A 72,089-nucleotide genomic window follows, 5' to 3' on the forward strand; every position below is an offset into this window, starting at 1 on the left:
ACCTACTAGTTTTCTCACAACACACAATCTCGCTACCAGCTAACCTCCATGAAATGCGTAACCGTAAGTAACCAGTGGTGAGAGAGCCACCCGAATAGATTATCCTACTCAAGAGCCACAACCAAACAAGGAACATGTAAGAAAGCCTAGATCAAGAGTTCTCATGTTATCCTACATGACTACATACAGCCCCTAGGACACTCCACTATATGATAACCATTGTACCACTACTATAGCATCCTATCATATAAGGATATATACACAGATCTAACAGATAACTATAGCACAACAACATCCTATATACCAGGATACAGATCGAACAGATCAATACAGCATAGCAACATCGTATATAACAGGATACAGATCTAAAGATCACAACAGCACAGTAACATACTAAATACCAACAATCCAAGCAATGCATAACTGTATATACTCAGAGGTGAGATACACACCCGGACAGATGATCCTACTCTAGAGCCATAACCAAACAAGGAACAGACAAGAAAGCCTAGACCAAGAGTCCTCAGTCTATCCTACATGCATATATGTAGTCCTTATGGAATCCCTCCAATAAAACATAACCAAACTAGTGGGTCGGCATTGGTGGCTCCGACCCACGGGTACATTGATGCAAAACTCACCTGAATCGAAGAACCTTGAAACATTGCGAAATGCTCCTTTCTATACTGCTTGCTCCCGTGAATCTGCTAATCATCATAACCAGGTAAAACATTAATCAATAGTCCAAAACCCTCAAGTTTGACCCAAAGTCAAACTTAGTCAAAAAATCAATGACCAATAGAAGTCAACAAAAGTGAAAGTCGAAGGCTTCTGAGTATGCACATCGTACGCGACCTATTCTCACTCCCCCATTAAGCACTTTATCCATTAAGCCCTTTTGTCTAAAGCGTAGATCTAGACTCAGAACATCGAATTAAATCATAAAGTTTCCACCTTTATAACTTTCCATTGCTGGAAAAGGTCCAAAAGTTAAAACCCTAAATTATTAATTCGTTTAGACATCATAACTCTTGCATGGAAGGGATAGAAGGACCAAGATCACATTTTTATGGTTCCTAACAGCTCCATAACTGATAAAGTTTCCAACTTTATCTATTAGGATGATCCAAACAACCAAGATCTAGTATTTAAGTCTCAAAGGGACTAAAAGTGCATCTCTCTCAACTTAATCCATTAAGTCCAACTCTCCAACCTTCAAATCTGAATCAATATGATGTTTAGATGGATAAGGTTTCCAACTTTATCCATAACAAGGTCACAAACTTTCAAGATCTAAATTGTATGCCCTAAAATGACCAAAAGCTCATAACACCCAAAACTAGCTAGATCTAACAAATTCATCATCAAGATTCAAGATTTTTACCTCTAAAATAAATATCAATGTGAACAAGGTCTGGATCTACACGCTCTAATGCAACCAACACTTCACCAATGACCTCCTTCTTCTCCAGGATGCACCAAGAACACTCCAAAGCACTTAAAAACACCTTCTTTTGCTTACAAGGCTCAAACTAGGGTTAGGGTTTCAAGGGAGGACGTTGGGGAGGTGGAGGCTGAGAATGGAAAGGGTTTGGGGAAGTTAAGGAGCTTAAATAGGGCTCAAAACCCCGAAATTTGGGTTTGGGTTCTGATCAGGTATGCCCAGCGTACTCCTGGTACGCCTAGCGTACCAGGTTGAATCTTTGCGATCATCCTTTCCTAGTATGCCCAGTGTACACCCTGAACGCCTAGCGTACTAGGCTAAACCCAAAACCCTCCTAACTTCTAATAGTTATAACTTCTTCGTTCCAAATCCGTTTTCGAAGATCTTTATATCCACAGAAAGGTATTGAAGAGCCCCACAATATTATCTAAATATCTTGGACTAAAAACTTCTCGAACAAAAATCCATATTTCATGCAAGAACCCGGCGTATGACGTTTCCCTTTCTAGCCTTCGGCCCAAAACACGACTCAAGGATTAAATCTCTTAACCATCATTACCCCCTTTCACAATGACTAAAATTTGCCTCTTTAAGACCGAAATCCTTTACATAATCGACTTCCAGCCCACGACCCTGAAAAAAGAAATGACAAGAAACAGGTTGTTACAATTCTCCCCCACTTAAATTAGATTTCATCCTCGAAATCAGCACTCGCTTCCACTTCATGATGAAACCCATCAAATCAACCAAACTGTACGAAAATCCACAAATTTGATTGGCTCAAGACCTTCTCGGCCAAATGTTGTCATGCTAATCTCGTATATAAGAGCACCATCGCAACTAAAACCGAATGGTCACATACTAAATGTAACGCCCGTAGATCCGGGCTAGTCAATTTAGAGACGATAAGCGTCAAAAATGACTTTTTGATAGAAGATTATTTAGAATGAATAATCTTAACGAAGTTATAGTGGTCGTGACAAGGATTCCGGATATATAAAGAATGCCGAAATCCGAGTTATAACGAAGAAGTTATGACATGTCGAAGTTTCGCGACAGAACCGGCACGACACAGCGTGACGTAAATAGTGAATTTACGATAGAGCGATATTTGGATTTAGCGATCTAAACGAAAGTCATAGAATAAGTTAAACCGAGAGCGTGCATAAGAAGAACGTCTAAATCTGTCTTCGTATGAAGAAGTTATAATTTTTCTAAGTTTCGACTTAGCGGTATGCAGCCCAAAGTTCGATTATGAGATCGAGTGATTTCTAAACAAAACAATCTAAACGAGAATTGAAGATCTCGTCGATAGTAGTCCAACGGTATAAAGACAGACGAAAACGGACGACAGATGAAGGAGTTATGGATTTCTAACGGAGTTTTCCTGTCACGGCCTACTAAAAACAATATAATAAAAATAAAGTCAAAATTAGCCGACGGAATCTAAACGAGAGTTCTAGAGCATAATCTCACCTACGCGTGCATATAAAGAATGTCGAAAACAGAGCTCGTATGCGAGAGATATGAATTTTTGAAGTTCAGAACACAAACATCGAGGCTGTGTCAGAGCTCACGACGTGAGCACATTGTTCATGACGTGAGCACAGACTGGACACCCTCCATAGCAAGTGGACGAATGACGAATGCAGTGACCTACTGAGCTCACGACGTGAGCACAGAAATTCAGCCCTATAAATAGAAGTTGAAGGGCAGCCGGCCATAGTTGCTAATTCCTTCACTCTCTCACTCTCGATACCCTATCTAGCCCTTTTGAAGCACCCCCGAAGCCCCGGTATCATCCCGAGATCCGAAGCGAGTCCCAAAGCCCCGAAGATCCCGAGAAGAAAAGAGTTCCCGAGCCGAAACTCTGCCTGCGAGAAGCCCGATCTTTGAAGATATTCCAGTTTCACCGAAGAATACTACTCTTAGAGCCGTAGTACTGTCCGATCATCTTCTGATCAAGTGAGTGCATAGTCCCTTTCATATACACGATTATAATACAAGTATTGATGAACGTATTAGATATATGATATGAGTGAGTGTGTAGTTACTTTCTTCTAACACATAAATACGAAGTATTTGCTATGAAATACGTGCTATGTGTTATATATTGTTTGTTTATATGAGATGGGTGTGGAATGGATGTTTTATATAGTTTTTAAATGAGTTAAACTGTATATGTATTTTGTATCGAAAAATATTTTGGGGTAGAACATGGGTAGATGAACGATGAGAGATGAAAGATGGTATGAGTAAACATCGATAGTTATGGACCTAGCACCTGTTAGAGAAGAACTTTGGTAGCTACGGATTAAGGTATAGTTAATTGTCCCTATTCCGGGAGTATGGGTTGGGCACAGTTATTGATCCGGGAGTATGGATCAGATCAGGAGTTAGGTATAGTTAATTGTCTCTATTCTGGGAGTATGGATTGGGCACAGTTATTGATCCGGGAGTATGGATCAGATCAAGAGGTTAATTTAGATCCGGGAGTATGGATCGGATATACCAAATCCGGGAGTATGGATTTGGTAGAGAGGTTAGTTTTAGATCCGTGAGTATGGATTTGGTAGAGAGGTTAGTTTTAGATTCGTGAGTATGGATTTGGTAGAGAGGTTAGTTTTAGATCCGTGAGTATGGATTTGGTAGAGAGGTTAGTTTTAGATCCGTGAGTATGGATTGGGTAAAGAGGTAAATTGTGATACGAGAGTATGGATCGTTTCGTTGTAAGGATCGACGGGGTGGGATAAGAGTTGCTTGTATATAGTGAAATTGTATATGTTTGTGAGTTCTAATATATATATATATATATATATATATATATATATATATATATATATATATATATATATATATATATATATATATATGATATAACATTGTGGGTTGAAAACCCTATATGCTCACCAGGCTCCCAAGCCTGACCCACTCAGTTTTCTTTGTATTACAGGTAATGGCACAAGAGTATAAGTTGGTGGACTTGACGACAGATTTTGGATAATAGACTAGTAGTTGTAAATAACTGTTATAAGGTCGAATTGTATTGTTTATGCTTTTGGTCTGTATCGGAACATGACATCCCGAGGTTTTATTATTCATTGAAAGTACATTTCTTTAAGAAATGCTTTGATAAATTCTTATCATATTTTGTTTTGGGAACAAATTCCGCAACACTTTTAATCAAAGGATTACTCTGATTTTATAAAACAAAGCATAAACAAATCGGTCTTTTCTGGCCGTAAATTTGGGGATGTCACACTAAACTGGGCCATGCTCCTACTCGGCTCCGACAGCTCTGCTTAGCTATCTACTATAAACAATCGGACACCCTGGTCCACTAACCGACAACAGTACTTGGGCTTACCCCCGGTCTACTAACCAAAAATAGCACTCGGGCTTACCACCGATCCACTAACCATCAACAACACTCGGGCTTACCCCCGATCCACTAACCAACCATAACACTCACATCCTAACAAAACACACATCGATCCCAATAAGACTTAATTGATCCTACCAGGTCTTCGGGCTATGACTCAGACCTCCAAGCCCCAATTAAACAAGAACAGACAAGGAAGCCCTAATCAAATCCCTTAACCTGGGCTCCTAACACCCTAGAGTCTAAATCACAAGCACGCTCTAAAGATGCTATCAAACCTAAAACTAATACGACTCGAAGGGAAATCCAACAGATGACGATGATCTTGATGCGAAATCATAAGATTTAGTAGTTGCGTGGAAGTCTTGGACCTGGAGAAATTCAACTGAGAACCGAACCTTGGCACAAGGTCTTCCTGCTGCGAGGTTCCACTCTCCTCCATTTGAAATATGCTAGAATCTGGAAACTTCACATTCCTTTGATACCAATTTTAACTTCAACTTTACCAATTGATCCCAATCACTGGTATCAAGATACATCGTAAAATCTGAACCTACACAACATTCACAAATTCCAAGACACATACAACCGAGGAGAAAGATATATAATCCATTCATAACAAGAAATCAAATTTAATAGAGATAAATAAGATAATTTCATTCAAATTATCATCCAAGATTACAATTGAACTTCGAACATAAACAATAAATACATATGAATACCAACACTACAACAATCGACCAAATAGAAGAACTGATAACTCAAACCTCGGACTCCGGGACTACGGCCGCCCCACGACGACTATTGGGTAACTACCAAGCTTGGGGTGTATGGTCCAGCACCTCACCAAAAAGAAGAAAGGGACAATGAGCTCTAATGTGGCCCTCCTGGCTGCAATGGAAACAAGCATGTGAACTCTGCCTGCAATCCCTACCAAAATGACCCTCCTCGCCACTCCTGTGAAATATAAATGATTGGCACCTTCCATTATGAAACTTCCCGCACTTGCCACACTCAGAACTCCTCCCCTTAGCTGATCCTGAACCCGGGTCAACAGACTTAACCTGCTTGGCCTCCAGCTGATACTTTCCTGAAGTTGTTCACTCCTCCTGCTGTAGAATCTCCAACTCAATCTCTCTCCTCATGTCGCTTGATTGTATCTCGTTCAAGGTCTGGTATTGTTGAGTAGATACAAACTCTCGAATATCCATCTTGAGCATACTAAAGTCTCACGAAATTTGTGACTGCTCTGAAACGGCATACTCAGGACAGAAAAGAGATTTCTCCATGAACATCTTAGTGATCTCTGTCACCGAATCAGTCGTCTGCTTGAGCGATGGATACTCATGTACCAGTCACTCCCGCTCCATAAGAGGAACAAACTCCACTCATAACATATCTAGAAACTACTCCCAAGTGATTGCAGCTCGCTCCTCCTGTGAAAAGCCATGGGTCACAAACTCCCACCAATCCTTCGCACCCTAGTGAAGAAGATTCAACATAAACTTCACCTTCTGGCCCTCGGGACATGAACATGTGAAGAAACCTCTCTCCATGTCAGAAATCCATCTTGAAGCAATGATCGGATCCCTGTTTCCTCTAAACTCCGGAGAATTCGTATAACTGAACTCTCAGTACGACATCATCCCACCTCCCTGGGATCCTGCATTGGCGATAGTTATTGGGGCTACGATAGCAGCTACCTGCATGACGGCGACATAGTGTCGGTCGAACTCTTCGATCAACACGGTCTTGAGCAACCCAAACAACTCTAGAATTGCCTCCCTGGTCGCCTCAGCCACACCAACATCAACTCTAGAATTGCCTCCCTGTGCTAACACCTACTTCTCCTATGAGATACGACCAACTTCTTAGGCACTCTTCCAAGGATAATCCTCGCTCCCACACCACTGGTTTCTTTTGTGTATGCTTGGTGTACAAAATATAGGGTCAGGTAGACTATCGAAAAATCTATTTGATTAGGTGTCTAAGCATATAACTATAATTGGTATATACTTGAATTGATAGTAGCACAGTCCTTTTAGGTTGCCCTCATACTAGCAACTGGACATGATGACTTTTGGAGAAAGAGGTTGAATTTATTATTTGAATAATAAATTGAGATAATTGATTTATTAATGTATTATGAAAATAATATATTAAGTAGAAATCATATTATTTAATTAATAGTTAATCAAAAATTAATTGGAATTAATTTTGGGATTAATTGTATTAATTAAAAGTGCAGGGGATGTTTGGCAATTTATTAATAGTTGTGGAATTGGGCTATAGAACCCTCCTAGATGGGTTGGACGAAATATTCTACGGAGGCCCTAGAAATTTCGTCCAAGGGCCTCTTGGATGGAGTTCTTGGGTTGCTTAGGCCTTAAGCTAAGGAATTAAGGTTTCCTCCAGCAAACCCTAACTTTGGCTCTAAGCTACCTCAGCTATATAAAGAGCCCTACCCCCTCTCTATTTCAGCCACTCTAAACCCTAGAAGGATAGCCAAAAATCTCACTCCTCTTCCCCTCTCTCCTAACTCATCCTCTTGCTTAGTTTGGGTGTGAACCATCACAGACATGACACTTGTGACGCTTGCTCTCAAGGTTGAAGAAGACTTGGATTTTTATTGTTATTACAACATAACAATCAAAGGTATGTTTACTAACCCTAGTTATGGTTTTCAAAGCTATACTAGTGCAATTAGGTTTTTCCTTTTGATGTTCAATAGTTGCATGTTCAATTAGAGAAAACATAGATCCAAGATAATTAGGGTTGCATGTGGTGGGAAAAATACCAAGAACGATTTGATGATGATAATGCAGAATTTAAGAACAAACACAATCATGAAGATATAATTGATGAACAAAATATTTTATTCAATAAGATGAGGAAATTACACTATAAGAAAAAATTGAAATAAATTTATTCTACCTAAGAAACCTCATTATGTTTGGCGGCTACATCTTGCCTTACTCTTAACCCTAATAATGAATATTACATGACTATTTATAGGAAATAAAACATGTTTGGGACAATTAAACTACACGTCATCAAGGGGGCCCATTGTCATTATCCATGGAATACTTTGAACCCTACATTCTCCCCCTCAAAGTATAGAATGGATGACAAGGCTTCAACTTCCAAAACAAGAATCTAGCAAATAAGAAAGGATCTCGTGAGAGGAATATCAAAAGTGATCCCTGAATCTTGATTCTTCAATAGTCTTCAAACCGGGTTCTAGAATATATAAATACGAAACCAAGCACTGAAGTAATGTTTTGAAACATCATCTTCTAATGTAATCCCAAAGATTGTCAAGAAAGTCAAACCCACCATAAAAACTCATTTCGGAATTAAGAAACAAAATCACTTCTTATCTTTGAAGAACTCCCCCTCAAAGTCACAATTATATTCAAATAAGCTAATGATATAAGCCACCAAAAAATATCATGTAACAAACCAAATTTAAGATTCGTAATGTCACTTGATCGAGAAATCACTAGAAGTCAGATGTATTAAAAAGCTTTAGAAGAGTTCAATGAGAAATTTCTATAAAAGCTACGTCTCTGTAAAAGCATTAGAAGAGTTCAACTAGAACTTCTCTGAAAAGCTACTTTCATATCGCTACCACAAGCTTCATCAAAAATCTTCAAATTTGAAAAGTCACAATCCAATTTCGAATTGCCATATCAAATTCTCCCCTTTTTTATAATCAAAAAAATAATTATAAACATTCAAATGGTCATGAGAATAATCTTGAATTGGATAAACAATTACTATGCTCCCTCGCGACAAAATGGAATAAACATTGAAGTTTAAAATCCGAAATAGCTGAAAAAATTTGACGTTATGGCGAAATACGACCTTCCGAACGACCAAGACTTGTTGGAATCCGTTATTTACTGTTCACGAAAAAGTATGTGCACTAAAATCCCAATTATGTTCATCAGCCCTTAAATTTGTAAACAATTCGGAATATTGGGCTGAAACTATCATTTTGCTAAAAGTCAGGGGACTTAAATGGTAATACTTCATCATCTGCCCCTTAATTTGTAATAAGTTCGGAATTTGGACTAAAACTGTCATTGTGCTGGAAATCTAGGGACCAGAAATGTAACTTGAAGTTGTCTTCCCCAATTGAATAAAATAAGAACTCAACAGTAACGACGACTTGCTAGATGAACTCCAAATCCGAAATCAAGCAAAATTCCAAACACCAAATAATTTCCGATCAGGTTCTATTCCGATTTCGAGTCGCTCGTCATTAAAATTCTGAAATCCAGTTCTAAGACCAAGATTGGTTCAGATCCCGAGACAAAGTTCTGAACGCTTTATCAATTTAAGTTCTGATTGCGAGACCATTTATCATTTCAATTCCGAAATTGATTTTAAGAACAGAAATTGGTTCCGATTCTGAGCAGTCTTCATAGCAATTCCGAAAATGGTTCTAATTCCGAACACTTCCACTCGGATTACATTCATTCCGATTAAGATACCAAGCACATGCGAATTTGAAAACGAAACAGTGTCAACTACAAAAGGTATCAGGATACGTCTTTCTTCCATCATTCAGTTCACATTCGCAGCATCGTTTTAATTTCATCACTAATTTTGATTCATAATATGATGCTAAAGATCCTTCCCATTCAGCCTTTAAACCAATTTTGACTTTATTAGTTTGACCCCAATAAACACCAAATGATTTTCTCAAATCGATTTCAAGATCAAACACCACTTCAATTGAGTTCATCACCATCGTTATCTGTACTCACAAAAACCCTAAATCATCGAATCTCCAAATCATCATTAACTTCTCAGATCAATACAATCAAGAAACAAAATCGATGTTGGAACATGAATGAATAGATTGACTCAATTCGAACATTAAATCAATTAATAAAATCAAAATCGATATTGATAATGGTATTGTTCATAAATATCGACTCGAGAACAGAAGACCAATAGTTTTGAAGGAAAGATAATCACAGATTCAAGATGAGTCGATTGCAGTATGCGATTTCAAAGAAAAGGATATATGGGCCAAACCAATGAACATTAAACGAAAACAATGGGCTCGATGAATGGAACGAATGAACAGTGAGGAAAAAATAGGATTAGCTGAATGCATATGGATCAAAAATATGGCTAGACGATTTGGTTGAGGGCAAAAAACTAGATCGGATCCAAAAAAAACAGATTAAGAGTAAAAAGAGAAGTGGATCGAAATTATACCCATATGAATAGTAGAAAACACAATAAATCTTCATGAACCGTAGCTTGAACAAGAAGCATGATTCCTAAATGCCAAAACACCAAACATCTTCAATAACTGTAACACTCGATTCCTGGTATGTCTTTAATTCAAAAAATTTATGTATTTTTTTCTGGGACTCGACGAGTTAGTGGCCCAACTCGTCGAGTAGGGACGGGATCCGTGTGAAGTTTAAGTGATCTACTCGACGAGTCGGAGACTGACTCGGCGAGTAGGTGCTGTTTGGGTGAAACCCTAAATTTGAGGGTTTGCACCCTATTTAAACGTCTTATTGTAGCCTCTATTGCCCCTTATGCTCCCAGAACACCTCTTATCGAAACCCTAGCCGCTTTGAGTGATGTAAGGCCATTTTTGGTGCTTTTGGGTAGTTTTTGAAGCTTGAAAGGAAGGAAGAAGCTTGGGAATTCGAGTTGGAGCTTGTAGATCCAGAGATCTTATTCCATCTTCAGCTCAATCAAGGTAGATGCCCCCTGTTTTCGTCTTCCATTTGGTTGTTCATCTTTAGGGCTTAGATTTTGGGTGCATTTAGGGCTTTCTAAGCCATTCTCAGATTTGTGAAGTGATTCATGGGGTTTTACTCTCAGATCCGAGTCATTGGAGGGGTCTCATGGCATAAAGGTGCCAACTCTATGGCCATGAGAGCCCCATGCACATTGTAGAGCACCTTTTATGGATTTTTGAGCCAAAAACCCCATGCATGTACACCAAGTTTGGAACTTTACGTATAAAATGGACATTAGGAGGCCAGATCTATGGTTTTGACGTGTTAAGACCCATTTAAATCGACTGTATAGTAAGGGTCAAGAAGGGACTCAACGAGTTGTTCTTGGAACTCGGCGAGTCGGTGTGCAATGACCACTAAATCCCTTCTGTGGTTGGACCAGTGGTTCGGGAAGGAAGTCCCGTAAATGTTTAGGCTCGTAAAGGGACCTGGGAATCATAGGACTCGGCGAGTGTATGAACAGACTCGGCGAGTCCAAGGCAATCTCCCAACTTTTGAAGATGAACTCGACGAGTTGTTCATACAACTCGGCGAGTCGCAGACTGGACTTGTTCATAGGATGAAGGTGAACACGTCGAGGTGAAGGAAGAACTCGGCGAGTCGGATGAAGATGGTCCCGATGGTTTGAATGAAGGAAAAGCTCGACGAGTTCTCGCTAGACTCGACGAGTTTTGTCGGGGTTGGATCGGGTTAGTGGGGCATGGACTCGACGAGTTGGTAGACCCACTCGGCGAGTCAGGTCAACTGGGTGTTGGCGTTGACCAAAGTTGACTTTGACCAGGGGTAAATTAGTCACTTTACCCAAATATTAGTTAGCAGTGTTTGACTAAGTGTCTTTATGGGAATTTCAGCCGGGGAGTTACCGGGGCAGCAGTCAGACATTTCCCGATCAACATTTCAGCAGTCAGCCTTACGAGGTGAGTTACCTTCCAATAGCGATGGGTCTACGGCCACAATGCCGGCCCACCAGTAGGAGTTGTATGTTAGATGATTGTCTTTGTGATATTCATCTAGGTTTGCTACTACCTGATATGTTATATGCTGGCATGATATGTTATATGTGATAGTAATAGAGTTCGGTTGTTAGGACCGAAGAGTAGGTCAGACACCCCAGTTATGTCTGACAGTATGTGATGATATGTTTATATGCTGACATGATATGATATATGTGATAGCGGTAGTAGGAGGGGAATAGTCCCTAAGTTCGGTTGTTAGGACCGAAGGGTAGGTCAGGCACCGCAGATATGTCTGACGGTAGGTTATGTTATGATATATGCGATAGTAGTGGTAGGGGGTGGAATAGTCCCCGAGGTTCGGTTGTTAGGACCGAAGGGTAGGTCAGCACCCTAGAACGGCTTGACACGGGTAGGTCAGCACCCCAGAACGGCTTAACACGGGTAGGTCAGCACCCCATAATTGCTTGACGGGTAGGTCGGCACCCCAGAATGGCCGTACCGGGTAGGTCGGCAGCCCAGAATGGCCGTATCGGGTAGGTCGGGCACCCCAGAACTGCCCGGCAGTATATATGCTATGTGATTGTATGGTATGTGGTACGATGGGGGAACTCACTAAGCTTCGTGCTTACAGTGTTCAGTTTTGTTTCAGGTACCTCTTCAGCGAAGGGGAAGGAGTCGACGCCGTAGCTGCACATCATACACATATTGGATTCCGCATTATGAGATTTCTTGGGATTGTACTCTGACATTGTTACTACTTTTATGATATGATTTTCAGACATGAGATTATGGTTTTACGAAATGATATGACTTCATGATATTTTCTTATGAATGTTTTTCTATGTTGTTATATAAAAATCGAAATTTTTGGACTTGAAAAATGGGATGTTACAATAACTTCTGTAGAAAATCATCAAATCAAGAACCGATACTTCAAAAATCAATCAGATCTTCAAAGACCAGCTCTGATTCCATTTGTCGGGAAAAATACCAAGAACGATTTAATGTTGATAATGCAGAATTTAAGAATGAACACCATGAAGATATAATTGATGAAAAAAATATTTTATTCGATAAGATGAGGAAATTACACTATAAGAAAAGATTGAAATAAATCTATTCTACCTGAGAAACCTCATTATGATTGGAGGCTACATCTTGCCTCACTCTTAACCCTAATAATGAATATTACATGACTATTTATAGGGAATAAAACAAGTCTGGGTCAATTAACCTACACATCATCAAGAGGGCCCATTGACATTATCTATGGAATACTTTTAACCCTACAACATGCACACATAGGGATTGTTTGTTATGCTCGAAACCCATTAGTGGTATCAGAGACTTGGCTTGTTTTCTATTGAATTTGATGCAATTGGTTGAACTTGATCAATAAGGGTTTATGGCAATTAAACCCTTTGGACTTAGGGTTTTCGCAATTTAGGGTTTCCTAACCCTAGATTTCAAAATTTTGGAAGAAGGTTTTAACCCTTTCCTTTGTCCTTCAAATTTCGAAAATTAGGGTTTCCTAACCCTATGGATTTTCTAAAATATGGAAATGATTGAAATCCTTGCATTCCTCCCTAAGAATTGTGATTTTTGAAAATTAGGGTTTTGGTAGGGTTTCTTATTTTTGGTAATTATCTTCTTATTTGATTAACTAAATAATTATAATATTTTGATATATCCCTCCCATATTTTCGAAAATTAGGAGGAGTGTATTAGGTTAAATTATTTGATTAATTTAATTGGCTAAGCCTTATTTGATTTAATAAATTAATTAAAGGTTTAATTAATGGATAATTATTAAATCAATTTCTTTTAAATTTAAACTAAATTGTTTTAATTTCGAAAATTTGAAAGATTATAAAACCCTAGTATTTTGAAATGTTTAAAATACACCTATACTATATGTAAAATTAAAAGTTTAATATTTACTATATGTATAAGATAATTATAATATTTTGATAAATGACATCGAGAGTACCAAGTTAATTTGCATGGTTATTCACATCTTGTTTGTGATCCTCGGTATCCCAGTCACAAATGGAAGAACATAATAGAGATTAAACATGCCATTGAATAGTTCAATGAATCTCAAAAGATCTAGGAATTTCATTTAAAACCTAATTCGTTTAAAATTCCGTTTTGTGGTGAAATTGGTAAATCGCCATTTACCTACCTTTAGTTAAATCACAATTAGATTATGACATCCCTCTTCTAAGTTTTGAATTATCTAGTTGGATCATAGCCTTAATATTTCATTTAGCTGTTATATTAAGGATTACTCCTATCTAACTAAAATTTGTCCTTCTTCTTTTTTAGATGTCAACTTCCAACGATGCTTCTGGTTCATCCAAAAACAACTCCTCCAAATCCATTAATTTTGATAAGGATAACTATACCAATCATAAAAAATCAATTTTAGGCAAGAAAAACGAGTTTTGGTAGTTATCTTCATCAAAATCTGGCCAGAAAATCGAAATTCCCGGCAATAGAACCCTGGACTCGCCGAGTTCATTCAACTCGCCGAGTCCACTGATGGACTCGCAGAGTCGGACCTGTCAGACATCAAATTTCGACTTTTTGATCCTTTGGCAGTTTACTTTTGCATCTATTCAACTAGAAAACCGACCTAGGATCTGATACCACTGTTAGGTTATGAGCATAACATCATTCCTATGGTGTACATGCAACCCTAATTGCTTTGATCTAGGTTTTTCTAATTTGAACATACAACATTGAATACCAAAGCAACAAACCCTAATCTAGCATGCTTATTTTGAAATAGACATAATAAACAAGTTAGAATGATTACCTCAACGTGTTATGTAGTATAACAAGAACTCCTTGACCTTTAAAAGCTTAGTGCCTCAAATGTTGCACCTCTAATGGAGTCACAAACACCACTAGCAACAAGGAAGAAACAAGAGAGAGATGAGAGGCTCAAAATCGGCTATGGAATCCTTCTAGGGTTTCTAGTGGCAGATTTTGGCATGCCCAAGGGTTCCTTATATAGCTGAGCAATTAGGATTTCAGTCAAAACCCTAATCCAGTTGCTTAGTCCTTAAGCAGCCCAAAGGATCCTTCCAGAAGGCCCCTTGGACGATTTCTATATGGACTCCCATATAGAATTCGTCCATTGCTTCGTTATGGATCCTAACCCAACTTTGTAACTATCTTATAATTACAGTATCAGTCTCCTTGATTTAATTAATCTCTTTTGACCACAAAACTAATTCTAAATTAATTCTTGATCAATATTAATTAAACCATATGATTTCTCTTTTAATATATTATTCACATAACATATTAATAAATCGCAATTAATCCTCTTTCTCCATAATTCATCCTATAAGTTGCTAAGGTGAAGGCAACCCAAAAGGACCATGCTTCTAATCGGGTCAAGTACATACCAAAATATTTATGGGCTTAGACACCTAATCCAACAGGTTTGTGGTTGTAGTGCTGAGAGTTCCTGGTTTGTGTGGTTTTCTCTGGAAGTTGGGTCATGCAGGTAGGGAGAAAACGAAATTGTTGTGTTTGAGTATTTCCAAGTTATTTGGTTGCTTGATGGCAGTTGGGGATTTCCGAGTGGTCTCCCGAGTGTTATTTATAAGATGCCTTGATTACAAAATGGTTAGAGGGAGTTTATGGAAAATGTTGGTGTTGTTTTAGAAATCGTAACCGAGACAAATTTCGAGGACAAAATCTAATTTAAGTGGGGGAGAATTGTAACATCTTGTTTCCTGCCATTTCTGATCCATGGACTGGAAGTCTATTGTGTAAGGATTTGGGCCTTAAGGAGGCAAATTTTAGTCCTTGTGAAAGGAGGTAATTATTGTTAATAGATTTTTCCCTTTCTGGGCCGAAGAGTAGAAAGGGAAAAGTTATAGACCGGCTCCTTCCATGAAATATGGATTTTTTATCGAGAATTTTTTAGTCCAAGATACTCGGATAATATTATAGAGCTCTTCAACACCTTTCCGTGGATATAAAGAACATCGAAAACGGAGTTGGAACGAAGAAGTTATGACTGTTTGAAGTTAGGGCGATTTTGGGTTGAGCCACGTACGCTAGGCATATTCAACGTGTAAGTGTTGGATTAGGTGTCTAAGCCCATAACTATAATTGGTATGTAATTGATTTGATAGTATCATGGTCCTGTTGGGTTGCCTTCACTCATGCAACTTGACAGGATGACTAGTGGAGAAAGAGTAGAATTTATTATTTGATGTGTTTAATTGTGGTCTGAGTTAGTCGTCATAAATCGGAATTCGGGAAACAAACTTTGGACAGAGAGAATGATTATAATCCATGTCTCATGTCCATACGATATCTTGTAGAACGGTGGGATATTTGATCACTTATCTAAAGGACACATGATTGCTAAGATCAGAGTTTGACAACGGATTTTGAAAGCTACGATTGCTGGTCAAATTTTGAAGTCATATTTGCAATCATAGTTATTAGAATTATCCAAGTGGGAGACTGTTGTATTAGGTGTCTAAGCCTATAACCACAATTGGTATGTACTTGATTTGATAGTAACATGGTCTTTTTGGGTTGCCTTCACTCATGCAACTTGACAGGATGACTAGTGGAGAGAGAGTAGAATTTATCATTTGAAATAACAAATTGGTACTTGATGATATATGTTCCACTAGCATGGCCTAGACAGCTCCGGCGCGCCAGCCTCACCTGGCGCTCCCTTGCCAGCCTTCCTGGGGACTCTCCCGTCGGCCTGACCTGGCTCTCCCTTGCCAGCCCTGCTGGGGACTCTCCCGCCAGCCTAGCCTGGCGCTCCCTGGCTTGGCGCTCCCTTGCCAGCCTTTCCTGGTGCGCGCCCGCCAGCCTTGCCTGGTGCGCGCCCGCCAGCCTTGCCCGGCGCCTCCGGGCGGCCTCGCCCAGCTCCTTGCTAGCTGGGCCTGAATTGGGCTGCCCAAGGCTTGACCTAATTGCCCCTATATAATGAATAGTATCTCCTCCATGGAGAGGGATCTTCCCTTCGGCTCAGCCGCCGCCCTATACTCCGGCCGGGTGGCTCAGCCGCCACCCTCCGCCGTCAGCCACCATACACCACCACAAGCACCAAGATGGTTCTCTCCAGCTATGGAGGACCATCTCAGATCTTTTAACTGATCTAACTTGACCATCGGATTCCGCTCCCGGGGCGGCTCTAACGACTTTGCACGGTGATATCCAGATCTCCGCCGCAGCAGAAGACCAGTAGACTCGCCGGAGCTCGATGTCACATCATTTGGTGTCATCCCGGATTCGAGCAAGTAGCAAAAGCCTGAGTTGGTTTCAAGCTTGTTCTTGCCTAGATCTGTTCAGATCTGTTGCATTTTAGCTCAGGTTTGCTCAGATGTGCTCATATTTAGCACCACTTGGTTCAGATCCATTTGGCTTTGGCCAAGATCTGTTCAGATCCGTTTGGATCTTGCCAAGATCCTTTCAGATCTGTTTAACTATCGTTTAGATCTCTTGATCTGTTCACTCTTTCCTTCAGATCTTTAGATATGTTGAGTTTTTTGCTCAGATCGTTAGATCTACTTCGTTTTTGCTCAGATATCTAAATATGCCTTGTTTTAGTTTATTTGAGCAATTCTCAAGTTAAAAGATTTTATCAGATCCATCTTTTGGTTTATATTTTGATGGATTATTCAGAAAGTTGGGGAGAAAAGAGATTTCTATTAGTTTTTCTCCATCTTTGTTCATATTTTTGAATTTTATTCAGCAAGATGAAGAACACACAATATTTTACAAGTCTTTATCTCTTTTCCTTGCTCATTTTCAAGAAAATCGGTTTTGGTTCCTGATTTCTCATGTACAACTTCATTCAAGTTGTTTATTTGGTGCTTCCTCTAGAAGCTTAGAGATGGAAAACAAAAGATTTTCAGATTTGTTGAGCAAGCTGAAGAGTAGAGAAGGTTTAGTGAGGAAAAAACCTTCTTAGATCCGTTTTTGTTTTCATTTTGGGGGTTTGTTGAGCAATTTCAGAAGAAAAGAAATTCTTATGAGTTTTTACCTCATTTTTAGTTTATGTGTTACAGAAAAACGATTTTTGTAAAGAACTTCAATTCCTGAAACATTTATTTCTACACAAAGCTGTGTAGCTTGTATATTTTACAAAACTCTTCAGAAAAAGAAAATAGAGAAGAAGAGGTTCTTTATGGGTTCTATCCCACTTTCAGTCTATATGTTTCCCGAAAATCTCATTTAGTTTATGATTTTCTTTATACAAGTTTATCCAAGTTATTTAAAAGCTTGAAGAAAGAAATAATTTAGTTATGAGCTTTCTCAAGTTGTTTGTATTTCCATCTGAATATGAGTTTTTACCATCCATTTCACTTCATATTAAAATTCATTTTAGTAATGATTTTTGGGGTAAAAGTGTGTTTAAATTGTAAACATAGTTGTAGTACTTGTACATTCCAAAGCCTATCAGACCATATTCCTACCTTGAAAATTATATTTACCCTCAACTTAGTTACAGTCGATCCATCAGCAAAAACAAGAAAAAGGGGGAATGGAGTTACCCTAACTTTTTAGTTACCATTTCAGTAAATGGTTTCCAAATAAAAAAAGAGAGATATCCAACCAATACAACCAAGTACGGAAAGTCTAAAAAGAATGAAAATGTATACAGCTCATTTCAAGCAAAAGAAAAGAGGTTACAAGTTACAGTAAACAACAAAAGAAAAAGGTTATAGTAAACAACAAAAGAAAAGAGGTTACAAAACTTTTACAGTCTGTTTCTTCTCAACCGACAAAAGGGGAAGGGTGTACAGGTTGTACACCATAAGCTAAAAGTTAAAAACCCATGTGGGACCCACGTGGTCCAACACTCGATGAACAGAGAAGACACAAAAGTCGGGGCCCGCCCGGTCAACATGTTTCTTGGCAGTCAACAAAACTCCTCATCAACAATTGCAATTGTCGGTCAATGCTAGCGCCACCGATCAGCCCGACAACAATAGCTCTAGCGTTAGGCATCGCTGCGCCACCTCCGATCTACCTTCAATAATGGTGACCCAGCAGACCAGCCACTCCTAGAAGTCGATTACTGATTCCAACTTTCTTCCCTGGATGGCTGAAAGACCACCAAGCGCCTCCAATTGTGGACTTAACAAACCAGTGCCACCGACGATTGGCACCCAAGGAAGAATTCCCGACAGCGAAATTTGCCCTTCACTACCCATCGACCCAACTCACCACTCCGACTTCCTTCCCCGGTGGACGAAGCACAAACGACAGCAACCCTAATGTTTCCCTCGATTTACCGGCAGCGATGGGAATAGTCACATCGTCACCCCAGACAAACGTCATTGTCGGAGCTATAACTCCAATCCAATCTCTTGTGTACATAAAAACAAAAGAAGCAGACCCACCATGTGACCTTTGCCGATGAACCATCATCAGCCTCCGTACCTCTCGACGGCGCACCACCAATAGCAACCCCGTCCCATTGCCAACAGCAACCAAGTTGACTACCTATAGACGTCGGCGATCGGAATCAGTTTCTGGCCATTCCCAGCTAGCAAACCGCCAGTTCCGGACGAAGCAACTCCAACGCCGATAACCAGTCCATCACAGTCACCGGTCCACCCCTTGCGACGAACTCCTTCAGTCGCTAACCTAACAGACCACGTCGCTAGTAGATTCGGTGCTCCGATATCCCCTTACAGATGAAATTGTCATTCGAATTTCCAAGAGCTTCGTTCGTTCCTACTTTCCTTTTGGGCATTTTCTCCCCAGGAACCCGATAATATGAATCCCTAATAAAATAAGGGGGGCCTAAAGGTGGCACTTGGGCTTAGATAGATCCATACAAAAGAAAATTTTAATGTTAAAAGTTGGGCTTCTTTAAACAAGTCCAGGATCCTAACATTAAATGGACTTCAAACTTTAATATTTATCCTAGTGGGCTGCAGCTATGACCCAAGAACCCCAATTTTTGCAAGAATAAACTAGCTAGTCAGAAGTTTAACGCTCAAGTATCATGGTTTCTCTCAAACGAGATATGCCTTCAGAATATGCGCTGCGATCCAGACTCGCTCATCGTTTACAAAAAAAAAGTATTTGGGCACGGCACACGTCAAAAGAAAAAGTCAATAACACAAAAAAGAAAGAAAAATGGGAGTTGGGTTAATAACCTAAATGGGTTGTTGACATTTCAATAGTGGGCTCTATTTAATTTATATTGGGTCTCTCTTAAATGGGCTCCTTCATTATCTGGTTGCATCAACGACAATAAAATTGGCTATTTTTCACAAGACAATATAGCCAAGCAATCGCTCAACGCTCGATGCTACAATTCCGTATGGCAAAATTTAACCTTAGGAGATGCATTGCAGCCCAATCCACTCGACATTTTCAAAAAAAAAAAAGAGGAAAGAGTAAGTAGTACATTGTCACTACTAGTACTCGTGAAGCATTTCGAAATAACCCTCAGCAACTACGCCGCCCGACTATCGGCAACCGTGTTGACCAACTTCAGGCAGTCTTGCTACTCAAAGCTCACCATTTATGTTGACTGACCCCGTTAGGCTTGCTGCTCAGCTCTCAGCAGCCGTGCGACCTAGCTCAGCAGTCGCAAAGCCCAATCATAAACAGTTACGTTGTCGGACTCCCAGTAGTCGTGTTGCCCAGTCCTCGACAGCCGCGCTACCCAGCTCCTTTCAGCATTTGCATCGCTTAGCTCCTTGCAGCAGCTGTATACCTTAGTTTTTAGAGGCTATATATTCGTCACCCCCTTTCTGCGCCTCCTCTAAGAAAAAGAGGGGGAGAAGGGTTAGCACAACACTATACAGAAACGATTTTTATTCCGAAGGGGTAGAGTTAAAGTATATGAAGAGCCGATACCGTACGTGATAGTGCATTCCCGAGGTGACATTAGATCGAAAAGGCAGTCTCGTAGTTTAACCCTTGGGGGTCTAGTTGCCCAGCCCTCAATAGTCATGCTGCTCATCCATCGCTAGTAGCTCGCTGCCTAGCCTTCAGTGGCCCTATTGCTCTATGCTCTACTCTCGACAATACTCCCACTACACACCTCCTGACAACAGCCTAATTGACCGGCTCCCAGTAGCTGCGATGCCCAGCTCTCGGCAGCCGTGTTACCCAACAGCTATGCATTCATTATTCCCTTCCTTCACCTCCTTTGAGAAAGGGGGGGGGAGAAGAGTCGGTACAACACTATACAGGAGTGATTTACATTCCAAAAGGGCATAGTTGAAGTACACAAAGAGCTAATACTTTGTGATAGTGCATCCCCGAGGTGGCACTAATATCCCGGATCGAAAGAGCAACCCCGTGGTTCAATCCTCGGTAGCCTCGTTGCCCAGCTCTCAATGGTCGAGCATCTCATCTATCGCAGGTAGCCCGATGCTCAGTTCTCAACGGTCCCACTGATCAGCTCTTGATAGCAGCTCCACAGTCCAGCTCTCAATAGCCTCGCTGCATAGCCGTCGGCAGTCAGCCAAGACAGCGAGGCACCGATCGTCACTACAGCTAATGATGCAGTAGAGCATCAGGTGCCATTACACTTTACCCCAGAATGATCACCCAGGACACACACATAGATTGTCGGCCGCTGCGCCCAATCCTGCAAGGTTCAACACCCTTGCTTTGAGTCGCCAGGCTTCTTAGCCTGACTCCATCATAGCGGCAAGCTCCACCTGCAAGGTTAAGCATCCTTGCCTTGAGTCGCTTGGCTTCTTTGCCCGACTCTATTATAGCGGTACGCTCCGCATGCGAGGTTCAGTACCATCGTCTTGAGTCGCCTGGCTTCTTTGCCCGACCCCATTATAGCGGCAAGCTCCGCATGCGAGGTTCAGCACCCTCGCCTTGAGTCTCCTGGCTTCTCAGCCTGACAACATCACAGCGGCAAGCTCTGCCTGTAAGGTTCGGAACCCTCTCCATGAGTCGGTTGGCTCCTCAGCCTGACTCCATTATAGCAGCAAGCCCGATCTGTTACACTTTACCCCAGAATGATCACCTGGGACACACACATATATTGTCGGCCGCTGCGCCTAATCCTGCAAGGTTCAGCACCCTTGCTTTGAGTCGCCAGGCTTCTTAGCCTGACTCCATCATAGCGGCAAGCTCCGCCTGCAACGTTAAGCATCCTTGCCTTGAGTCGCTTGGCTTCTTTGCCCGACTCTATTATAGCGGCACGCTCCGCATGCGAGGTTCAGTACCCTCGTCTTGAGTCGCCTGGCTTTTTTGCCCGACTCCATTATAGCGGCAAGCTCCGCATGCGAGGTTCAACACCCTCGCCTTGAGTCGCCTGGCTTCTCAGCCTGACAACATCACAGCGGCAAGCTCCGCCTGTAAGGTTCAGAACCCTCGCCATGAGTCGCTTGGCTCCTCAGCCTGACTCCATTATAGCGGCAAGCTCCGCATGCGAGGTTCAGTACCCTCGCCTCGAGTCGTCTGGCTTCTCAGCCCGACTCCATTATAGCAGCAAGCTCCACATTCGAGGTTCAGTACCTTTGCCTCGAGTCGCCTGGCTTCTCATCCCGACTCCATTATAGCAACATGCTCCGACCATTCCACACGATGCTCTTCCGCGTGATTTATCTACCATCGTTAGCAGCCAAACCCGATCTGTTACACGCGATGCTTTTCTCGCATGACATCTCCATGTTCGCTGGCTGCTAAGCCCGAGCTATTCTCCTAAGTCGCGTAACATAAGTCGCGCATCGTCGCGCACCATAAGTCGCACATCACAAGCTTATTCCACGTCTAGCACCATGATCTCGGTGTTTCCTCTCTCACAATCATCGTGTTTCTCTTATGCTCGGACGATCAATGAGGTGTATCCACATTACAACCTGCTATAGTGAGGTTACTCTCCAGCAAGAAGGTCATCCCGACAGTGGCCCTGCTACCTACTACCTTTCAGCATCTATGTTTCCTGGCTCTCGGAAACGGTCTTGCTATGCAACCTTACCTGTAGCCTCGCCGCGTATCCCACATCATCTCTGTTCCCTGGCTCTCGGAAACGGTATTACCGCGCAACCCATACCTCTGGCCTCGCCGCGTATCCCTTAGAACCTCAGCTGCCTGGCTCTCGGCAACAGTCTCACTGCATATTTCCTACCTATAGCCTCACTACCTGTTCCTCAAGAATTCTGTTGTCTGGCTATCGAAAATAGTCTCACTTTATGACCCTCGCTAGCAACCTAATCGCCCGGCTCTCGGAATCTCTGCCACTTATATTATGGTCAGCAACCTTACAGTTTATTGGTTCGACAACATAGTCTGACGCGGCTACCTACACTACCCACATCAGACTGGGGGGAGTCCAGCTAGGTGTAGCCCAAGCAAGAAATACCTTCAAGACGGTTATTAATGCTGACTATGTAGATGGTTATCGGTGACATTCCATTTGCGCGTAACTACAACAACATCTGTGCCGAATAACAGTCTCAGAGACTGCATGGCGAGGTTACGCTTCTTAGCTACCCCGACCCGACATTCCATCGACATCAGTGTCGCATAACACTTTTTAGCAACCTCGGTCCGCATGATCGCAGCAACAGTTACGTTGCATCACACCGATCAGCTCGCACTCCCCTAAATGAAGGAGTATCAAATCAGCCCAAGCTGTATAAACAATATTTGGCTCATCGCACAACCCCACAACTCTCGTGGGCGAGGTTCGGTCATTCCTCTTTATTATTTATTGTATTGGTGCTTTATCTAGTCCGATCCGATTGTCAGCAACCCAATCGCATCAGACTAGGGGGACTTGACGACGCACAGTTTATATGACTAAGTCCAGTCCGATGTCATTGGCCGCGTACCAATAACACCAGACTGGGGGGACTTGATGATATATGGTCCATTCGCATGGCCTAGACTGCTCTAGCGTGCCAGCCTGGCCTGGCGTGCTCCTGCCAGCCCTGCCTAGCATTCCCTTGCTGGGGACTCCCTTGCCAGCCTCGCTGGGGACTCTCCTGTTGGTTTATACGACTTAGTCCAGTCCGATGTCATTGGCCGCGTACCAATAACATCAGACTGGGGGGACTTGATGATATATGGTCCACTAGTATGGTCTAGATAGCTCCGGCACACCAGCCTCGCCTGGCGCTCCCTTGCCAGCCTTCCTGGGGACTCTCCCGCCGGCCCGGCCTGGCTCTCCCTTGCCAGCCCTGCTGGGGACTCTCCCGCCAGCCTAGCCTAGCGCTCCCTGGCTTGGCGCTCCCTTGCCAGCCTTTCCTGGTGCGCGCCCGCCAGCCTTGCCTGGTGCGCGCCCGCCAGCCTCGCCCGACGCCTCCGAGCGGCCTCGCCCAGCTCCTTGCTAGCGGGGCCTGAATTGGGCTGGCCCAAGGCTTGACCTAATTTCCCCCTATATAATTAATAGTATCTCCTCCATGGAGAGGGATCTTCCCTTTGGCTCAGCCGCCGCCCTATACTCCGGCCGGGTGGCTCAGCCGCCACCCGCCGCCGTCAGCCATCATACACCACCACAAGCACCAAGATGGTTCTCTCCAGCTATGGAGGACCATCTCAGATCTTCTAGCTGATCTAACTTGACCGTCGGAGTCCGCTCCCGGGGCACAGTCCCTGGGGCGGCTCTAACGACTTTGCACTGTGATATCCAGATCTCCGCCGCAGCAGAAGACCAGTAGACTCGCCGGAGGTCGATGTCACATCAGTACTCAAAATGATTTTATTAATATATTAAAAGATTCATATATTAATCATATTATTAATTAGTATTTAATCAGAAATTAATTTCGTATTAATTTTGGGAATAAAGGAACTGATTAATAATGGAGGGGCTGTTTTGCAAATCATTGATAGTTGCAAAACTGGGCTGCTGGACTCCTTTGGTATGGAGTGGACGAAATCCTATAGGGAGGCCCTATAAATTTCGTCCAAGGGCTTCTAAAAGGAGTGTATATGGGTTGCTAGGTGCCTAAGCAAGGTATTAGGTTTCCACCTGAAAACCCTAGTAGCCACAACTATTTAAGGACCCCTATATATGAGAAATTTCGCCCTATGCTTAATAAACCCTAGCCTAGCCGATTTTCACCTCTCTCCAACTCATCCTATTGCATTGGGTGTTTGTGACTCCATTAGAGGTGCAAAACTTGGGGCACTAAGCTTTCAAGAGTCAAGGATCTTCAAAGGTGTTCTTATTATTACAATATACCAAGTGAGGTAATATTCTAACCCTAATTTCATATGAATTTCGAATCTTGTATGCTAGATCTAGGGTTATTTCTTTGGTGTTCTATTTGCATGTTCAATTAGTGAAAAACTTAGATCCAAAGCAATTAGGGTTGCATGATCACATAGGAATGTAGATATGCTCATAACCCTACATTACGTTGGGGTGTACTAGGGCATCCCTAGTATGTTGGGAATAATTTGAGTACGCTGGGCGTAAATTGAGTACATTGGACGTACGCGATCAGTGCCCAAACGCTATTTTCGTGGTTTTAGCCCTATTTAAGCTCCTTTACTTCCCCAAACCCATTGCATTCTCATCCTACACCTCTCCAACACCCTCTCTTGAAACCATAACCCTAGATTGAGCCTTATGAGTAAGAAGAAGGTGTTTTTAAGTGCTTTGGAGTGTTCTTCGTGCACCTTAGAGAAGAAGGAACTCATTGAAGAAGTGATGGCTGCATTGGAGCTTGTAGATCCAGACATTGTTCGCCTTGTTGTTTCTTCTGGAGGTATAAAGTTTGAATCTTGATGATGAAATTGTTAGATCTAGCTAGTTTCTGGTGTTATGAGCTTTTGGTCACTTTAAGTGCATAAAGTTTAGATCTTGAAATTTTGTAACCTTGTTATGGATAAAGTTGGAAACTTTATCCATCTAAACTTAATTTTGATTCAGACCTGAAGGTTGGAGACTTGGACTCAATGGATTAAGTTGAAAAAGATGCACTTTTGGGTCGCTTTGAGGCTTAAAGACTAGATCTTGTTTTTGGGACCATTCTATTAGATAAAGTTGGAAACTTTATCCATTATGGAGCTATTATGAACCATAAAAAATGTCATCTTGGCCCTTCTATCCCTTCCATACAAGAGTTGTGATGTCTTATTAGGTTAAGAACTTAGGGTTTTATACATTAAGCACTTTATAGTTATGCAAAGTCATAAAGTTGGAAACTTTATGACTTAGGACATCATTTTGGATTTGGATCTGAGTTTTGGACGTAAGGGCTTCATGAAATAATCTCTTAATAGAGTTTTGGGACTGGGTTGCGTACGCTGGGCGTAGGGGTGTCGAACGGGTAAAATTTTCGGGTTTCGGGTAGAACGGGTCGGGTAGAACGGGTATTTCCTTAAGAAAATAATACCCGATACCCGACCTATATTGTAATTCGGGTTTTCGGGTTTCGGGTATTCGGGTTTGAGGTCGGGTCGGGTAATTATCGGGTATACCCGAAAATTTCTTAAATGACACTTATTGATAATTTTTTTTATTTTTATTTTTTTATTTTTACATGTTGGTTGGTTTAATAAAGAATCGGGTAGGAAAATACTTCATACAATTAACAAGTACATATATAATAACAATACAAATCATTATAATGTGTTATGTACTTTTTTAATTACATTCTGTGCGATAGTGAGAAACTGAGAATTGTGATGACGGTTCAGGACTTCAGCTTCAACGTCGTATTCCCTTTGCAAGTTTGCGTCGACTGTCGAGTCGTCATTCATAAGAAGGAAACGAAGGGTTTTGTTTTATTTGAAGTGTGCGTACGTGACTGCATTGTATATTTGGTATAATTTAAAAAACGAATTCGGGTATTCGGGTATACCCGAAAATAAATATTCATACCTAAAACCCGACCTATATTATTATCGGGTTAACCTATTACCCGAATGTTCATACCCGTTACCCGTTCTACCCGACCCATTCTACCCGAATTCGGAATGGGTCGGGTGGGTAGAACGGGTTTCGGGTTTTTTCGATAGGCCTAGCTGGGCGTACCTAGTGGTACGGTGTGTGTATGCAGTCAGCGCCCCGCTTTTGGGTCAATAACATAGTACGTTAGGCGTACTCTCTTGGTAAGAAGGGTGTAGTCTGCTAGGAAAAAATATTGACTTTTGGACCTTGACCATTGACTTTGACTTTGAACAGGGTTGACCAAGTTTGGCATAAGGGTTGTAACATCCCAAATTCCGAGTCCAAAAATTTCGATTTTGATATAACGATTTAGAAAACATTTATCATAAAACATCACCATGTCATATCATTTCATCAAACCATAATCTCATGTCTGAAAATCATATCATAAAATAAGTAAGAATGTCAGAGTACAATCCGAAGAAATCTCATAAGGCGGAATCCAATGTGTGTATGATGTGCAGCTACCGCGCCAGCTCCTTCCCCTTCGCTGAAGTGGTACCTGAAACAAAACTAAAAAATGTAAGCACGAAGCTTAGTGAGTTCCCCCATCCTACCACATACCATACGATCATATAGCATACATACTGCCGAGCAATTCTGGTGTGCCCGACCTACCCGGTACGGCCATTCTGGGGTGCCGACCTACCCGTGTCAAGCCATTCTGGGGTGTTGACCTACCCGTGTCAAGCCATTCTGGGGTGCTGACCTACCCATTGGTCCTAACAACCAATCCTCGGGGACTATTCCACCCCCTACTGCTACTATCACATATATCATAATATAAACATACTACCAGACATATCTGGGGTGTCTGAACTACCCTTCGGTCCTAACAACCGAACTTGGGGACTATTCCCCTCCTACTACCTCTATCACATATAACATATCATGCCAGCTGATGATATATGGTCCATTAGCATGGCCTAGACTGATCTAGAGCGCCAGCCTAGCCTGACGCGCTCCTGCCAGCCATGCCTGGCGTTCCCTTGCTAGCCCTTGCTGGGGACTCCCTTGCCAGCCCTTGCTGGGGACGCTCCTGCCAGTCCTGCTGGGGACTCTCCTGCCGGCCCGGCCAGGCGCCCCCTCACCTGGCACTCCCTTGCCATCCTTTCCTAGTGCGCGCCCGCCAGCCCTGCCTGGGGCGCGCCCGCCAGCCCCGCCCGGCGCCTCCGGGCGGCCTTGCCCAACTCCTTGCTAGTTGGGCCTGAATTGGGCTGGCCCAAGGCTTGACCTAATTGTCCCCTATATAATGAACAGTACCTCCTCCATGGAGGGGGACTCTCTCCCAAGTGGTTCAGCCGCCACTAGATCCTTCCCCATGGCTCAGCCGCCACTATACTCCGTCAGGGTGGCTCAGCCGCCACTCGCCGCCATACACCACCACTAGCACCAAGATGGTTCTTTCCAGCTATGGAGGACCATCTCAGATCTTCTAGCTGATCTAACTTGACCGTCGGAGTCCGCTCCCGGGGCACAGTCCCTGGGACGGCTCTAACGACTTTGCACTGTGATGTCAGATCTCCGCCGCAGCTGAAGACCAGAAGCATCGTTGGAGGTCGATGTCGCATCATTTGGCGCCATCCCGGACCCGAGCAAGTAGCAAAAGCCTCAGCTGCTTTCAAGCTCGTTTTCCCTCAGATTTGATGTGTTTCCATCTCAGGTTTCCTCAGATCTGTTAATTTCTAGTACCATTTGTTCAGATCTGTTTGTTTTTTGCCAAGATCTGTAGATTTACTTCGTTATTTTGCTCAGATCTTCCGATTTGCTCCATTTTTCGTTCAAATCTTTAGATCTTTAGATTTGTTTTCGTTTTTAAGCTCAGATCTCAAGATTTGTTCAAGTTTTTAGGTTATCTGAGCATTCATGGAGTTTATAAAGATGTTTTAGATCCATTTTCGTTTACAATTTGGTGGTTTTTCAGAATTTGATGGAGGAGAAAAGAAATTTTTGCAAGTTTTTATCCTTCTATCAAGTTTATATCACCAGAAACTCATTTTTCAGTTAAGATTTTTGTGTACAACCCCACTCACTGCAACATTTGTTTGTAAACAAAGCTTTAATACTTGTACATTTCTCAAAACCTCCAACAAGAAAAAAAAATCGTTTATGCATTCATCAAAATCTATCAGATCTGTAGATCTACTTCACCTTTTTCTTATTCATTCAAATGTGTTTTAAGTTTACAAAATTTTTTCAGATCTATTTTCTTGTTCACATTTGAATGGATTGTTGAACAAGCTAAAAAATGGAGTTTCATGAGAAGAAAACTTCTCAAATCCGTTTTTGTTAGTATTTTGGAGTTTTGTTTAGCAAGTTTGAGAAGAAAAGAAATTTTTGTTGTTTATTGAGTGCTTTCTGTAGAAATTTGAAAAAAAAAAGAAGAAGAAGAAGAAAGAGGGAAGTTTCTATTAGTTTTTAACTCATATTCAGTCCATATATTTTCAGAAAATCGTGTTTAGTTAAGATTTTTGGTGAATAACTTCACTCTCTGCAACATATGTTTGTAAGCCCAGCTACGTTTCTTGTACACTTTTCATACCCACAAAAAGGTTTATCCCGTCTGTCAAAACCCATCAGTTAAAAAACATCACCAAAAACTTATCCCTGTTGTTTGCTATTAGTTGGTATATAACAAAAAACTCATAAATATGTCACAGTTGCAAGAATGGTGATTTGTATTTCACATCGTCTGTCAAAAAAAAAGGAGTATATGTGTATACAGTGTACACCATACAAAAACTTGTGGAGGACCCGCCTGGTCCAATCCCACACACAAAAGCTGCACAAAGTCAATGTATGTGTCTGCTGTCATCTCTCAACCGACAAAAAAGAAAAAAGGAGGAGAAAGGATGCACAGTGCACCACAAGGAAAAAGACAAACAGTCAAGAAAAAGTCAAAAGCAAAGTTGGGCCCTGGTTCCTTCTCCAAATCAAGATCAGTCTCCTGCTCGCCGGAGCCACCAACCGGCGACAATTGGACTATCGCATTTCTTTTTGACAGACCGGGTACAGCACCAACAATGGTCGACGGCGGATACCCTGTCGACTACCAACCAAACGGAGCAGCGCCACCAGCGCCAGGCGGCGACCCCTGGTTTCTCGATCCGCTGCCAGTCGCCATAACCAATCTCACCACAGGAACAACGCCGACAGCTGAATCACTACTCTGATCGCATCTTCGTACATCGTCGGATTCCGACGAATTGACATCATTTACACTATCGAGCTCCGGTGAACAACAACCAAGATATCCTTGTTGCAAATCCCATTCGTCGACCGCCTCGACGACAGCTCTCTATTTTGCAAACACAAAAATAATAAAGGAATGGTGGTCCACAATAATATAAAAAATTAAATGACGAAGAAGAAGTCTGCTCGGTCTGCCAGCATCCCTTGATCTCTTTTACAAATTTGATGAATTGAGGGGGACCACACCACGTGTGGTGATTGGCATGTCCAATACGTTAAAACAAAAAAAATAATGATAATAATAAGAAAAGGAATTTGGGCTCCATTTCGAAGTGGGTTCCAACATTGATTTATCTTGGGCTTCTATCCAAGTTGATTGGGCCACTTCAGCAATTTTAAAATGGACTGATATTGCAAGATAGTTTCAGCCAGCTAGCCACTCAGCTGTCGCACACTAGGATTTGTCCCGAAAAAGTCAAAATCCAAAAGATACGTTGCGGTCCAACTAGGCGTTTTTGAAAAAAAAAACAAAAAAAAGGGGGGGAGAAGAGTAGTACGCTACTAATGCTACTCGTGAAGCATTTCAAAATAGCCCTCAACAATTGTGTTGCTCGGCTATCAGTAGCTGTGTTGACCAACTTCAGGCAGTCTTGCTACTCAGCTCTCACCACTCATGTTGACCGGCCCTCGCTAGTCTCGCTGCTCAGCCCTCAGCAGTCGCGCTGCCTGGCTCTCAGTGGTTGTGCACCTAGACTCTCAGTAGTGACGCGGCCCAGCTCAGCAGCTGCAAAGCCTAGCCATCAGTAGTTATGTTGTCGGACTAGCAGTCGCGCTGCCTAGCTCTCGGCAGCCGCGCTACCCAGTTTTTGTTAGTACTTGGGTCGCCTAGCTCTTTCCAGCAGCTATGTATCTCAACTTTCAGCGGCTATACATCCATCTTTCCCTTTCTTCGCCTCCTCTAAGAAAAAAAATCGGGGGAATGGTTGGTACGACAATATTCCGAAGGGGCAGAGCTAAAGTAGATGAAGAGCTGATGCTATACATGATAGTGCACTCACGAGGTGACATTAATATTCTGAGTCGAAAGATCAGCCCTGTCGTTCAACCCTCGGTAGTCTCGTTGCCCAGCCCTCAATAGTCATGCTGCTCATCCATCGCTAGTAGCTCGCTGCCTGGCCTTCAGTGGCCCTATTACTCTATGCTCTACTCTCGACAATACTCCCACTACATCCCTCCTGACAACAGCTCAATTGACCGGCTCCCAGCAGCTGCGATGCCCAACTCTCGGCAGCCATGTTACCCAATAGATATGCATTCATTATTCCCTTCCTTCACCTCCTTGAGAAAAGGGGGGGGGGGAGAAGAGTCGGTACAACACTATACAGGAGTGATTTGCATTCCAAAAGGGGCATAGTTGAAGTACACAAAGAGCTAATACTTTGTGATAGTGCATCCCCGAGGTGACACTGATATCCCGGATCGAAAGAGCAACCCCGTGGTTCAATCCTCGGTAGCCTCGTTACTCAGCTCTCAATAGCCTCGTTGCATAGCCGTCGACAGTCAGCCAAGACATCGAGGCGCCGATCGTCACTACAGCTAATGATGCAATAGAGCATCAGGTGCCATTACACTTTACCCCCAGACTTACCACACGAGCTAGACACACAGATTGTAGGGTGCTACGCCCAATCATGCGAGGTTCAGTACCCTCGCCTTGAGTCGCCTGGCTTCTCAACCCGGCTCCATTATAGCGGCAAGCTCCGCATGCGAGGTTCAGTACCCTCGCCTTGAGTCGCCTGGCTTCTCAGCCCGACTCCATTATAGCGGCAAGCTCCGCATGGGAGGTTCAGTACCCTCGCCTTGAGTCGCCTGGCTTCTCAGCCCGGCTCCATTATAGCGGCAAGCTCCGCATGTGAGGTTCAGTACCCTCGCCTCGAGTCGCCTGGCTTCTCAGCGCGACTCCATTATAGCGGCAAGCTCCGCATGCGAGGTTCAGTACCCTTGCCTCGAGTCGCCTGGCTTCTCAGCCCGACTCCAGTATAGCAACATGCCCCGACCATTCCACACGATGCTCTTCCGTGTGATTTATCTACGATCGTCGGCAGCCAAGCCCGATCCATTCCACGCGATGCTCTCCCGCGTGATTTATCTACGATCGTCGGCAGCCAAGCCCGATCCATTCGACGCGATGCTCTCCCGCGTGATTTATTTATGATCGCTGGCAGCCAAGCCCGATCCATTCCACGCGACGCTCTCTCGCGCGATCTATCTGCGATTGTTAGCAGCCAAAACCGATCTGTTACACGCGAGGCTTTCCCGCATGACACCTCCATGATCATTGGCTGCTAAGCCCAAGCTATTCTCCTAAGTCGCGCATCATAAGTTGCGCATCACAAGCTTCTTCCACACTATGATCTTGGTGTTTCCCCTCTCACAGTCATCATGGTTCTCTTGTGCTCGGACGATCGATGAAGTGTTATCCACATTACAACCTGCTATAGTGAGGATACTCTCCAGCAAGAAGGTCATCCCGACAGCGGCCCTACTACCTACGACCCCACAGCATCTCTGTTTCCTGGCTCTCGGAAACGGTCTTGCTGCGTAACCCTACCTGTAGCCTCGCCGCGTACCCCACGGCATCTCTGTTTCCTGGCTCTCGGAAATGGTCTCGCTGTGCAACCCTACATGTAGCCTCGTCGCGTAGCCCACAACATCTCTGTTTCCTGGCCCTTGGAAATGGTCTTGCTGCGCAACCCATACATCTGGCCTCACCGCTTATCCCTTAGCACCTCTGCTGCCTGGCTCTCGGCAACAGTCTCACTGCATGTTTCCTACCTATAGCCTCACTACCTGTTCCTCAAGAATTCTGTTGTCTGGCTATCGACAATAGTCTTACTACGTGACCCTCGCTAGCAACCTAGTCGCCCAGCTCTCGGAATCTATTCCTCGCCTCCTCTAAGAAAGGGGGGGGAATAGGGTTGGTACGCCGCAATCCAGCTAGGTGTAGCCCGAGCAAGAAAGATCCTCAAGATGGTTATTAATGCAGACTATGTACATGGTTACTGGTGACATCCCATCTCGCATGGGTACCACAACAATCACGTCGGATAACAGTCTCAGGGACTGAATGGCAAGCTTACGCTTCTTAGCTACCCCGGTCCGACATTCCACCAACATCAGTGTCGCGTAACACTCTTTAGCAGCCTCGGTCCGCACCGATCGGCTCGCATCGCACCGATTGGCTCGCACTCCTCTCAATGAAGGAGTATCAAGTCAGCTCAAGCAGTGTTTGGCTCATCGCACAACCCCACGGCTCTCGTGGGCGAGGTTCGGTCATTTCTCTTTATTATTTAATGCTTTGGTGCTTTATCTAGTCCGATCCGATTGTCAGCAACCCAATCGCATCAGACTAGGGGGACTTGACGACGCACAATTTATATGACTAAGTCCAGTCCGATGTCATTGGTCGCATACCAATAACACCAGACTGGGGGGACTTGATGATATATGGTCCATTAGCATGGCCCAGACTGCTCTAGCGCGCCAGCCTGGCCTGGCACGCCCCTGCTAACCTTGTCGGGGACTCCCTTGCCAGCCTCGCTGGGGACTCTCCTGTTGGTTTATCCGACTAAGTCCAGTCCGATGTCATTGGCCGCGTACCAATAACACCAGACTGGGGGGACTTGATGATATATGGTCCATTAGCATGGCCTAGACTGATCTAGAGCGCCAGCCTAGCCTGGCGCGCTCCTGCCAGCCATGCCTGGCGTTCCCTTGCTAGCCCTTGCTGGGGACTCCCTTGCCAGCCCTTGCTGGGGACGCTCCTGCCAGCCATGCCTGGCGTTCCCTTGCTAGCCCTTGCTGGGGACTCCCTTGCCAGCCCTGCTGGGGACTCTCCTGCCGACCCAGCCAGGCGCCCCCTCACCTGGCACTCCCTTGCCATCCTTTCCTAGTGCGCACCCGCCAGCCCTGCCTAGGGCGCGCCCGCCAGCCCCGCCCGGCGCCTCCGGGCAGCCTTGCCCAACTCCTTGCTAGTTGGGCCTGAATTGGGCTGGCCCAAGGCTTGACCTAATTTTCCCCTATATAATGAACAGTACCTCCTCCATGGAGGGGGACTCTCTCCCAAGTGGTTCAGCCGCCACTAGATCCTTCCCCATGGCTCAGCCGCCACTATACTCCGGCAGGGTGGCTCAGCCGCCACCCGCCGCCATACACCACCACTAGCACCAAGATGGTTCTTTCCAGCTATGGAGGACCATCTCAGATCTTCTAGTTGATCTAACTTGACCGTCGGAGTCCGCTCCCGGGGCACAGTCCCTGGGACGGCTCTAACGACTTTGCACTGTGATGTCAGATCTCCGCCGCAGCTGAAGACCAGAAGCATCGTCGGAGGTCGATGTCGCATCACCAGCATATAAGCATATCATAACATACTGTCAGACATATCTTGGTTGTCCGACCTACCCTTCGGTCCTAACAACCGAACTCTACTAATATCTCATATAACATATCATGCCAGCATATAACATATCAGGTAGTAGCAAACCTAGATGATATCATAAAGACGATCATCTACATACAACTCCTACCGGTGGGCCAGCATTGTGGCCGTAGACCCACCACTGCTGGAAGGTAACTCACCTCGTAAGGCTGACTACAGAAAAGCTGATCGACAGATGTCTGACTGCTGCTCCGGCGATCCTCCGGCTATAAATCCATAAAACACTTAATCAGACACTGATAACTACTCTTAGGGTAAAATGACTATTTTACCCCTGACCAAGTCAAAGTCAAAGTCAACTTCCAGTTGACCCGACTCGCCGAGTTGGGCCGCCAACTCATCGAGTCCCTATCCTTTCATCTGCCTTCTTCACGCCTCTACTCGTCGAGTTTGGCAACGACTCAACGAGTTCTCCTTCTAAAACAACCTCGAATGAACCTTCATCCGACTCGCCGAGTTGTATGAACAACTCGTCGAGTTCATCCCCATCCAATGAACAATTCTTGCCCTTGACTCGCCGAGTTGTATGAACAACTCGTCGAGTTCATCTTCGAAAGTGGGAGATTACCTTGGACTCGCCGAGTCTGTTCATACACTCGCCAAGTCCTATGATTTCCAGGTCTATGGCTAAGTCCAATGTGTTGGGTCACTCCCCCGGACCCCTCTAAGACCACTCTAACACTCACTGGGTTCCTTCGAACCATAACAGAAAAGGGAAGTCAAGCCATGGACTCGCCGAGTCCCAAGAACGACTCGCCGAGTCGAGAATAACCAAGTCTCATTTCTCGATTTCTAATGTACAGCACTAGACGAAAAGATAGATCTAGGCTTCTAAGATCGATCTAGCACGGAAAGTTACAAACTTTACGTGCATGCATGGGACTATGAGCTCAAATGGCCCTAAATTAGACTCTTAAGATGCATGGGGCTCTCTAAGGCTCCAAAATCAGTCCCTTTCTGCCTTGTAACCCCTTAAAGACCTTGGATCTGAGGTCCCTTAAAGACCTTGGATCTGAGGTCTTAGCCCCCAACCATGCTTGCACTCATGATTGGTCACCAAGAATGGCTCCTAAAAGCCCTAAATCACCCCAAAAAGGGATCTAAAACATGAAAGAGCAAGGTATCAGCTTTATACCTCTAAAGAACTGCAGAGGGTGCACAAACTCGAACTCCTCTGGCCTCCTCTTGATTCCTCAAGCCTTTATCTTCCTTCTTATGTTCCAAAATCACCAAAAACCACCACAAAAGCCTTAGATCTCTACACAAACGATTAGGGTTTGATATGGAGAGTTCTGAGAGCAATAGGGACGAAGGGAGGCTGAATGAGATGCTTAAATAGGGTGCAATCCCTTAGATTAGGGTTTCACTCAAACAGCACCTACTCGCCGAGTCAGTCTACCGACTCGTTGAGTAGGTCACTTAAAATGTCCGCGGGTCCCGACTCTACTCAACGAGTTGGGCCTCCAACTCGTCGAGTCCCAGAGAAAAACATAAAATACTTTGAATTAAGTGCGTACCAGGAATCAGGTGCTACAAATCTCCCCCACTTATCTTAGACTTCGTCCTCGAATTCTGCTGCCCGATCCTAAAAAAGCTTTGGGTAATGCTCCATCATCTCGTCCTCCGACTCCCACGTCCATTCTGAGCCTTTTCAGTGCCGCCATTGCACCTTCACCAGCTCGACCTTCTTGTTCCTCAAATCCTTCGAATTCCGGTCGAGGATTGCCACATGCCGCTCAATGTAATTCAGGCTGTCATCCACCTGAATATCCTCCAGAGGTACCACTGCCGAGTAATCCACCAAGCACTTCCGCACTTGGAAGACATGGAACGTACTGTGAATCTGACTAAGTTCGGCTGGTAGATCCAGCCGATATGCCACCTTGCCCACCCAGGCTATAACCTTGAAAGGTCCAATATACCTGGGGCCCAGCTTGCCCCGCTTCCGGAATCGGATGACGCCCTTCCATGGCGACACCTTCAGGAGGACCATATCCCCGACCTGGAACTCCAGGTCCGAGCGGCGCTTGTCGGCATAACTTTTCTGCCGACTCTGAGCAGTCTGAAGCCTGCTCCTGACCTGCTGAATCCTCTCTGTCGTCTTGAGCACCACTTCGGTGCTCCCCGTGACCCTCTGGCCCACCTCACCTCAACATATCGGGGTCCTGCACTTCCTCCCGTATAACATCTCAAAGGGAGGACGATCGATGCTCGCGTGGTAGCTGTTGTTGTAGGAGAACTCAGCTAATGGAAGATAGGTATCCCAGCTACCATCGAAGTCCAACACGCACGCCCGCAGCATATCCTCTAGTGTCTGGATGGTCTGCTCGCTCTGCCCATCCGTCTGCGGGTTAAATGCGGTGCTAAAGTGTAGACGAGTACTCAACTCGTCATGGAATTTCTTCCAAAATCTGGAAGTAAACTGCACATCTCTGTCGGAAATCACTGAGACTGGCACTCCATATCGAGCCACCACCTCTCGAATGTAGATGTCGGCCAGCTTCTCGGCCGATATACTCTCCTGGATCGGTATGAAATGGGCAAACTTGGGCAATCGATCCACGATGACCCATATGTAATCTACTCCCCGTGCGGTCCTGGGAAGTTTGGTGATGAAATCCATAGTAATGTCTTCCCATTTCCACATGGGAATATCTAACGGCTGCATCTTGCCATGTGGTCTCTGATGCTCGGCCTTGACCTTCCTGCATGTCAAGCACTGCTCCACATACCATGTTATATCCCGCTTCATGCAGGGCCACCAATAGTCAATATGAAGATCTCTATACATCTTCGTCGCCCCTGGATGAATGGAGAATCGGGACTTGTATGCCTCCTCCATCAGAACCCGACGCACACCCCAGTGGTATGGAACCCACACCTTGCGGTGTAGTGTCAATAACCCTCGGTTGTCATAGTCGAAGGAGGAAACCTGACCCACTATACGTTCGCTCTTCCGATGTTCCTCCTTCATAGCCTCCTGCTGGGCCTCTCGGATCTGCTCCAACAGTGGAGTTACTACTGTCATCCGCATGCAAAAGTCTCTGATCGGCGCTGCCTTGCGGCTAAGCGCATCGGCCACTACATTGGCCTTCCCTGGGTGGTAAAGGATCTCACAATCATAATCCTTCACCACATCTAACCACCGACGCTGCCTCATGTTCATATTCGGCTGATCCATAAGGTATCTCAGACTCTTATGGTTCGCGTAGATGGTACACCGAACCCCATAGAGATAGTGTCGCCAAATCTTGAGGGCGAAGACAACCGCCCCCAACTCCAAATCAAGTGTCGGGTAGTTTGCCTTATGGGGCTTCAACTGCCTTGAGGCGTAGGCGATGACATGCCCTCTATGCATCAATACCGCGCCCAAACTCGAAATAGACGCGTCGCAGTATACAACAAAATCCTCTACGCCCTCTGGCAGGGCTAAGATTGGCACCTCGCACAATCTCTGTCTCAGTGTCTCGAACGCTTCCTGTTACTCAGGCCCCCAGCGAAAGACTACGACCTTCTTCGTTAGCCGAGTCAAGGGTACGGCTATCTTGGAGAAATCCTGGATGAATCTCCGATAGTAGTCGGCTAATCCCAGGAAACTCTGAATCTCAGATGGAGACTTCGGAACCTCCCATCTCATCACGGCCTCTACCTTGGCCGAGTCGACCAGAATACCGTTCTGGTTGATAAGGTGCCCAAGAAACTGCACCTCGCGCAACCAGAACTCACACTTGGAGAACTTGGCGTACAAGCTCTCCCTCCTTAGAGTATCCAAAACCTCTCGCAGATGCTCCTCATGCTGCTCCTGCATCTTGGAGTAGACCAGGATATCATCAATAAAAACTATCACAGACCGATCCAGCATCGGTCTACATACGCGGTTCATGAGGTCCATGAATGCGGCAGGAGCATTGGTGAGCTCGAAGGGCATCATCACGAACTCGTAATGGCCATAGCGAGTCCGAAAAGCAGTCTTCTGAATATCCTCATCTCTGACCCTCATCTGATGATAGCCTGACCGCAAGTCTATCTTGGAAAACCAAGATGCTCCTTGTAGCTGGTCGAACAAGTCATCTATCCTCGGAAGTGGGTAATGGTTCTTCACCGTTACCTTGTTCAACTCCCGATAGTCTATACACATCCGATGTGATCCGTCCTTCTTCTTCACAAACAGAATCGGGGCTCCCTAGGGTGAACTGCTCGGTCTAATGAATCCCTTGTCTAACAGCTCCTGCAGCTGCGTGGACAACTCCTGCATCTCAGGAGGAGCCAACCGATACGGTGCCTTGGCTATCGGAGCCGCACCAGGGACTAGGTCGATCCTGAACTCTACCTGCCTTTCCGGAGGTACCCCAGGCAACTCCTCAGGGAATACATCCGCAAACTCTCGTACCACGGGCACATCGCCCACCGTCGCCTTACCCGCTTCCCGGGTATCCATAACATAAGCGAAAAATCCTGCGCAACCCTGCTGAATGTAGCGCCTAGCTCTCGCTGCTAAACATAGAGTTGGTCCTCGCTGTGGGCTCTCGCCCTGAACCACCAGCTCTCCCCCACTTGGGGTCTTGATCCGCACCAACTGTTGCGCGCAGTCAATCACTGCCCCATTGGGGCTTAGCCAATCCATACCAATAATAACCTTGTTCCCCCGCAAAGGTATGGGAACCAGATCTACCAGGTAACGCTCCTCGAACAGCCTCAAAACACATTCTCGGTAGACCTCTGATGCCCGCACTGACCGGTCGTCCGCACACTCGACCTCCAAAGGGCAATCCAACATGCCTGAAGACTCAGGAAACATCTTGCTAAGCGCAAGAGAGACAAATGATCAGGTAGCACCCGAATCAAATAATACCTGGATTGGAATACCGTTCACATGGAATGATCCTAAACAAAGCACATACACATCAATATCATATGCATCATATAAATAAAAACTAGAGAGAAGGAATCATACCCGTCACCACATCGGGTGCGGCGCGTGTCTCCTCGGTAGTCAACTGGAAGGCCCGGCTCCTCACCACCGGAGCCTCTGTCTTGCCCTGCCGGCCATCCGTAATCCGCAGGGTCGGTGGAGCTGGCGCCTTCACTGGCGATGCTGCTGCTGTCGTCAACTGGGGGCAATTGGCCTTTTTATGGCCCCTCTAGTTGCAGTGGAAACACAACAACTCGGATATCTGAAAAGTAGGTGCATGGGCAGTACAATCCCTGCTGAAGTGCCCCGTCTTGCCGCACTTGTAGCAGCCCGACGATCCCAACCTACAAGCTCCCTCATGTGGCCTGCCGCATTTCCTGTAGCGGCCCTGTCCCGACTGGCCTTTCGGCCTAGTGTCTGATCCCTTGGGCTTCTTCCCCGAAGCCCCAGTCACCTGTCCCTCCTCGGACTTCCTCTTATGGATGTGCTCCAAATCAATCTCTCTCTCCCTTGCCCTGGCAATCATGGACTCCACGGTGGGACAAGCTGAGAAGCTGACATACTCCCGAATATCGGCTCACAGCATGTCGTGATAGCAGGTCCTCCTCATATCCTCGTCTCCCGCATACTGGGGCACCAATAAAGCCCTCTCTCGGAACTTGGCGGTGATCTCCGCCACTGTCTCAGTTGTCTGTCTCATATCCAGGAACTCCCGGGCCAACTGCTGAAGTTCCACCGCAGGTGCGAACTCAGCCCTGAACCGGGTCACAAAATCCGACCATGTCATAGCCTCAATAGCTGAGGCTCTCAGAGAGTCACCAACCGACTCCCACCAATCCCTGGCCCTGTCCCTCAAGCATCCTGCTGCATATCGTACCTTCGACCCCTTGGGGCAGAAGCTGGTCAACTGTGCAGACTCAATGTCTGTAATCTACGGTCTGGCAACAATGGGGTCCTTCGCCCCATGGAAATCTGGCGCACCACTGCCCCTGAAGTCCTTAAAGGACAGTGTGCGTGATCCTAACTGGCTGGTCGCCATGTCACTCCTGAACGCCCTGAGGCGATCCTCCATCAGCTCTACTATCCCTTCCTTGATCGACCCAAAGATAACCGGGGTCGCATCAAGGATGCCTCTAGTAATCTCTGACGCGATAAACTCGCGTAGCCTCTCATCCACTGGTTCGGAACCCGAACCCGAACCTGATCCCTCTCCTGAACTGCCAACTGCTGGTCTAGGGTGTAGTACCACCATACTACCTTGACTTATCTAGAGGGATCACATCTAGAGGGATCACATCTACCACAAGTTCCCTGGTCTTGTCTCAGCCTTCCTTGACTTAAGTGCGGATCCTCTGCTTTCAGTAGTACGGGCCCATACTACCTTCCACATCTATCCGTACTTTCCTCAAGAACTGCCTTGACTCCACCAAGTCCTTTCTACTACTAATGTTCTCTGCTACTCTTCATCCTAGGCTTACCCTAGGGAAATCTCCGACTCCAATCGGACCTCAGCTGCTGAAGTCCTCTTCGTAATGCCAATTAGCTACCACCTGAATACTATCACATGCAACGAGGCTCGGATAATCCTTCGAGTAAGGGACTCATCCCTCCTACGGTTAAGACTCAGACAAGAGCTACGCAATAGGGTCAAATCCAATACTCTAAGGTTATTCAACCCTGATTGCATGTGACTTTAACGTATTCACCTAATAGCTAACTCCCATTACCCAGAGTCCCGCAAAGCACAAAGCAAACAACATTCAGACAAGAAGGGAACAACTCAAGCAACTCTATGCACATAACAAGAATCTGTACTAGCATGCGATGTAAGCTCATATAATCAGGCATAACCTAAACAGGCTATCCTATCTCTAACTGATCAGTACTATCATGCAGCTCAGCAAGCACATACAATAGGAATATAAGGCATCTTCCTAGATCCTTAGCTCTAATCTAGTATGCAGATCTACTAGCTGATAATCATAACATAAACTTGTATGGGTACTTTGGGGAAAACTTACTTGAGCTCGGCCGGTCGCGCACATCACACACCTCGTTCTTTCTCAAAACTCTTTAACTTAGATTTTAGAAAACCATTTTCTTTGTAAAAATCTTTTAATCCATCGGTTTGAGTCTAGACACTCCCGAGGGTGTGTCTGAATCCCTCAAACCAAGGCTCTGATACCAACTTGTAACATCCCAAATTCTGAGTCCAAAAATTTCAATTTTGATATAACAATTTAGAAAACATTTATCATAAAACATCATCATGTCATATCATTTCATAAAACCATAATCTCATGTATGAAAATCATATCATAAAAGTAGTAACAATGTCAGAGTACAATCCCAAGAAATCTCATAAGGCGGAATCCAATGTGTGTATGATGTGCAGCTACCGCGCCGGCTCCTTCCCCTTTGCTGAAGAGGTACCTAAAACAAAAATGAAAACTGTAAGCACGAAGCTTAGTGAGTTCCCCCATCCTACCATATACCATACAATCATATAGCATACATACTGCCGGGCAATTCTGGGGTGCCCGACCTACCCGGTACGGCTATTCTGGGGTGCCGACCTACCCGTGTCAAGTCATTCTGGGGTGTTGACCTACCCGTGTCAAGCCATTTTGGGGTGCTGACCTACCCATTGGTCCTAACAACCAATCCTCGGGGACTATTCCACCCCCTACTGCTACTATCACATATATCATAATATAAACATACTACCAGACATATCTGGGGTGTATGAACTACCCTTCGGTCCTAACAACCGAACTTGGGGACTATTCCCCCCTACTACCTCTATCACATATAACATATCATGCCAGCATATAAGCATATCATAACATACTGTCAGACATATCTTGGTTGTCCGACCTACCCTTCGGTCCTAACATCCGAACTCTACTAATATCTCATATAACATATCATGCCAACATATAACATATCAGGTAGTAGCAAACCTAGATGATATCACAAAGACGATCATCTACATACAACTCCTACTGGTGGACCGGCATTGTGGCCGTAGACCCACCACTGCTGGAAGGTAACTCACCTCGTAAGGCTGACTGCAGAAAAGCTGATCGGCAGATGTCTGACTGCTGCTCCGGCGATCCTCTGGCTATAAATCCATAAAACACTTAATCAGAAACTGATAACTACTCTTAGGGTAAAATGACTATTTTACCCCTGACCAAGTCAAAGTCAAAGTCAACATCCAGTTGACCCGACTCGCCGAGTTGGGCCGCCAACTCGTCGAGTCCCTATCCTTTCATATGCCTTCTTCACGCCTCTACTCGTCGAGTTTGGCAACGACTCGACGAGTTCTCCTTCTAAAACAACCTCGAATGAACCTTCATCCGACTCGCCGAGTTGTATGAACAACTCGTCGAGTTCATCTCCATCCAATGAACAGGTCCTGCCCTTGACTCGCCGAGTTGTATGAGCAACTCGTCGAGTTCATCTTCGAAAGTGGGAGATTGCCTTGGACTCGCCGAGTCCTATGATTTCCAGGTCTATGGCTCGTTGGGTCACTCCCCTGGACCCCTCTAAGACCACTCTAACACTCCCTGGGTTCCTTCGAACCATAACAGAAAAGGGAAGTCAAGCCATGGACTCGCCGAGTCCCAAGAACGACTCGCCGAGTCGAGAATAACCAAGTCTCATTTCTCGATTTCTGATGTACAACACTAGACCAAAAGATATATCTAGGCTTCTAAGATCGATCTAGCACGTAAAGTTACAAACTTTACGTGCATGCAAGGGACTATGAGCTCAAATGGCCCTAAATGAGACTCTTAAGATGCATGGGGCTCTCTAAGGCTCCAAAATCAATCCTTTTCTGCCTTGTAACCCCTTAAAGACCTTGGATCTGAAGTCTTAGCCCCCAACCATGCTTGCACTCATGATTGGTCACCAAGAATGGCTCCTAAAAGCCCTAAATCACCCCAAAAAGGGATCTAAAACATGAAAGAGCAAGGTATCAGATGTATACCTCTAAAGAACTGCAGAGGGTGCACAAACTCGAACTCCTCTGGCCTCCTCTTGATTCCTCAAGCCTTTCTCTTCCTTCTTATGTTCCAAAATCACCAAAAACCACCACAAAAGCCTTAGATCTTTACACAAACGATTAGGGTTTGATATGGAGAGTTCTGAGAGCAATAGGGACGAAGGGAGGCCGAATGAGATGCTTAAATAGGGTGCAATCCCTTAGATTAGGGTTTCACTCAAACAACACCTACTCGCCGAGTCAGTCTACCGACTCGTCGAGTAGGTCACTTAAAATGTCCGCGGGTCCCGACTCTACTCGACGAGTTGGGCCTCCAACTCGTCGAGTCCCAGAGAAAAACATAAAATACTTTGAATTAAGTGCGTACCACGAATCGGGTGCTACAAGGGTATTTTGGGTATTTTGAGCTATAGTTAAGCCTTGGTCTCTATCTATTGAATAGGTGACTTGTAGAGCCAGTATTCGGAGCAGTGTATTGTTCAGGTATTCATCAAACTGTGAGGTGAGTTTCCTTACTGTTCTTAAGGGTTGAAGACACCAATGTCGTCCCCTTTAGTTATGTGTCCTGGTACCTAGGATGTTGTTATACATTAGTGATCTGTAGATCTATCTGCTAGTCTGTTAACTGGTTGTATGATTATCTGTTGTTGGATATATGTTATTTGTTATGCGCATGTCGACATGGTAGGTGTGGTTGAGATTGTACTGCTTTGTGTTGTAAGTTAACAGACCGGGGCATTCCAACCGGAAGGTAGTGGGCCGGAGGTAATCCAACCAGGAGGTTGTGGACCCGTTATGTATTGGGCATTCCATACAGAAGGTTGTGGGTCGGGGGTAATCCAACCAGGAGGTTGTGGACCCGTTATGTATTGGGCATTCCAACCGTAAGGTTGTGTGCCGGGGCATTCCAACCATTAGGTTGTGGGCCAGGGGTAATCCAACAAGGAGGTTGTGGACCCGCTATATGCTTGATTATATGTTTGTGTAGTGTTACTTTTGGGGAACTCACTAAGCTTTGGCTTACAGTTTTAGTTTATGTTCCAGGTACTTCAGAGGATCATGTAAAAGCAATTGCATGATCGTGCACAACTTCCTGTTTTATGGCTTTGGGTGGTTCGAACCAAAGCTCAAGAGGTGTTCAGTTTTGCACATTCATCTCTTCGAAGTTGTATTGAGGGTTCATTTGGAGTGTTGAAGAAGAGGTGGAAATTATTGAACAAAATGCCAAGGTTTACTGAGAAAACTCAAATAGACGTGATAATGACAACATTTACCCTACATAACTATATTCGAAGGAATGACTCTATAGATAGGATTTTCAACTTTTTTTTAACAACATAGTAATTACATAACTACCGAAGAACAAGGGGATCATTCAAGATTTAGGCATGGTAACATTTGAGAGTTACGACATGCGATGCGAGAAATTCGTGATAGTATTGCAAATATAATATGGGGTGCAAAATATTTGAATTAAATATAAATAATCGGGGAAATAGTATTTAATATTTACTTTAATTTAATTTAATATATTATATATTTGTCTCATAATAAGGAAACATTTTTTACATGTTATTTTATGTCATTTTACGTTTTGGAGCTAGCTTATCAGCTAGTTTCAACCAAAGTAATTTTTTATCGGTTAACTTTTCAATTATCAGTTAGTTTTTTAGCTATCGATCAGTTTTACAATTATCACCTAGCACGTTAAACAATGCCTTAGTATCATAAATAACAATTCATGCTTGGGACGAATATCATTTTAAACATGCATGCCCTTAGAACAAATTTTTTTAAGACTTCAAATGAGATGTGTTCTTTGTTAGACCATATGTTTGTAGGGTTATCAAATTATTATGTAGACGAAAAGGTCCCACTTCCATTTTTATTGTTTATGGTATTTTTGTAATTCTTGAATCTTGATCAAATTTGGTAAAATATTTGGACTATGTATCACCTAAAACTTGCACCCAAGAGTAGATCATAACCATCGATCATCATACTGTGCATCTCAATTCATGTATAACTTCTTAGCAATAATAAGGTCAACCCAAATTGTGTTTCCCATTCAAATGCATCCTTCTTGGTCTTCATCACCGGCTATTCAGGTGGTCAGCGTCTCAGCTATCATCATCATCTTCATCTTCTTCCGCAAGTATGTTATCAACAAAACTACAAGCAACCAACCAGGATTACCACCTGGGCCAACTCCCTTACCATTCATTTGTTGCACCATTCAAATGCTTCTAAATCGACCAACTTTCCGATGGATCCATAAACTCATCGACCAGTTTAATACCCCAATACTTTGCATCAAGCTAGGACCATCGACCCATGTCATTGCAGTCTCCAGTCCAAATCTAGCATGCGAGTTTATGCGAAAGCAAGATGTAGTATTTTCTTCCAGGCCTGAAACGTTATCAACTTATCTGGTAAGTGACAGGTATAAAACAACTGTTTTTTCCCTAATGAGAATCAATAGAAGAAGATGAGAACAATCCTGATCCATGATGTACTCGCCCCACCAATGCATAAATGGCTCCAACCTACACGAGACGATGAAGCCAATCACTTGCTTAGCTACATTTACAATCAAATAGAAAAAAGGATACCCTAACTGACGGTGGGTTAGTAAATATTCGAAACACGAGCCAACATTATTTTGGAAATTTGATAAGGATGATGATTTTTGGGACAAGATTCTTTGGGGCTGGAATGGAAGATGGGGGGCCAGGTGAAGAAGAAACTGAACATGTCGCGTCTGTTTTCATTATCCTCAAGTATCTTTATACATTTTCCATCAGTGATTTCTTCCCGTGGTTGAGAGGTAAGACTGATTTTGAGGGCCATCAAAAGATTATCAGAACGGCCATTCAAAGAGTTCGTAAGTACCAAGATCCGTTGATTGATGAACGGATTCAAATGTGGAAAGATGGGGTGCGAAAGGTAAAAAAGGATGTGCTTGATGTCCTTATTAACCATGAAAGCCCTAAGCTTACAGATCAAGAGATCAAGGCCCGAATTTTAGTAAGACTCACATGCAAATCTTAGTGACTTTCATAAATATTTGTTTCAAAAAACATACCAAATGTTGGAGAAGTTAATCTCTTCATATGAGTGGTTCTTCAATTTAATTTACTTTTGGTGTTTTCTTGGTGGCTTGTCTAATTTTAGGAATTAATGCTAGCTGCGATTGATAATCCCTCCAATGCAAAGAATGGGCGATGGCAGAGATGATCAATGACCCTACTATCCTAAAAAGAGTCGTTGCGGAGCTGGACGAAGAAGTGGGTCACAACCGTCTGGTAGAAGAGAGAGACCTTCCTCAACTTAATTACATTAAAGCGTGCATCAAGGAGGCCTTCATGCTACATCCTTTCCCACCTTTCAATATTCCCCATGTTTCGATGAGGAATACCACAGTTGCTGGTTACTTCATACCCAAGGGTAGCCACGTCTTGCTTAGTCGTCCTGGGCTGGGACGAAATCCAAATGTATGGAGAGATCCAATGTGGTTTGACCCAGATCGACATCTTGATGCAAAAGGAAAGCAAGTGGTTCTTTCAGATAATGACCTGAGAATGCTTTCGTTTAGCACTGGGAGACTAGACTGTCCAGGAGTGGCATTGGGTTCAACAATAACTACAATGATGTTGGCTAGAATGGTTCAAGGGTTCAGCTGGGAGTTGCCACAAAATGAGTCGGGTGTTAATCTTGTTGAAAATCATGACGACCTTGCCTTGGCTGAGCCACTTGTTGTCATTGCGAAACCACGACTACCTCACCATCTCTACCCAAAAAGTTGAACACAATATATATAAATTGGTTTGGGGAATATATATGTATATATAGTTTGCATCGTTGAAGAAATGATTGCTTATGGTGATCCACACTACAATACATTGAGAAGTTAGTAATTATTTATTGTTCAGTACTTCAAAATTTTATGTTTATTATTTTTATTTAGAACTTATTTATCATTGTAAACGGCAAGTTGTACTTGTTTTTGTTTTTTAAGTAAAAAGGTTAAATGAAACATAAATAAACAAAAAGTTTGGTTTAAAAAAAATGTAAACGTCATGTTAGTTGGACTTATTTAATTGAATGAATATAGTTTGCATTTTATAAAGAAAAGTTTTATTTAGAACTTATTTATCATTATAAAAGTCATGCTTGACTTGTTTTCTAACTCAAAAAGTTAAATAAAACATAAATACACTTATAGTTTGGATTCTAAAATAATTCTAAACGTCTCGACTTAATTTATCAATTAATAGTAGTTTACATTTTAATCATATTTTTATAGTTGTTATCTTTATATACGACTTACTTATCTTTGTAAACGTCATGTTAGACTTCTTTTTTGATTCAAAAAAGTTCAATCAAACATAAACAAAATAAAAGTTTAGGTTTTAAAATAATTAATTTGTCAATATAAATAAAATATAAAAATATTAATCTAAAACCCTATTGACTAGTTGTTGATCGGGTAAGATCTGACTGAGTCAGAGTCTGGGTGAGAACCTTGACTGCATCTGCTTCTAACTGAAACCATATTGTTGATTAATGATTACGCATCTGACTGATTATGTTGAATGCTAAAAATGACCATTTTACCTTTCTATTTTGTTTTCTTTTATTTTGTGCTAAAAAGCTAAATAAAATCTATCAACTTGAGCAAAAAAAATATCAACTATCTTATATCGAACAAATAATGTAAATTTATAAAGAATTGAAAAAAAGTTATCAACTATCTCATAAACTTATTTAAAATACAATGTTGTATAAGAATAAATAACAATAGAATATTATAACAAACAAATCAAAGAGTTTCCATCTTATCGTATGTTCATGCTTAAAAGAGCTTCCATCTTCTGTTCTTCACAGTGTGATTCAAATATTATCAAATGACCAAAACCTTCAAAAGAAATCAATGACAACATTATCATTAATCTAGGGAACATAATGCATAAATAGTTAAATACTTTGTATGGAAATCCAAAACCGAAATTACATTGCATTTCATTTTCTCTTTTGTTGCTCAAGATCAATGTCAATCAAATGTTTAATAACCAATCATGTAGCATCACAATCCCATGTCTCACAACATTTCGTGATTTTGTTTCCATTGAACTGATGTATTCATGAACTAATTCCTTGTACTTGTCAGACAATTTCATTAACCTAGTCTCCTGGAGCTGCCATCCTTCATTGAACTTAATCAATAAGCTGCATAAAGTAAAAAAAGAAACGTTTATAAACCATTGAACATTTAAAACCAAAATTAATGTCAAACATATCTACAATTCCAAAAGTCATAAATTCACACACCCATTCAATAATTCTTTTGACCCTCAATTCATGGCTTTCGTTTCATTCATAATATTTTGAACCAATCGAAACATAATCTTATTTGACCAAGACAATTGAATTTACTTAACCAATTCACAGTTCCAATTCAACAAACACCAAATCAAAGTTTCAAACATACATTTTCAGATCAAACACGGGCAATAACCATGAACTTCAAATTGTTTCATATTTCTTCAAATTTCATCAAACTATTAAACATAATTTTCATCATCCAATAATCACTAATCACCATGAATCATCATACTCTTAATTCCAAGAATATCTAATCAGATTAATTAGAGAAAGTAAGATGCGATTCATATAAGATAGTTTCACGATTATCTTAAAAACGTTCAATATAAAAATCATACATGAAGAATTCAATCGGTTGAGAAATTATAAACCTTACTTTTCTTTTCAATATCAATAAATTGTTGCGAGAGATCAGAAACCCCAAATGAGATGCGATGGAGAGGACAGCGGTGGAGGAGGTAGCCGGTGGTGGAGAGAACGTCGATGGAGAAGGTGGTCGGCGATGTTGAAGACTGAAGATGATCGAGAGAGATACGATGGAGAGGATTGAGTGAACTCCGTTCAAAGAGAAGGAGAAGGGCCAAATGGGAAAAGGAGTTTCTCTTTCTAGTCAGCTTCACTTTTTAGGTGCACCGAGGCAGAGGAAAACAACTGACAGAGTTATCCAGAGCGTCTGATTCTATATGAATCAAACACACTAACCCAGACCAAGTCAAGCCAAAATGACTGACCGGACTCAGAATCAAATCAAGCCAAAATGACTGACCGGACTCAGAATCAAATCAAACAGCCCCTTATTTGGTTAATCGATTAACCGAAATTATAGAATAATCACCGGTACTCCATTCTTTTTATAAGGCTATGTGGAGTGGTCACCACCAACCCACCGTAAAAAGTGGTGTCACCTCTGCGTCACGTCACCTTCACCACCAACTCACTCCACATAGGAAATGGTCACCACTAACAACATTCACTTTTTTATTTTATTTATTTTTTTAACATTATATTAAATAAATAACATAATTTATAAAATAGATAACTTTTTTTATTTTTTGTAACACTATATGAAAAAAAAAAACATAATTTATAAGATAAATAAATTTTTTGAGAACACAAAAAAGAAAAAACACATTTCATTAATTAAAAACATAGAAATTTAAAACCTAAATTACTAAAATACACATAAAACCTAACAAATCAAATATTACACTACTTAATTAAAAAAAAAAGTAAAACATAAAAACCGTAGACAAATACTACTCGTCGTCATCGTCATCATCATCCTCATCCGCCTCTTCGTCACCGTCTGCATTCTCGTCGTAATCATCGCCCTCATCCTCTTCGTCCCCATCGTCATTTCCCCCTTGGAGTTGTCTCCCCCATATGTGCTCGGTCAAATCGTGCCGTAGATTGTGATGTGTCTCATGATTTTGTATTTCCAAAACCCTAGAGAAGTATGCCGGGCTGCCAACTTGTATTACTGCAGGTGGGTTAAGTACATCGTTCCCGGTATATGAACAAATAGCTCTGCCCTCTTCTTCTATTATCATGTTTTGTAAAATCACACAAGCAGTCAACACCGTCGTTAGTTTTGCCCTATCCCATGTTCGTGCTGGATGCTTGATTATGTGCTACCTTTGTTTTAGGACTCCAAACGCTCTTTCGACGTCCTTCCGTGCAGATTCCTGTGCTAACTTGAACAATTTTCGTTTCTCATCGGCTGGAAACGAAAAAGACTTAACAAATGTAGCATACTCTGGATATATGCCATCACCTAGGTAATATCCATACTTGTATTCATTTCCATTCACAACGTATGACATATCTGGTGCTTTACCCTGCAAAATATCGTTAAATAACGGAGACGCGTGAAGCACATTCATGTCATTGTTTGACCCCGCCATACCAAAGAATGCATGCCAAAACCATAGGTCGTTTGAAACAACCGCCTCCAGTATAACAGTCGGGACCCCATGATCTCCTCGCGTGAATTGACCACGCCACGCATTGGGACAATTTGCTCACTCCCAATGTGTACAATCAATACTACCAAGCATCCCTGGAAAACCATGTTTAGCTTCATGCGCGGCATACAACTGCTCGACATCACTTTTAGTCGGATGTCACAAGTATATGTCACGGTAAAGCTCTATAACATACTCACAGAAAAGATATATACAATCTCGACCCGTCCTCTCAGACATTTTCAGATACTCATCTGATGCGTCTGCGGTTATACCATATCCCAATTGTCTAAGAGCGGTCGTACATTTTTGTATTGTGGTAAAACCACGTTTACCTCTAGCATCCCATCGTAATTGGAAAAACTCATAATTACGTTTCAAATCTAAAGCTATACGTAAAAATAAATTTCTACTAATACGAAAACGTTCTTTGAATTTCGATAGGTCATAAAGACTATCAGTGACAAAATAATCACATACCAAAAGTTCATGTGCCGCCTCTCGATCCCGATTGATATATTTTCTATGTTTCTTCTCACGGTGTGAAGTTTCGCCTCTCTCACGAATCACGTCTTGTGCCGCAGACAATAGTGTGTGCAACACCAAATCGTTATCAGAACCGCTATCCATTTTTTGTTGAATTTGTATGTTTGATTTGAGAGAATTTGTATGTTTGTTTTGCAAAAACTGTGTAAAAGTGGATGGATATATATAGAGAGAAAGGAAATTAAAGAAAAAAAAGTTTTTTTTTTTATTTAGTAACCCAGCCAACGGTCCAAATTAAAGGACCAATCAATGTATGCGTCTTCGTCCGTCCTAGGAGCCACGCCACCACCAACCCACTGAAGCCAGGGGCGGTGTTCATGCGTGGAGAGAGCCTCCACGTAAGCATTTCACGCGTGGAGCTCCCTCCACTCCGGGCAGCCTAATGGTGCAACATGAAGCATGACACATCACTAATGCTCCATTCTCCTTCCTAATGCTCCATTCCAACACCAAGTGTTCCATGTGGATCCTAAGCGCTCAATGTTGAGTGGATCCTAAGTGCTCAATGTTGAATAAGCCTTCATACCCCAACAGAAATTTGCTTTTCCCAATGAATAAAAGGTATCGTGCTAATAACATTATCAGAAAAGATGTTTATTTATTTGGTTATATAAAATCAAAACCAAAAGTTGATAAAGAAATACAACCAACATTTTCCCTTGGTTTCAATATCAAAAGCAAATAATTCCTGTGGGCTGTGGGCAACAAGCTATTTGTATTGAACGAAACCAAAGAATTCAATGGTACCCCACAAGTAATTTCTTCGCGGATAGCCTTTCCTATCTTCACGTTATCAACACCATTAAAGCCGGTGGAAGCTCCAAACAATGGCGACAATGACCACCATGATCTCTTCACTCCCTTCAACCTCTGCATTCCAATTACCCACTTCCACTCCTTCGCCAACAACTCTCGCCTTAATCAACCCCACCTCCACTACCATATCTTATAATCGCAGAAAACCCAACAAGACCAAGAATCTGCTGATCCGAGCATCATCGCGTATGATCGAGAAGGAGACGGCGGAGACACACCGTCCCGACACTTTCCTCCGAGAATCCGATGGTGGTTCGTCAAACCAGGATGTGGGGACGAATTCAGTTAGGGCACGGTTCGAGAAGATGATAAGGGAAGCGCAGGATAGCGTTTGCGCTGCCATTGAAGCTGCTGACGGAGGTGGGAAGTTTAAGGAGGATGTCTGGTCAAGGCCAGGAGGCGGCGGTGGGATTAGCAGGGTTTTACAAGACGGCGCCGTTTGGGAGAAGGCTGGAGTGAATGTGTCTGTAGTCTATGGTGTGATGCCCCCAGAAGCATATAGGGCTGCTAAGCCTGCAAATAGTGCCGAAAATGGCAACTTTAAGCCTGAACCTGTTCCATTTTTCGCTGCTGGAATCAGCTCCGTAAGTCAATCTTCTAATTTTGATCTCAAACCCTAAATACGTTCAAATTTACCACAATTCTGACAAATGTTGGTTGTTTGGATGCTGGTTTTACCTAATTATTGCCATATCAAGTTTCAATTATTAGTTTTGATCCCTCAGGTAAGAATAATCAGGATATTGATTAATATAGGCAACTATTGCTGCTGTATCAACTCTAAGCATAAACAGTTTCTTGTTCTTCTTTTTTCTTTAAAATTTTATAAATAATAAGTGTGTTAAACATGATTACTGGATAATCACAAAGGGTATCCCTTGTTTTTTGGCAGGTTTTACACCCAAAGAACCCCTTTGCACCTACACTACATTTTAATTATCGTTATTTTGAAACCGATGCTCCAAAAGGTAAGATCCTCCTTCAAATGTTTCTGTATAACTAGAAATATTATTTCTAGATATGGACTCATGACAAAAATTATTTAATTTTTATTGCTTTACATTATTTTGATGCGTTCAACTTTGAAAAGAACATTTGTATATGTAAGATGCATATATGAGTTGTTGGCTTGAACTTCCTCTATTTAGATGTATCTTGATATAAGAATCTTTTTCCCTTGGATATACTCATATAAAAATGCCATTTGTAAAATATACTATTCATAATTAGCATTTTATTTGCATTATATCAAGAAATTCATTTTATTACCTTGATCATTTAAAAGATGGAGCACAACAATAAATTTGAGATGAATCCCCAAAAATCTTGAGTATTTCTATGGATCAATATGATTGTCGGGTTTTGTGTCTTTTTAGCTTAATGGACGTAATCATAACATGACTTAATCCAATAAGCTATATATACAAATGTTTCTTTTTGACTTAAATACAGAAAGAACAACTTAATAGAAAAAGCCAGGGAAAAGATACTTTCCCCATTAAGTCTTACCTTTTTACAAATTTCTCCTCATTTATTTTTTCCTTCCATTTCCCCAAGTGTGCCTTCAATTTCTCAAATATTATTTATCTATTCAACACTTTATTAAATGAATAATATTTTACTTGTAATTTTATACAGATGCTCCTGGAGCACCAAGGCAGTGGTGGTTTGGTGGTGGTACTGATTTGACTCCTGCTTATATATTCGAGGAAGATGTCAGACACTTCCATTCGGTAATTACTGTTTTTTTTTCATAATAGCATCATACTTACATTTTATTTACTGATAATAGCAATATGTATGTAACACATAATAGCAACATGCTTGCAATTCCATACACATAATGCAATGTCCTTGTTTTTGTTTACTGATAGGGATATATACAGAAGAACACAACCAATTCTATATGTATATGCAGAAAAACCCTTATATTATTATTTACGTTTCAAATAAAACCAAATTGCAAATTTTTAAAAGAAATGACAGGCTAAAAATATGATATGACATACATATCCCTTATATTTCTTCAATTGTATGCAAAAACATGTCGAAACCAACATCTATTTTGAATACTTTTGCTTGATGGTGTTCTCTATATGAAACTATACGTTTTTTTTTTCTCTCTTTAACTATTGTTTTGATCCCAATTAACATCAATGTCGTATTAAAAAACAAAAATGTAAGGGACATCAAATTTTTAGTCGTCAATTTCTCTTCAAAATCCATATTTTGGTCTTTTCAAGGTACAAAAAGCTGCTTGTGACAAGTTTGACCCGAGTTTCTATCCACGGTTTAAGAAATGGTGTGATGACTATTTCTACATTAAGGTATACACTTTAAGATTTTTTTCTTTGGATCTTGCTCTATGATTTTATTGATTTCATTGAATTTGGCTGGAATTGGAATTCAATTCCATTTTGATCCCGCGTTTGGTTGCAAATGCATACGAAATTGAATTCCATTGGAATTCACAAAAAAAAAAAAAAAAAAAAAAAAAAAAAAAAACTCATTTTTTGTAAATATGCAGCACCGAGACGAGAGGCGAGGGCTGGGAGGCATATTTTTTGATGATCTTAACGACTATGATCAGGAAATGCTACTCTCCTTTGCTACAGGTAAAATCATAATTTTCTGGGGCTATTTTCGACTTTTTGTTAGTGAGGAGGGCATTTATGTCTTTTCCACTGATGAGAGTCCTCAATTAACGGTCATTCTCGCACACAATTTTATTACAGAATGTGCAAACTCGGTGGTGGATGCATACATTCCAATTATAGAAAGGAGAAAGGATTTGCCATTCACAGATCAAAACAAGGCATGGCAACAACTCCGAAGGGGACGTTATGTCGAATTCAACTTGGTATGAAATTCTATTATTCCTTTTGTTACTACTGATTTAAGTGATTGTTAAAAAGTAAAAACACTTGATCAATGTCGATAATCATAAAGATAATATTAGTTTAAAAAAATATTAATTTAGTAGCTAAATTAATAACATAATGAAGGTGTACGACCGAGGAACAACATTTGGTCTCAAAACCGGAGGTCGGATTGAAAGCATTCTTGTCTCTCTTCCACTAACAGCCCGATGGGAATACGACCATGTAAGTTTTTTTTTTCATTAATCTCTTTTATTGTTTTTATATAATTTGAGAACCGAAAAATTATAATGTTGGGATAATTTTCTATGCACAGAAACCAGAAGAGGGGAGTGAAGAATGGAAACTTTTGGATGCTTGTATTAACCCCAAGGAGTGGATTTGAATATTTGATGATGTTTTCATTACATGTAACATTCATGTTATGTTATCTTTAGGGTTTCCCTTTTTGCATCGAGTTTTGTTAATTTTAGAGATGATGTTATTTGAGATGGTAGTTGAGTGAGTAGATTGTAAACAGGATCATGAAGGTTAAAGGAGTTGTAAGTTGTTTTATATACGTATATTCTTTTTGTTATGTTCTTATTATAAATTAAAATAAGGGAATAATAGCTATATATAACTTGAAACTCTAAAATGCTTAAAAATTTGATGTTAGATTGTCATTATTGCTAAAGAAATGTTGATACATTCCTATTATGTCCAACAAATTGTGAGTAAATTGCTATTACATGTAAAAAAATGTAATTATTTTAATAAAAAGAAGGAATAGCAACATAATTTGCTATTGCCAACCATAAACTTTTACTTCTCAAATTTACCATGGTAAAACTTAGAATTATCATCCTCCTCCGCACGTCATTTACTTTTTCGCCTTTTATTTGATATCAGTGATGCTTCTTTTGTCTATCTCAACCAGGTTATTGATTATGTTCAATCTTTTAACCATATCATCATTTGAGGTTGCACCACAATCATTCTGTAAATCGATTTCATCATTTCTTTTCAAAATTTCCGTCTAACCTTTTGAAATTTCAAGAATAATATTTTGACCATATACGTGAATTGGACACATGCATACTATCACTTTCCACCGATTCTATACCAACTTCAAGAAATCTTCCAAATGGGACCACTAAATAAGCATTTTGAAATTAATCAAACAATAGTCAAAAGATCCATTCATAAGCACCAATATACAATGAATTGAATGTAATTATGTAAGCACCACTACTGATTCGACCAAACACTTTTTAATCACTTGAAACAAAAAAAGCTTGTGAGTTTTGCTCATTTTTATTCACAAATTATTAACACAAATATAGCTCAGATAAATTAAACTTGTTGAAGAAATAAAATCCCCAAATACTAAATCACAATTTTGACAAAAAAAAAATATCATACCTTTTGTTATGACAGAAGTAGTCAAGAAAATAATATATATGTTACAAACGAAATTGAAAATAGATGTAAATAATTCATAAGAAAAACATACTTTAATGCTGATTACAACAGATTACAAACTCGAAATTGTAAAGATTGAGGCCTGCGAACTGCAGTGTCCCAAGAAAGGAATTTGCGTGGTAGGGATCTAGATGATACAACAATCTATTCAATATTGGATCTTGATTCTGTCATAATTCTCCATGCTTCCTTGATTTCCCAAAAAAAAGAGAGAGAAAGCGAGTGACGTTTTTGTGTATTATGATCAACTCTTAATCTGTCAATTGATCACCTTTATATAGGATGTCAGATTGCAGTTAAAACTGCTAACCATCATACTTGTTCAAAACCGAAATTAACTGTCATTCAGGTAATTAACAATTAACAATTTTTATCATTAATAAAATCAATTTCAAAATTTGTTAATAAAAAATAAATTAATTAGTCAACAGGAGCCCAAGAGCCTCAAGACCCAAGACCATATCTTTAACCATTAATTATAGACAAAACTTCAAAAGTTGTCCTTATGGTATGCATTTTTTCTAAGGTTTGGTCCAAACCTCGATTTTTTTTTGGATTGGTGGTCCTTTTGGCCTAGTTTCGATGCGTATTTGGTCCCTCGGCAAACTAAAATGACTGTAATGCCCCTCATGTATTTACTTTTCATTTTTCTTTCATTTTCTTAATTTAATATATATATATATATATATATATATATATATATATATATATATATATATATATATATATATATATATATATATATATAAAGAGAGGGTCCACCCTTTCTCTCTCTCTCTCTCTCTCTCTCTCGTTGAAACTAAAAAGACACACACACACACTCACTCACACTTAAACATCTCTTTCTCTACCCCTGTTCATCATCATCCTCGTTTACCCATCACTGTGAATCAAAGGGTGAGTTTACCCTTTCTCCCTCTTCTATTGAAACCTGCAAATCGATTGGAAACATTTGCACCACAACCAAAATTAAGATAGGATCGAGAACGCATTCAGAAAAAACCATCCTTCGTTTGAGACACATTTGTTCACTGATTCAATCTCATTGAAGCAACATAAATCAACCAACACAAACCTAAAAATATTTTCATCAGCTGACCATCGATAATGAAGCAACGGTCACAATCGAAAATGACTCTATTCAAACATCTATCAACAAACTGTAACGTCCCAAAAATAAGACCTGAAAATTTTCATTTTTAAATTAATAAAACAGTAAACCATATCATTGTCATAAAACCAAGGTAATCAAACTTTTTCAATACATCATCATTATCAGAGTAAACCACAAAATGCGGGATCGAATGGTGTGTGTCCTGCTGTTATCTCGAGCTCTTCCCTTTAGAATCAGAAGTACCTAAAACATAAACTGAAAACCGTAAGCACAAAGTTTAGTGAGTTTCCCAAAATACCACATACCAAACATACATAAATAAACACATAATGGGCCCCGCTCGTAATCAGGTCCCGCCCGGTATCGAGCCCCGCTCGGTATACAAATCTGTCAGTCATCAGGCCCCGCCCGGTATACATATAAACATATAATCATATAAGCATACAAACACATGCGATAATCACAAAGATACTAGCATACAATACAGTCATCGGGCCCCGCCCAACATTGAGCCCCGCCTAGTAAACATATACACATAACACATGCAAGAGTCACGCAGACAACTAACATACTAAAATATGAAACCATGGGCTGACATTGGTGCCTTCGACCCGCGCTAAACACAGTGAGGAAACTCACCTCAGATTGCTGAATCCCACAAATAAATCTCTGGCTGCAGACCTGCTAAAATCCTCGCGCTATCAATCACAAAATAACATCAAATTAATAATTGGATCCCGACTCACACTAAGAGTCCAAACTAGGGTAAAAGACCTTTTTACCCTTTACCCAACTTGGTCCAAGGCCAAGGCCCAATCCAAATGTCTAAAGGTCCTAAATTCCAAAATAATCACCCCAAGCCCAAATATGAAAAATTGGGCCCACTCCCTTTCATAGGCCTTCAACCAAGAGAGTCCAATAAAATATCAACAACCCAACAATAGAATTTTGATGGCCCAACAAGGCCCAAGACAACTAAAGTCGAACATGGCCCAAAACTGAGAACCCAAAAGTCTGAAGCCCAATCTGCTGAGTACGCGGGGCGTACTCAGCTCGTACGCTTAACGTACTCGCTTTATGGCTTATACGTGAAGCGTACCTGCTTGTACGCACCACGTACTCCACCAACTTGGCCAATTTCCAATATTAAGCTCTTGATCGATTAAGACTTCAACCCAAACTCAGATCTGACTTCATTAAGGTGGTTTATCACGTTAAGTTGCCAACTTTACGTGCATGCATGGCTTAATGGGGCTCTAGAGCTCAAAAGATCTTAATAAATGACTTAACACATGCATGAGACCAAAACGACCATAAAGTTTTCACCTTTATGCTTAAGAAACCCTTAATATGCCCAGATCTACGAGGATAAACTCCATAAGCAACCTTAGCTCACAATCACCAACCAAAAGGGAGCAAAATGACCATAAACAAGATAAAGAGTAGATCGATGCAAAGAGTTGCCAAGGTATCGACTTTATCCCTCAAAAGTCACCAAAAGATGGGGCTAAATATGGATCTCTAAGATCTCCTCCAAGGAATGAGTCTTCAAACTTCTTCTTCTACCACTTCAAGATGCACAAAACCCACCAAAGATCAAAACCAAGGCTCAATAGCACCACACAAGGCAAAGGGACAAATTAGGGTTTTGAAAGGTATAGAGGCTGGTTAAACAAGGCCAAAAGAGACTATCTTATGGTTTATATAGGGTACAAGCCCTAACACTAGGGTTTCAAAACTGATCACGTACCCCAACGTACATGGATCAGATCCGCGACCAACATGCACTAGTACGCTCAACGTACAAGGAGTACGCCCAACGTACTCCAGCTTTCCTGAAGTTGACAATTTTTCCCCCGAGGGACCAATTCTGCAAAACATTACACCCCAAGGGTCTAAAATGAAAAGTATAATGAATCAAGTGTTACAACTCTCCCCCACTTAAATTAGATTTCGTCCTCGAAATCATTCCTCACCATCCTAGGCACACCAGACAGCCTGTGCAACACAACCACAACCCCGAGCATACAACAGCCTTCCCAAAGGCAACCGAACCCAACCTTAGCAGGGCTCTCCAAACTTGATGATGAACGAATCCTTTCTCAGCCAAAATTAATCCCCTGTAGAATAACCACTTCTACTCTACTCGAAATCTGAAATCTCGAATTGGTTCGACTCCCCGACAGACCGCCCATACTGAACCACTGCTAATTCCATTCTACTTGTCTTCCAAACTGACTACTCAACTCCTGATTACCCGAGGTTCCCACTAGAAAACAGAATCACATACCAATTGTTGGTGCCATAAACTTTTCACTTGACGAAAGGGATAAGATATTCCTTTGAGGAAAGGCCAGGGCCGGCCCCTATGCAATTTAACAAAATATATACCAGATAGATAAAAAAATGTATAAGACCTGATTTTCGTCCCTAGACCTAATCCAAGATTCTGATTTTCGAAAACTCACTTTTGATTTCAGTTCGCTTTAGATTTTCGAAGCCTAGCTCCCAATTCTGATTCACTGATTTTTTAAGATTTATGAAGAAGGAATTAAGAAGAAAGAAGTATAAACTGAATGCTTTGATTGAGTATTTCCTTCTTGTTATCGTGGATTGTGGAGTAGAACACCGTTGCTACTAGCCATCGTCAACTTGTTCTTGTCTTCCCGATGCCTAAATCGTAATCATCATTATCGAGAACCAAAACATAGTTTCCTTTTCCCAAAATGTTTATGATTCCCACTCATCTAATTTCTAATTCTCGCTTCCCTTGCGTTGTTTCCTTTATCGTCTGATACATCGTACATGGCCAAAAAACTGAAAATAACCTAATATAAAATATGAAACAAAAAAATTAGGCCCTAGATTTTAGTAGGCCCTATTCTTAAGCACACCTTGAACACCCCTGGGCCGGCCCTAGGAAAGGCTCATCCTGATGTTAACGATTCCATGAATATAATGAACAATGAGAGACAATCTGTGAGTCAAGCCTTCTAGTACTAAACAAGTCACTGCTTCCTTATCTGCTGAATCGATACGCTTCTATAATTCTGAAGTCCCATAACTTGCCCGACCCACACACAGGTAGATTCATCCCAAAACACGATCATAAAGGCTCTTTCTACGACCAGAACCGAAAACATCCATTTTTCCCTGAATCCCTTCAGTTGATGCCCTTGGCATACAAATTCCTTAATTCATATCTTACTGAAATAAAGACCTTGTACATAAACACTCGCAATTCCCAATGCGAGTTCCCACCAAATGCCAACTCGTTACATAATTCGTAACCGGAGATCCACGGATTTACACTAGCATTTCATCCAACATCTTCTGATTCATGACAACCCTTTACTAAACCTGGATATAAAGATCCCCAACCACCGCTGAGACTGCCAGTCTCACACCTGGTCCAGCCACCAGGTTCCTAAGAGTCCAATTGACAAGGCTACCCTAGCCTATGCATCACTCTGCGCCACTCACTGACCACATAACCATTCCTACAAAAACCATGATCCAATACTTCAACCAAAACGGTCTCTACCAGGTCCCACTTGTATTTCCATAATCACACGGGCCTCGCCCACGGGTCTCATCCAGTCTATACCAACGAACGGGACACACTCACGGGTCCCACCCCTACTAGAGCTACACAGGCCCAACCCCGCCACAGACCCCAATGGTCCTCCTCCTAAAACAGAGAAATTCTCTCCGACAATCATGTCCGTCCTGCCCAAGGCACGAACTGATCCTCAATGATAGTCTACCTCAAACTAGTGAATGCTACGATCCTATCGTAGACTTACAACGCTTCTATCCTATCTAACAATCCAGTGAATGCTCCGGCCATCCCGCAATCTTACAACACGTCTAACCATCCAGGGTCTTACCACACCTATACCATCTCAACCCCAATCATCCTGATTCGAACCCGCATCCGATTGAATTCCAATCAGGTGTTCGGGTCATGCTTCGAACCCCACAACATTCATTAAACGTGAACATGCGGTGAGGCTCTAACACAACCCTCGACCTGGATCCATCTACAAGCCTGCTATACATCACTAAGAAGACACCGACCAACTGTTGGAAGTTTCCTGAACTACCAACTTACAAAACTCCAATCCAGACGGCCACTTGAATCATCTCTCCTCCTGACTAGGATGTGAAACTTACCCTAGTTCCACACCCGATCCAACTCCCGAAATGATTCTCCCCCACTTGGATTCGTCGAAGCTCTCCTATCTCACAAAATTTGATGGATTCCGAACCCATCTTACCTTCATATACCATGAACCAACGATGACCTGCGCTTACCAATACTAGCGTTCCATTACTAGCCAATCTCGATGATCGCCCAACTCTTGAAATCCTGATGAATACTCCCCAAACTCATAGCAAGTCCGATAACCCCAATAACTTCCTATGATACTGTGACAACCCGAAATTTCTCTCGTCGAAATTGTTAAAAATAAATCAATTCGGAATTTATTTCTGCTCTTGTCTGCATTATCTCGGTTCCAACTTAATATTTTGAACTTAGTGCGACCAATTTTTGGGTTCAAAAACGAGGTTTTCCAAGTCAAGCATAGCATCCGGGCCAAACACCCCTTCGAGAGGAGTGTACGGCCGCAAACTCGAGTTTACGGCCGTACACCCCCACCCCACCCCTTGGCCGTAAACTCACCCCTATATAAAGGGTGAGTGGTCTTCATTTCACACTTTGCATCCCATAAGCTTTCTCTCTCTACTCTCTCTCTCCAATTTTCGAGACTGGCTCAAAAGATCTTCAAAATGTAAGTGATTCTTCACTTCTATTGTGTTTCAATCCCTTTTCTAGTGATGAATCCATGTTTCATCTCATAAAAATTCATCTTTTTCTAGATTTTCTCTCTCACCAAGAACACCAAGAACACACACTAGTTCTTTGGGGCCAAAAACCTCATTTCGAGCCTCCTAAGGGTAAGTATCTACCCCTATGCTTGATATCTACTAGAAATCATTGGTTTTCACCTAAAAATCGACCCAAAACGTGAACTCGAAATGGGTTTACGGCCGTAATCCCTTCAATGGCCGTAAACTCCATTTTTGGTCGACTATTGGCCTTTAAACCCAACTTTGAGTCGTGCATAAGGCTTAGAACACTTCTAGAACGCTAGTAAGGACCTCGAAGCACCAAAAGTCACACCTCTCGCCAAGTGTTTACGGCCGTAAACTAATGGGCCGTAAACCCACAGGCCGTAAACCCATGGGCCGTAAACCTATGGACCGCAAACACTTGGGCCGCAAACTCATGGACCGTGGACTCCTGATTACGGCCGCAAACTCCCCATTTTAATCACGTGTGATTCTAACACTTAGTTTCAAGTGTTTCCTAGTCCCTAAGGTGGTTTCCTTCCATAACCAATAGTGTTATGCCCTCATCTAATACATATATGTGTTACCATATGTTAATAGGATCCACTTGCGTACGATTCATCGGTTGACACTCGACATTCACACCAACCTTACGAACAGTGAGTTTATACCCCTACGCTTTTCCAGTTTTAAAACGTTTTCAGGGGGGGGGGGGGGAATACAAGCTAAACAAAAAAGGTTTTCACCACTTAAAAACTGATGCAATTACAATGGTTTTACCAAACATCTAGACACTTTATCCCTTTTGTAATATGCAGAGCATAAGGGACGTTTTCTAAACATAATTGCATAGTTTTCAGAATAGTATATGAACATAACTTACCAGTCAAACTATAATAGGTATAGTTTGGGGAAATTCATTATCGCTTGTATTCTCAGGGCAACTATAGACAGGTACTTATGCCAGCGTTTGGAGAAGACGGGGCATTTTGGAGTCTCGTCTTTATCTTTTGCTACTTTTGAATATACTGATGTGTATAAACTATGTTTTCAAACAGATGTAAATATTTATATTCTAATGTAATGGTTGTGTTTACTTTGATTGCTATGATACGATTGTTGTGATACTACGCATGACGTCACCCGCCCCCGAACGTTTCCGCCGTCCGTTCCGACGGTTCGGGGGTGTGACAGATTGGTATCAGAGCTATTGTTTATAGTGAACTAAGTATACCGAACCTTACATGGTATACAACTATAAAAACTAAGGGCTAAAGTGCTCTGAACTAAAAGTATACTTTCCAAAATATAAGTATTTTTACAAAAAGTATACAAGTATACCTACGTACCAGAAGCAGTATCATGGGTAGAACAAAACAAAAGTATTTGGATGTTGAACACTGCGGTTAAACCTGGGCAGTTATGTAATCATGTCTAGGGTCAATATAGCCTGATCAACTATATTCATTCGAGACATGACCAACATGTGCTTGGGAGTGATTGTGGTGTTGCAGCAGGCCTAAAACTTACCAAGTATCCATACAACAAGACGTCAATAGAACAAAACAGTCAACCTAAAATACTATAGGAGTATTTTATTAGAGTCAATTCATTTGCAGAAATTCGTTCCCAAGTGTTGCTACTCATTCCTTTTAGCGATAACTTATTTGTATTGGTAATTTTTCTTTGTTTATCGCTTAGTAGAACACTCTAGCTATCATAATGAGATATATTTTTGCTTCATATCTCTTGATTCGATTCAGGGGACTTACCATACTCTTCTTCCTGATCATTTTTAGAACAAGATGCCTCCAAAGAAAAGACCCAACAGAAAGAACAACAATCCTCCAACGGATCCAGCTCCCCCACCTCCTCAGTTCGATCCCGCTATGTTTCAGGCGGCTGTTACTGCTGCTGTGGCTGCCGCGATGTCACAGATAAATCCTGGTGGATCTAGCGGGCCGGGAGGTGGTACACATCCTGAAGGGAGTCAAAGGCACCAGAAGGAGTGCTCCTATAAAGACTTCATGAATGCAAAACCCACATCTTTCAACGACACTGGAGGTGTTATTGCCCTGACTCGATGGTTCGAAAAGATCGAGTCCATTTTTGAAATTTGTTCCTGTTCTGAAGCCAACAAGGTGAAATTCGCCACTTGCACTTTCACCAACAAAGCATTGACCTGGTGGAATGGCCGGGTCAAATCTCTAACCCTACCGATAGTCAACGCTATGGGTTGGGAGAGCTTGAAAGAGCACATGCTTGCCGAGTACTGCCCACGGGGCGAGATGCAGAAACTGGAGCACGAATTCTGGAACCTAAAAATGAAGGGCTCCGACATTGCTGCCTACACGTCTAGGTTTGAAGACCTAGCGCTTCTTTGTCCGGGAATGGTCACCCCGGAAAGCAAAAAGATTGAAAGATACATTTGGGGATTGACGCCCCCAACTCAAGGGAATGTCTTGGCTGCCAGGCCAATCACTTTCGATAGCCCCAAATGCCTGGCATAGACTCTCATAGATCATGGAGTAGATCTCGATAAAGCAGCAGTCGCTCCCGAACCGGCTAAGGGGATTGGTGATAAAAGAAAGTTCTGGAAACAGAAGAAGGGCCAGCCTTCGCAGGAGCCCTCAAAGAAGCAACATACGGTGGCAGTTCACGCTGTTACTACTCCTGCCGCTGCTCCTGCAACCCAAGCACCTACCAGTAGGTATACTGGTACCCTCCCTTGGTGCAGTAAGTGCAATTATCATCACCGCATCCCCGGCCCATGTCGCGAAATGCTCTGTAACAACTATGGTAAGAAGGGCCACCTGGCTCGAGGCTGCAGAAACCCAGTCCAATCAACCGATCAGGCCTCTGGAGCAGGTGTTGGTCAAGCCTGTTATGGCTGTGGGGAAGTCGGGTATTACAAGAGAAACTACCCCCAAAGCAGCAACGACCGGCAACACAGGGAGAGTGCTATATATGAGGCAAGAGGAGGCCGTTGCTGACCCTACCGTTGTCACGGGTACGTTCCTCCTCGATAACTCTTATGCATGCATTCTTTTCGATTCTGGTGCGGAGAGAAGTTTTGTTAGTCATGCATTCAAACATCTCCTCAAACGTAATCCCCAACCGCTAACCGAAACATTTACCGTCGAGATGGCTAACGGTGAGAAAGAGAGCACTAACGACATATTCATAGGCTGTACCCTTACCCTGAACAATCATTCCTTTCCCATCGACCTTATGCCAGTCTCCGTAAAAAGCTTCGATGTCATCATCGGCATGGATTGGTTGAGCCCCAATCGTGCTGATATCCTTTGTTTCGAAAAAGCCATCCGTCTCAATCTTTCCTCCGGAGAAACCCTCATGATTTATGGCGATAAACTCAGTTCAAACCTCCGTATCATCTCGTGCATCAAAGCCCAGAAACTTATGCGAAAGGAATGTCATGTATTCCTAGCCCATGTTGTTAACGAAAAACAGGAAGTTAAAGACCTTGAGAGCATTCCCGAAGTCTGCAAATTTCCTGATGTCTTTCCCGAAGAGCTTCCGGGAATCCCTCCCGAACGCCAAGTCGAGTTTCGTATCGACTTAGTCCCCGGAGCTACCCTCGTAGCCAAATCTCCATATCGCCTAGCGCCAGCAGAAATGCAGGAGTTATCTAGTCAGCTCAATGAGCTGCTCAGCAAAGGATTCATCAGACCGAGTTCCTCACCCTGGGGAGCCCCGATCTTGTTTGTGAAAAAGAAGGATGGATCCTTTCGGATGTGTATCGATTATCGAGAACTGAACAAGCTTACTGTAAAAAACCGTTACCCTCTTCCTCGAATCGACGACCACTTCGATCAACTTCAAGGAGCCAGCTACTTCTCGAAAATAGATCTAAGATCAGGGTACCATTAGCTGCGAGTCCATGAGAGTGATGTTCCTAAGACAGCATTTCGGACTCGATATGGTCACTACGAATTCGTAGTAATGCCCTTCGGTCTAACCAACGCACCGGCAGTATTCATGGACCTGATGAATCGGGTGTGCCGTCCTTTCCTGGACAAGTTCGTCATCGTGTTCATCGACGATATACTTGTCTATTCCAGAAGCGAGGAAGATCACAAACAGCACTTGAGGTTAGTGCTGGAAACTCTAAGGGCGGAGAAGCTTTACGCGAAATTCTCCAAGTGCGAATTCTGGATTCGAAAAGTAACCTTCCTAGGTCACGTGGTAAGCGAGGAAGGCATTCATGTGGATCCCTCAAAAATCAAAGATAGAGAGCTGGTCAGCACCGAAGACACCCACAGAAATGCGTCAATTCTTGGGTCTCGCTGGCTATTATCGCAGATTTATCCAGAATTTCTCCAGAATTGCCAAACCCTTAACCACTCTGATTCAGAAAGGCGTACCTTTCTGTTGGAGTGAAAAACAAGACACTGCGTTCCAAACGTTGAAACAGGCCCTATGCAGCGCACCTATCTTGTCTCTGCCCGAAGGGACGGAGGACTTCGTTGTTTACTGTGATGCATCCAATCAGGGCTTGGGCTGTGTGCTCATGCAGCGAGGAAAAGTTATTGCTTATGCCTCGAGACAGCTGAAAGCACACGAAGTCAACTACACAACACACGACCTGGAGTTGGGAGCAGTAGTATTCGCATTGAAGATATGGAGACATTATCTCTACGGAACCAAGTGCACTATCTTCACTGACCATAAAAGCCTGCAACATATCTTCGACCAGAAGGAGTTGAACATGAGACAACGACGATGGGTTGAGCTACTCAGCGATTACGAGTGCGAAATACGCTACCATCCCGGCAATGCCAATGTGGTGGCGGATGCCCTTAGCCGCAAAGAGTACACAGGTCGCGGTGCGAAAGCACTAACTATGACTATCCATTCCCACTTATCCGCACAAATCAGAGAGGCTCAGCTGGAAGCCCTAATACCAGAGAACGTGACGGATGAAGCCTTGAGAGGAATGGATAAGAACCTAGAGATCAAGGGAGATGGAGTCTATTATTTCATGGACCGGATCTGGACCCCAAAGTTCGGTGGTTACAGAGAGGTTGTCATGAACGAAGCTCATAAGACTAGATACTCCGTTCATCCAGGTTCGGATAAAATGTACCTCGATCTGAAGAAGCTATATTGGTGGCCAAACATGAAAGCGGAGATCGCTATATTTGTGGGCAAGTGTTTGACTTGCGCCAAAGTGAAGATCGAATATCAGAAGCCCTCAGGTCTACTCCAACAGCCGGAAATACCCGAATGGAAGTGGGAGAGGATTACCATGGATTTCATCACCAAATTACCCAAATCTCCGAGTGGGTACGACACCATCTGGGTAATAGTCGATCGACTGACCAAATCCGCTCATTTCCTGCCGATCAAGGAAAACTTCAAAATGGAGAGACTCACACGGATCTATATCCAAGAGATAGTTCGACTGCACGGTGTGCCTGTGTCCATTATCTCAGATCGAGATAGCAGATTCACCTCGAGATTTTGGCAGTCCCTACAAAAGGCTCTTGGAACTAAGCTGGATATGAGCACAGCTTACCATCCTCAGACAGATGGACAAAGTGAGAGAACCATCCAAACCTTGGAAGACATGTTGAGAGCATGTGTCATTGACTTCGGAAAGTCATGGGACACCCATCTGCCCTTGGTAAAGTTTTCCTACAACAACAGTTACCATACCAGCATTAAGGCTGCGCCTTTCGAAGCCCTCTATGGCCGCAAGTGAAGATCCCCTCTGTGCTGGGCTGAGGTGGGCGACACGTAGCTAGCCAAGGGACAAGTCCCTGACAACACTCTCACTGGTCCAGAAATCATCCGCGAAACCACCAAAAAGATCATACAGATCCGAGAATGATTGAAGGCCTCACGAGATAGACAAAAGAGCTACGCCGATAAACGACGAAAACTCTTGGAGTTCCAGGTTGGAGACCGTGTCCTGCTAAAGGTCTCACCCTGGAAAGGCATGATACGCTTTGGAAAGCGTGGAAAGCTAAATCCGAGGTACATAGGACCATTCGAGATCCTCGCTAGGATCGGTCCCGTAGCCTACAAACTTCGTCTACCCCGAGAACTTAACAACATTTATTCTGTCTTCCACGTTTCAAATCTTAAGAAATGCTTATCCGATGAAACCCTTGTGGTCCCTCTCGATGAGATTGAAGTCAACGAGAACCTAAACTTTGTGGAAGAACCGACCGAAATCATGGATAGAGAAATCAAACGAACGAAACAAAGTCGCATCCCGATAGTGAAGGGTCGCTGGAATGCCAAGCGAGGGCCTGAATTCACTTGGGAGCGCGAAGATCAGATGAAACATAAGTATCCACATCTTTTCCCTAATTCATGATTTGTATTCTATGTTCGAATTTCGGGACGAAATTCCCTCTAACGGGGGGATAATGTGACAACCCGAAATTTCTCTCGTCGAAATTGTTAAAAATAAATCAATTCGGAATTACAACGCTTCTATCCTATCTAACAATCCAGTGAATGCTCCGGCCATCCCGCAATCTTACAACACGTCTAACCATCCAGGGTCTTACCACACCTATACCATCTCAACCCCAATCATCCTGATTCGAACCCGCATCCGATTGAATTCCAATCAGGTGTTCGGGTCATGCTTCGAACCCCACAACATTCATTAAACGTGAACATGCGGTGAGGCTCTAACACAACCCTCGACCTGGATCCATCTACAAGCCTGCTATACATCACTAAGAAGACACCGACCAACTGTTGGAAGTTTCCTGAACTACCAACTTACAAAACTCCAATCCAGACGGCCACTTGAATCATCTCTCCTCCTGACTAGGATGTGAAACTTACCCTAGTTCCACACCCGATCCAACTCCCGAAATGATTCTCCCCCACTTGGATTCGTCGAAGCTCTCCTATCTCACAAAATTTGATGGATTCCGAACCCATCTTACCTTCATATACCATGAACCAACGATGACCTGCGCTTACCAATACTAGCGTTCCATTACTAGCCAATCTCGATGATCGCCCAACTCTTGAAATCCTGATGAATACTCCCCAAACTCATAGCAAGTCCGATAACCCCAATAACTTCCTATGATACTGTGACAACCCGAAATTTCTCTCGTCGAAATTGTTAAAAATAAATCAATTCGGAATTTATTTCTGCTCTTGTCTGCATTATCTCGGTTCCAACTTAATATTTTGAACTTAGTGCGACCAATTTTTGGGTTCAAAAACGAGGTTTTCCAAGTCAAGCATAGCATCCGGGCCAAACACCCCTTCGAGAGGAGTGTACGGCCGCAAACTCGAGTTTACGGCCGTACACCCCCACCCCACCCCTTGGCCGTAAACTCACCCCTATATAAAGGGTGAGTGGTCTTCATTTCACACTTTGCATCCCATAAGCTTTCTCTCTCTACTCTCTCTCTCCAATTTTCGAGACTGGCTCAAAAGATCTTCAAAATGTAAGTGATTCTTCACTTCTATTGTGTTTCAATCCCTTTTCTAGTGATGAATCCATGTTTCATCTCATAAAAATTCATCTTTTTCTAGATTTTCTCTCTCACCAAGAACACCAAGAACACACACTAGTTCTTTGGGGCCAAAAACCTCATTTCGAGCCTCCTAAGGGTAAGTATCTACCCCTATGCTTGATATCTACTAGAAATCATTGGTTTTCACCTAAAAATCGACCCAAAACGTGAACTCGAAATGGGTTTACGGCCGTAATCCCTTCAATGGCCGTAAACTCCATTTTTGGTCGACTATTGGCCTTTAAACCCAACTTTGAGTCGTGCATAAGGCTTAGAACACTTCTAGAACGCTAGTAAGGACCTCGAAGCACCAAAAGTCACACCTCTCGCCAAGTGTTTACGGCCGTAAACTAATGGGCCGTAAACCCACAGGCCGTAAACCCATGGCCGTAAACCTATGGACCGCAAACACTTGGGCCGCAAACTCATGGACCGTGGACTCCTGATTACGGCCGCAAACTCCCCATTTTAATCACGTGTGATTCTAACACTTAGTTTCAAGTGTTTCCTAGTCCCTAAGGTGGTTTCCTTCCATAACCAATAGTGTTATGCCCTCATCTAATACATATATGTGTTACCATATGTTAATAGGATCCACTTGCGTACGATTCATCGGTTGACACTCGACATTCACACCAACCTTACGAACAGTGAGTTTATACCCCTACGCTTTTCCAGTTTTAAAACGTTTTCAGGGGGGGGGGAATACAAGCTAAACAAAAAAAGGTTTTCAACCACTTAAAAACTGATGCAATTACAATGGTTTTACCAAACATCTAGACACTTTATCCCTTTTGTAATATGCAGAGCATAAGGGACGTTTTCTAAACATAATTGCATAGTTTTCAGAATAGTATATGAACATAACTTACCAGTCAAACTATAATAGGTATAGTTTGGGGAAATTCATTATCGCTTGTATTCTCAGGGCAACTATAGACAGGTACTTATGCCAGCGTTTGGAGAAGACGGGGCATTTTGGAGTCTCGTCTTTATCTTTTGCTACTTTTGAATATACTGATGTGTATAAACTATGTTTTCAAACAGATGTAAATATTTATATTCTAATGTAATGGTTGTGTTTACTTTGATTGCTATGATACGATTGTTGTGATACTACGCATGACGTCACCCGCCCCCGAACGTTTCCGCCGTCCGTTCCGACGGTTCGGGGGTGTGACAGATTGGTATCAGAGCTATTGTTTATAGTGAACTAAGTATACCGAACCTTACATGGTATACAACTATAAAAACTAAGGGCTAAAGTGCTCTGAACTAAAAGTATACTTTCCAAAATATAAGTATTTTTACAAAAAGTATACAAGTATACCTACGTACCAGAAGCAGTATCATGGGTAGAACAAAACAAAAGTATTTGGATGTTGAACACTGCGGTTAAACCTGGGCAGTTATGTAATCATGTCTAGGGTCAATATAGCCTGATCAACTATATTCATTCGAGACATGACCAACATGTGCTTGGGAGTGATTGTGGTGTTGCAGCAGGCCTAAAACTTACCAAGTATCCATACAACAAGACGTCAATAGAACAAAACAGTCAACCTAAAATACTATAGGAGTATTTTATTAGAGTCAATTCATTTGCAGAAATTCGTTCCCAAGTGTTGCTACTCATTCCTTTTAGCGATAACTTATTTGTATTGGTAATTTTTCTTTGTTTATCGCTTAGTAGAACACTCTAGCTATCATAATGAGATATATTTTTGCTTCATATCTCTTGATTCGATTCAGGGGACTTACCATACTCTTCTTCCTGATCATTTTTAGAACAAGATGCCTCCAAAGAAAAGACCCAACAGAAAGAACAACAATCCTCCAACGGATCCAGCTCCCCCACCTCCTCAGTTCGATCCCGCTATGTTTCAGGCGGCTGTTACTGCTGCTGTGGCTGCCGCGATGTCACAGATAAATCCTGGTGGATCTAGCGGGCCGGGAGGTGGTACACATCCTGAAGGGAGTCAAAGGCACCAGAAGGAGTGCTCCTATAAAGACTTCATGAATGCAAAACCCACATCTTTCAACGACACTGGAGGTGTTATTGCCCTGACTCGATGGTTCGAAAAGATCGAGTCCATTTTTGAAATTTGTTCCTGTTCTGAAGCCAACAAGGTGAAATTCGCCACTTGCACTTTCACCAACAAAGCATTGACCTGGTGGAATGGCCGGGTCAAATCTCTAACCCTACCGATAGTCAACGCTATGGGTTGGGAGAGCTTGAAAGAGCACATGCTTGCCGAGTACTGCCCACGGGGCGAGATGCAGAAACTGGAGCACGAATTCTGGAACCTAAAAATGAAGGGCTCCGACATTGCTGCCTACACGTCTAGGTTTGAAGACCTAGCGCTTCTTTGTCCGGGAATGGTCACCCCGGAAAGCAAAAAGATTGAAAGATACATTTGGGGATTGACGCCCCAACTCAAGGGATGTCTTGGCTGCCAGGCCAATCACTTTCGATAGCCCCAA

General features: G+C 42.6%; 1 protein-coding gene, 1 long non-coding RNA gene and 2 pseudogenes across 2 annotated transcripts; 2 read left to right on the forward strand and 2 right to left on the reverse strand.

Annotated features, from left to right (window-relative positions):
- Positions 1 to 45,303: 45,303 nt before the first annotated feature.
- LOC145163075 (isoleucine N-monooxygenase 1-like) lies at positions 45,304 to 46,944 on the forward strand (annotated as a pseudogene).
- Positions 46,945 to 47,795: 851 nt separating this feature from the next.
- LOC145163076 (uncharacterized) lies at positions 47,796 to 49,129 on the reverse strand. The gene is made up of 3 exons (XR_013739546.1): positions 48,825 to 49,129; positions 48,078 to 48,292; positions 47,796 to 47,981 (listed from the first exon to the last, which is right to left on the reverse strand). It is a non-coding gene; the product is annotated as an uncharacterized LOC145163076 (long non-coding RNA).
- Positions 49,130 to 49,704: 575 nt separating this feature from the next.
- On the reverse strand, positions 49,705 to 51,042 carry LOC145164758 (uncharacterized; annotated as a pseudogene).
- A 587-nt stretch (positions 51,043 to 51,629) lies between these two features.
- Positions 51,630 to 55,230, forward strand: LOC145167406 (oxygen-dependent coproporphyrinogen-III oxidase, chloroplastic-like). Its single transcript, XM_079086608.1, has 8 exons — positions 51,630 to 52,358; positions 52,667 to 52,742; positions 53,413 to 53,507; positions 54,018 to 54,101; positions 54,302 to 54,389; positions 54,510 to 54,634; positions 54,780 to 54,878; positions 54,970 to 55,230. Exons 1-8 carry the CDS (start codon positions 51,786 to 51,788, stop codon positions 55,036 to 55,038), a joined length of 1,209 nt encoding a protein of 402 aa, XP_078942734.1. The 5' UTR covers positions 51,630 to 51,785; the 3' UTR covers positions 55,039 to 55,230.
- Positions 55,231 to 72,089: the final 16,859 nt, after the last annotated feature.

This window comes from Lactuca virosa, chromosome 3, assembly GCF_052849685.1.
Source record: "Lactuca virosa cultivar CGN04683 chromosome 3, Lactuca_virosa_CGN04683_v6, whole genome shotgun sequence".
Lineage (NCBI taxonomy): Eukaryota > Viridiplantae > Streptophyta > Magnoliopsida > Asterales > Asteraceae > Lactuca > Lactuca virosa.

Coding starts and splice junctions, on each gene's coding strand:
- LOC145167406 (XM_079086608.1), top strand. CDS start 51,786: ATGGCGACAATGACCACCATGATCTCTTCACTCCCTTCAACCTCTGCA. Junction 52,743..53,412: donor TGAAACCGATGCTCCAAAAG/GTAAGATCCTCC, acceptor AATTTTATACAG/ATGCTCCTGGAGCACCAAGG. Junction 54,390..54,509: donor GCTACTCTCCTTTGCTACAG/GTAAAATCATAA, acceptor ATTTTATTACAG/AATGTGCAAACTCGGTGGTG.